General features: G+C 37.3%; 2 long non-coding RNA genes across 2 annotated transcripts; one reads left to right on the top strand and one right to left on the bottom strand.

The window, feature by feature from the left end:
* Positions 1–1,348: 1,348 nt before the first annotated feature.
* Positions 1,349–18,063, bottom strand: LOC146441150 (uncharacterized). Its single transcript, XR_014850405.1, has 4 exons — positions 17,951–18,063; positions 7,084–7,155; positions 2,404–2,522; positions 1,349–1,506 (listed from the first exon to the last, which is right to left on the bottom strand). It is a non-coding gene; the product is annotated as an uncharacterized LOC146441150 (long non-coding RNA).
* A 115-nt stretch (positions 18,064–18,178) lies between these two features.
* LOC146441149 (uncharacterized) lies at positions 18,179–30,524 on the top strand. Its single transcript, XR_014850404.1, has 4 exons — positions 18,179–18,282; positions 21,540–21,703; positions 22,443–22,574; positions 30,185–30,524. It is a non-coding gene; the product is annotated as an uncharacterized LOC146441149 (long non-coding RNA).
* Positions 30,525–60,948: the final 30,424 nt, after the last annotated feature.

The raw sequence follows: 60,948 nt of genomic DNA, 5'->3' as shown, positions 1-60,948 counted from the left end.
CTTAGTAACCCAAAAATGTTTTGGCAGCTATAAATCACACTGTGATTTTTCTTCTGCAGCTAATACTTCGCTGATTTAGAGAAAGGCTAGGATTTCCCCAATACCTTCCCATCCTGATTAACATTCATGGGTGCTACAAATAAAAAAATACAAGGAAAAGGAAAATATTGAGCCACCCCAGTTAAAGTCACTGACTCAGCAAATCTTGCCTTTTCAAAGTTGAGATTTGAAAGCATAAGCGGGGATGGAAAATGGCAATCTTATGAATAAGGAATGAGAGTCTAATTTAAGGAAAAGAGTAGACCCAAGGTCTCCGAAGACTGAAGTAACATCCACTCGTTTCAGAGACACTCATATCTTCTTGTCTTGCACTTTGAGTATTCCTTCCAAATCTCTAACTAAATAGGACAGAAGTGTTGTTTTCCTGCTATGCTCTCCTTTGCAAGTAAATAAATGAAAAATTGTCAAAGAAAATCACGTCACAACAGCAATCAGTTCAGCACATGAATTTGATTCTTTATATCTGTTTGTAAGGGAGAGAAATGGATCTGTTTTATTTCAGTATCTCTTTCTCCTGTTTCTACTTCCAAGCTTTCCTGAATGATATAACAAAGTGCAAAACTGTTTTAAATACACATGAAAATGAAACACATACATACCCCAAAGCAATAAATGAAAACAAAAGATTACCTGAAATCTCTATAGCATTTTCTGCCTTATATTCAGATATTTAACTAAAAGTTTCCTGCATTTCCCTGCACCTGGATAAGCATGTAACTGTAATTGTCGTATTATTCACACCAGACCCACCACCAGGCATCTCAGCAGTGAGTTATTACAAATTTTTACAACTCCCAAAGCTGACAGATTAGTATTAGCTCAAAGTCAGGATGCTCAACTATGGAAAAATAAACACATAGATGAAGGCTGAGGTGGTCCAAACAGGATGGAGAGAGCCCTGTGTAGTCAAAACTGCAGATTCACTCTCTCTGTGGGATAGAGGAGATTGTGATGGAAAAGACCATCCTACAGCCACCATATCACGGGTCCTAATCTAATCCACTGTAGACACACAAAAACAGCTCAGCTTTCTAGGATACTACTGCTCCTGTTGGGGATCTGAGACCTAGGTCTACTTTGCTTCAAGGCTTAGCAGCCAGTCCCTGACCGTACAGCTCACACTTGGCTGCTATAATCTTGGGACTGCAAAATTTATAGATTTATATTTTGTGATGTAAATTCAGTTTACCCTTCAACAACCTTGCATTGCACATGAGAACAAAAGACCCAAATTCCTGGTATCTAACATACAATAATTGAAGAAAACACAGTAACACACCTAATTTGAAACATATCGGACAAGTGCTGAATTTTAGAATTCATTGGGGTCATTCCAGCTTGGCCACTTGGGCAAGATCATGCCTACACAAGGCATGGCTGCATCAGATTTGCAATTCATCTTTTTCATTTTCTGTTGCTAGTGGAAACAGAGATCTTCTGTTGCTCCTGGAAGTGGACAGGGATGACAAAAATTACCATTACAGCCTCAAAGAAGCCTATTTATCTCTAGTATTACAGGTGCACAGTACAGTGAAATGGGGCAATTAGAGTTAAAAAGGAGGGAAATTAGGATTCAGTTATATGTATGATACTTCTGTGTGAAATGAGCTGTTATTCTAACTCATTTCCCTGAAGCTAGGCATCCACATCATATAAATGTGGGAACTGATACTTGGAGCTCACCTTCTGAAAAGAAGCCAAGAATTAACTTCTAATTTTGAGTTAATCAGAACAAGGATAAAGCAGTTTGGATAAGCATTGACACACCTTCTTACATGCTTTATAGACAAACAGTAGAAATTATTCCTCAAGCCTTTGAATCAGTATCTTGTGCCTGCACACAGCCCTATGATATGACTTTCAGAATCATGTCTTTTCCACTATTATTTTCCTGTTTTGTACATGAAATATGTTTTTACAAACATTACATAGATTCAGGAATGATATTATATTACAAATGGCAAAAGCATTTGAATGACTGATTTTAAAATTTTATCCAATCCTTCAATTTTGAAATTTACATTAAAATAATCACACCATTTATTTTTCCCTGCAAATTTTTTACACTTTGGAAAATTAACAAAAATATTTTAACATATGCCACAATAGAATCCCCCCCTCACAAGCAGTTCATTTTGAAAACTGTGTTGGATTTTTAGAAAAAATTTTTACAAAACATTTTAAGATGCTAGAATAAATCAGTGGATAAATAATTTCTGTTTCCAACCTAATTTTAAAAATTTCGTTATGTCTTTTGCAATTCTGAAATTAAGACTGATTTTTGTTGACATCTGCAAGAATGGCTTGTACCAAGATAAATTTGGAATGTTAGGAGTAGCATACCCTGGTTGTCTTGATGTAGGTCGAATACTGAAAATTGTATTTAGGAAAAATGTCACTTGTCATCTGTCCGCTGCCTTTTGTATATGCATTTGCTAAACTGGTTGATTGAACTATGCTTTCTGAAAGAGAAAAAACGGATTTTGAAACACATCTCTGCAAGAGTGCAATTCCAACCTGGTCTTGATTTCCAAAATAAAGCAGGAGAATGTTAATATTCAAAGCCCAAATAGATTTGCCGAGGATTAAAAGGCATTTTGTTAGGACAAGTAAATACAGAAAATAAACTCATAAATTCTCTTCTGCTTTCTGTGTGATGTCCTGTGTGGTACTTAACTGGTAAGGGAAAAAGCAACATAATATTTCAGAAACAGGCAGCATAAGAATTAAATAACGCCAATTTAAGGAAAAGAAAAGTAGATAACCTTTCTCTGAAATATGGCAGCGAAAGGGAGAAGGAAGGTGCCGTGGGAAAAAAATTCTCACATCCATGCAGATCATAGGGATTGCTTTCCATTTCCAAATTCCAAAAGGAGATCCAGGTTTTACTGTCTTGCAGGATCAAACCCTATCTCAAGATATCAAGGACTGATGTTAAGTATAACTACAAAATATATGATCCATTATAATCTCGTTTGACCAAATTATTTAAACTAACTTGCATTTTACAGAGTTGAAATCCTAAATTTTTCCATTATGCTGAGGACTGAATAAACAATACATAATATTATTATAAACTTCCTGATAAGTATCTATTATCCCAGTTTAAATACCTTACAGAAAAAGAGAAAATAAAAAGTGCATGTGCTTGCAAAGTGGTGTAAAAAAGACCTTGCATTCCCACCTGCATTTGCCACAGACTTGGGTAATAGTGAGTGTTGAATGGACAATTTCTTCTCCCTTCTATAAGCAAATATCTCATATTTGGAACATGGAAGAAGCAAAATATAATTTTTTTTTAAATGCTGACGCTCTCCAGCCACATTTTGCAAACTGTGGTAGCTTCCAACGTCCATGAGAGGGAACTATTGTTTAACAGTTGAAGGTTCATATCCCCACTTCATTCAGCGCAATTTCCCTCTGCTTATCTGAACCCTGCCAAATGGGATGTTCAGAACGTAAAAGGACAATCCCGATCCTCATTAGAATGTTATTTTTGAAAGCTAAACTGTTTTAACTTTTTAACAAGAAGGGTACTAAAGATGGTGCTACTAATAGGATTTGGTGTGCTATGCAGATGGAACCAAGTGACAGGCGCCTGATACCAGAAACCAGAGACATGATAGCAATAGACATCATAACAAGAACACATTTGCTACATTCAGTTCTTTCTAAGGAAAAAGAAAACTTTTCCTAGGGATATATTAATTTTAAAAAGTGTCACTGTAAAACAAAAAGAATAGCTCGGTATTCATCAGATTCCTGCATGACAAGTGAATATGATGATCCATAACTGGTACAACGTAAACACATGCTATGAAGTATTCATTTTTGTAATCTCCCAGACCATTGCAACTGGTAAAATCCAGACCACTGCACCAGAAGATACACAGAGTGGACTCTTGGAGATTACACAGTTTCCTCCTATTCTGCCCAGCCCCTACAGTGGCAGAGCTACAAAACAAGTTAGAAAATACATGCTTCTTTAGGGTTTGGTGGTTTCGTGTTTTGGTTTTTGTAAATTATTTTTGGAGAAAACGAGAAGACAAATATATTCATTCTTCTTGACAGCCTCCTGATTTATAAGAGCATTGACATCCATTCCCTTTGTACAATTTGGCAAATGATCAATAGAATTATTCTTTGTGCAGGCAGTCTCAGATTGACTGAGGCAGCAGGTACAAAAGGCATCATACCAGATTAGAGTTTGGGATGAATTAACAGTGTAAAGGGACTTCGGTTTCATAGACTAGGTTGAAAAGCAGTAAGTAGGTTGATAATGTGGCTGAAATTTATGGAAACAAAGCCTTTTTGTGAAATTTGTACTGTTAATTTCTTTTTTTGGTAAATAAATTATACAGAGACCTGTAAAATACATATTTTTTTTCTAACACGGATATGAGAATGGCTAAACCAAAAAGAAGAAACACTGATATAGACTCTGCCTTTTCCTGCCTCTCTAACTTTGTATAAGCGAGTAGTCTAGCTGAATTTAATGGGGGAAACTTGGATTATTTTGCCTCTAAAGTTCAGAACAGCTTTTCAAGTTTAAGTTACATTTTTTGTGCATTTTGATTATGCAGCTATTTTTCTGGTGCATAAAATGACTCTGAAATAAACAGAATACCTCCAGAATTATTTAAATATATGTTGATTTAAAGTGTTACACATTTCCTGGCCTTAATTGTGCCCTTTGTTTGAAACTAATAGTCATCAAAATTGTAGTGGCTTAACTGCTGTCTTTAAACAAGAAAACATTCCGCATTTGATTAACAGAGAAACCTCCTCATCAAGTTTTTTTCAATATTCTATTTTTTATTCCTTCATTAAAAAAATGCAACTAAATAAGATGTCTTATAAGTAAAAAAACTATCACAATTAAGCCCATTCTCAAATTAATTAAATAGCAATGTCCTCTAAACATTTTGTTCAAAAATGTAAAATCCCTCAACTTAAAATGCTCTGAATTAACATTTATTTTTTCTATTAAAAAGACTCAGCTTCTCTCTGTGCTTCAAAACTGACATATTGTGCAATAAACAGCAATCAGCCTAAAGATGCTATATTAAACAAACCAAGTTTTGTTTTGCTAAACTAAGCAAAATTAGTTGAATGCCCTAAGTAATAGTTGCTGGTATTTTTTTGTAAATTATTTCTCCACTTGTTTTTGTGTCTATGCATAAATTAAAAATCTGCTGAAATTTATTATTCATCTGAGATGTAATTAATATGCAAAAATATGCAAATTAAGATGCAATTAGGCTTCAATTCTCTAGTGGAATTTTCCATTATAATTTAATACAAAGTAATAGAGTAATTGGTGTCACGTGTAATTACGGTTACTCACGTGTACTTGCAGACGTGAAAATGGTGTGGTATATGTTAGTTATCCTATGCAAATGTACCATACAGGCTCTTAACACTTGGGAACTAGGTAAACAAAGATTGTCTTAAAAAAGAAGTGAGCAACACTGACCCTTCTTTCTCATCATGTACTGTCATTTTCAAGAACATGAATAATTGTAATTAATTTTTGCTGTGTTTATTCCTTAGAATTTATAAATAGGTGGCATGATGCAATACCAGGCTTTCTGGTTTTAATGTCTTCTGTAGGAAATCATGTTTGGCAAAACAAAAAGTGATGATCAAAACGACAAGGACCTGGAGGATTGGTAATATGCATAACACCAATCTGTCAAGTTTTTAACACAAGATATATTTTCTGTCTTGATGTGATATACAATCAGTTTCAATTGTTTTATAATTTGCTACTTCTTACTATACAGCTTTGCATTACAACCTATAATGCAAAATCAGATTAATATTTGGCTGGAGGGAGAGCCCACAAAAAATCATGGGCATGAGCACATGTACCGGGTGAACAAGTCACACTGAATTCAAGTTTTCTGAAGTGTTAACATCTGCAGGATCAGCCTCTGAGTTTATATGAACTTTCAATATAAGTGACTATCTGGGATACTGTAAAATAATCCACAAGGCTTTTTTAGTCTCCTTCCTGTCCTGAAGTATAGTTCTTGCTCTGCATGTAGAGAATTTTGGATATAGCAATAAATTTTTCAAACCACCCAAATAATCAAAATTTCATAATCTTGCCTGATAATTACTTATCCAGCTGGATCAAAAGGACAGATTGCCATGCAGTTGAACTCACAAAAATAATAAAGAGAAAAGGATGGTAAAAACCCCAACCAAAGCCAGAAAAATGCTTTCCAAATTTTATTGTAACAAAAGACGAAAACTGAATAAATATAACTTTGTTCTTAGCTCTGACTCCAGACTCATCATTCCCTCACAGCAGCATACACCTCTCATTTTTAACACCCTAACAGCAACACACATAAACCAGTAGCATGTGTGAAAAAGAATGATTCCTTTCCAGGATGGTTATTTTTGGGGGTCTTTTGGTTTGTTTTTTTTAAGAGTTCTAAGGTCTGTTGCACAGCCATGCTTTTGCTTTAACACTATCACATGCTCAAAACCTTTTTGTTTTCCCCATGCAGGCTGGAACTTGTTACAAGTTTAATGTGGATAGATCAATGGGCAGGTAGGTGGGGTGAAGAGAGGGAAATTGGAATGATTTAATGTAATGAGTATAGAGCTTCACCGTGCCAAACTAGTCTACTTCTCTTTCTTTTCATTTGCTTCTACTGCCGCTGGCTAATTATTTAAAGGAAAAGCCATCTATGTGAGAAAATAAAATCTACCATTAGTCTCTCGTGCTGCGCCCTTCCCTAGCCCCACCCATTCATCCATATGTAGCTTTTCCATTCACTCCCATAATACCACCAATTACTATGCAGTCAGGACCATTCATATTCATATTCACATCTCACTGTGGACATTTAAGCTACACTCTGAGCAACACTCATACCTTAAACTACACCTATTATACAGCTGTTGTACAATTACTGTAAATGAAGTATACAATATGGGGCTCAGCTTGTATAATAATTTGTAATCAGTGATAGGGGAAGAGGGTTTTGTGTACTTCTGCCCTGGTACCTTTTGGTCTCCTTCTTTCCATCATTCTTCTTTCCCTTTCTCCCCTTGGGCTTGGTTCAATAAAGGCTTATTCTGAGAGACACAATAAAGAGATTCTCATCTAGGGTAAAATAACTTAGCCCTCCTGCAACTACACCAGTTTATGCCAGCTGAGACAGTCAGCCTGTCTATCTCAGCACATAGCACTGATCTCTTTTGTATCATTCTTTGCTGAAATGGACTTAGTTTTGATTTATACCAGAGACCAGAACAAAATACAAAACTTATGTGTAAAAAGATGATCAGAAGAAAGGTTAAAGAGAATCAATACAGGAACCACTGCTAACTAAATTAATGGTCTTTGGTTTGGTTATTTCAGATGTTTTTAGTGTACTAGCTGTTTCAAAAGGCAAAAGATTAGAGATTTGATGGATCAATGCCATGATCCAGCGGTGAATCTCAGGTTGATAACAAAGGAAAGGATATTCAGTAGAATATGATATATGTAGGCCAGCTATCTCACTGGTGGGCTAAAGATTCCACAACCTTTCCATCTTTGTGATTTTGTCACTAGAAGTTAGGATGGATTTATCGTTAATGGTATCGAAGCCATATTGAAATATCTTGAAACAGTTTCCCACTGCTCCCCAGTTTATGGTCAACATGAACTATATTTTACAGAAAACATAAACCAATTATTCTTGTGGATGATTTAACATAATTTTACAGATTGCTTCCTGTTTATAAATATGTTTATAAATATACCATCATACAACCAAAATTTGACAGTTGTGGGGTCTTCACTCATCTAGAAATGTTCTTCAATAACATGGAAGTCCATTTCAGTATCAGTAGATATTTTAAAATCATAAAAACAATTAAAGACTTTCTATTTTTTTCTCTTACATAGAATATAGACCTCTGACTATATTAAATATTTTCACAAATAAAATATACATGTGTGTGCTCCTTCTTCTTTACATTGTCATCTCCTCCATCTATGTTTTTTTCTGATTTACAAATCCCATACATCTGGGTGACTTGTTCTTGTGACTTTCTTCACAAGACTGTATGGGGACCAGTCACATATATTCTCCTCAGTAATTGTTTGCAAGGCTATAGCCTTACAATAGGTCATTTGTCATACTAGTGTCTTAGAAGTCCTGACATCTAACATGTTGTGTTCCCAAATAGAATTGCAATGCTAACAAAATTTAACAACATTTTAATAGACAGTACTGTTCCAATTACAGCAGGCTTTTTTCCTTTCTCCCTTAAAGCAGGAGGTCGCAGTCGATATTACTGATGCTACCCCATTGGGTAACCTTTAACTGAGTTCTTGTTGTGGGTTTTCAGCTGAACAATTGATGCTTTTTATGCATCTATCATAAGTGGATTTCCTGATAGAGAGGTGCTGTACATATTTCTTCCTTCTTGTCTGTCATGTTTCAAGGAAGAGGCTGCATCACTGCTCTTCCATCAACATTTTGTTTATGCACAGCTTTGTCTACCCTCATTTCTCTCAGGACTCCTGCTGTCCTCTGTCATAGGTGGAAACAACCGTTTTCCATCACAGACTAATCAGAAGATCAGTCTTTTCATTTGTTTCTCTCACTCAAGATGTTTATTGGAGTTCCTTGGGAAGGTAGCTTCTACTAAGAAATTAAGGACCAAACAGAGATTGTTGCTGCTGGGGTACTTCTTCACTGATTCACTTTCACTTAGTGGCTGTTGTTCCTACATTCATACAGCAATGCCAAGACTTTACACATTTCTCACAAACTTGCATGTTTCTGCAGTGAGTTGGGTTAGTTCAAACAGTTGTCAGCAAGAGAGAAAACATTGTCACTCATGGGAGACAAGTACACATCATTCAAGTGGTTAACGGTTCAGAGTGGTTGCATTTGCCAGGTATATCAAAAGATAGAACATGAGAAAAAACCTCATTCTTAGATGGTCTTCAAGAAGGCAGATGTTCCAAACACAGTATGTACCCACCACATCTGCTACAGTTCAGCTGTCTCTGATAATTAGAACCTCACATGCAGGTAGACACCCGACTGCTTCCTTTATGCCTGTAGTAAGGCCTTCTAGCCCAGGTTTGAGACACAGCTTTGCAGAAGCCTTGCTCATTCTGTAGTTTAAGAAAGGGCTTCAGAAAAATAAAATCACTATTTTTTATGATAACTCCTTCTGCAAGTAACAACAGAAGGAGTGATTAATTTAAAAAAAAATTATATATTTTTTTTTCAGGAGCTTTTGATAACCTTCCAAAGACCTGCAGTTAATCAGTAAGATAAATGTTCATAACTGGTGAGGCATTTTGGACCTTGAGTTCTCGTGAAATGACTTATCTGCTCCAAATTTATCTTTCATCTCTCAGTGTATGTGCACTGAAGTAATTGTTTTTTTCTGTTTGATCATGGAAAATATGTGGACTGCATCAGTGCTCAGAAAAGTTATAGCCTGATGAGCTGTGGTCTTGATAAGTGCACCATTTTAAACATCCTAACTCTTCCTTCTCATCCTTCTGGTCCCTGGCTTAATGTTCCCACACCATTTATACTCTTCAGCTGTATACCCAGTAGCAAGGGAATGTGAAGAACTGACAAGGATTAAAAATAACCTGTTAAAACCAATTTGGTTTAACCTGTGTTAGTCATACTGCTGCTAAAAAGAATTTCTAATTTACATTCCTGTTTCCTCAGGCTCTTCCCCTTTCTACTGTGTCCTCTAAAGTAACATAGATAGTAGACTTAATTCATAGTCATTTTCATGGAATCCAGATGATGATCCAGATCAAAATTGCCTCTTTCATCCTTCCTCAACAGCACTACATCTTGCTGCTCTTCTCTTTATCTCTGACAAATATCAGGTGTCAAAATGGATTGCTTGCAATATTCCATTTTTACTTTAATGGTCTCCTACTCTTACCTCCTGCCTAGGAAGCACTGTCTGTCTTAGTCATTCTTAGTCATTCATTGCTGTAAAATCTCTCCCTTCATGTTTCCCAGCTTTGGCAGTACTTTACAGTTGAATTGTAATCTCTACTTCCAATGATTATGCAGTAATGGCCTCACTGACTTGCTTTATATGACCTTATTTTTTATAATGAATTTTCCTGGTTTGGCCTCCCATGAAATGACCATGGTTCAGAACTAGAATTAGGGAAGATCCTAGTCTGTAAGATGTTAAGTTAAAATTTCTTGGAAGTTTCTATGTGTTTTTAGTATGGGAAATACTGAGGAAAAAGAGAGACAAAGAAGGAAGAGATCTCAATTGCCAACAGAACAGCCAGTGACTCACATTTGCAATGCTGAAACAGGATGAGAGGCTGAGCTTCAAGTGCAATTTCAATCAATATGTAGTTACCGATACAGAGTGGAAAAAGGTTCAACAAGAGATGCAACAAAAATCTACTGGTTGGGTGCAGCTCCCCTGTAGATACGCCCAAGCCATGTCTGGTGTCAGTCCATGGGAGTTATTGATTGCCTGGGTGAGGAGATTTAATATTGATTGCCTGGGTGACTGTCTGCTCTGGTTTCTTATTCTCCATGGCAGAGCAATACTGTAGAGCAACACCACTTCTTAGAAGTCCATCCTTACAAAACTGAAACTTGAATTTCAAGTGCAGAAGGGAGATTTAGAAAGCAAAAAGCAAACAAACATAAAAGAAAAACCAAAAAGCACCCCAAAGCTCTATCAATTAATTGGGAAATCTCTCAAACCCTTTACATAAGACCTTTCTTCCCTTCTCCACCCATAACTAAATAGTGTGTAACTTCTATCTGAAGCCATTTTACTTATTTATTCCACTGAAAATCTGTATTTTACCACATGCTCAAGACTATTTCTTCCTCCCCAACTGCTGATCACCACTACTATTCTAACAAAGATGCCATATAACAATTAATTGCTTTGCTTTGTATTATAGCTCATCAACTTGTTGGGAGCTAGGAAAAATGAAATAATGGGGGTCACTTCTGGAAAATGAGTTTATTTTCATGCCAGCTGCAGAAAATGAGCAAGGCTGGCTTCATGCCAGTTAAAGGGATGCTGTAAGAGGTTTCTTTCTTTTTGCCTGAAGAACAAATGCCGATCAAAAGAGTTACACATGCTAATACTGACATGCATGTTACATACATGCAATCTAAAAAAACATTATTGCACAAAATAGGCTAAATTTCACGTCTTACTATATTTGGCCCTCACCTTCCCTCTATATTTTTAACTTACAATAAAAACTCCTGTTCTTGTGCATTTATCCTTTTGAAAATCGTTTACTAATTTAACAAAAATACCAGCCAACAGGAATTTTGCAGCTACATGACCTGGAAACTAAATATTATTGAATGACTTCAGAGTTTGCTTAGAGTTTTTAGCCTTTTAAAAGCAACCCTGATTACCTGCTTCATCTATTTGTGAAACATTAAATGATTAAAAGTTTTATACAAATGGAAGGAACCACATAGATATTTTTAAGCACTCAGCACCTGTGTACTGATATTTTGACTAATGTGTCTTAAATCCCCTAGAAAGCTGAGCTCTATAGACTTAGCAGATTACTTAATGGCAACATTTGTTAAGGTACTGCCATAAATCAGTTTGGAAGTAACTGATGACTAGACTCATCATTGAGGAGAGAGGATACAGCTTCTTTCTAACATCACCTTGCTGAAAATAATTTCTTCACTGAGACACAAATCTCTGTGCAGCAGTTGGACACTGCACATGGCAGTGCCCTTAACTTTGATATTTCTGTCATGTATGAGATGTCTGTTTCTTGTTATAAATTCCAGAAATTTGAATTAAGAAAAGAAATTATGAAAAGAGAAGGAAAACATTTTTAATATTGAAATGTGTGTGTCTTAATAGTAAAGAAAAAAAGGAGAGTGTAACTGATAAATAAATGAAACAAGGTGTAAAGAAGTATTAATGTTTTCATTATTTCATACCATTTCTACTCTGTTGCAACTGATTTCCATAGTAATATAGTTAGCTCAAAATCTGTCTTTGCATATAAGGTCTCCATAGAAAAAGCAAATGTGAAAATGGCAATATTTTCAACACTTCTTTTCTTTAATAAAACTAAGATTTTCAAATCTGGTTTTATTAAAACACAATAAATACCATCAATTTTTGACATGAAATCTCATTACACACTGTAAATATTTATCACTTTGCAAAAAGAAGATTATACATTAGTTCTATTCATTCTATTCAAATCTGAGTAAGAATGAATTCATGTTTTATTTTTCTTCCTCTATTTAAAAAGGCCCAGTTGCTGTAAGAAAATGAAAGAAATAGTCTTTGTTGCTGCTAACAAATCAGCAGAAAGAAATATCTCAGAGGTAAGTGCTCTGACACACTGTTCCTTGACCCTGCAATTACTCCCTACCAATGCCATTTATGATTCTCAGAAAGTCCCATTGATTTCAAAGAGAGTCAGTCCATGAAAATCGCTTTGTAAAAAGAAGACACTAACCTTTCCATTTCTGGAATTTACCTTCAAACATGGAGGTTACAAGGGAAAAGAAAAAAAAAAGGAAATCTGATTATTTGATTCTTCTTTTACCTTTATAACAGAATAACTGTTATATTAACCAGTAGAGCTCAGAACACAGAAATGCCTCTGTTCACAAAGCTCAAAATTGAAATAGCAGTCGTGTAACAGCAGGACAAGGTGAACAGATGAAATAAATTGTGGAAGGTATGTTGTGCCTGTCTGAGGCACAACTTAGGAAGACTTATGAGGACTTTATTATTCTTGTCATTAAATCTAACCCCAAGAATTTTAAATCAATGTTTTAGCTTCGAATGTCTAGCTTGCATAAGGGCATGTTTTCTGAGAAAATCATTCTTGCAGATCTGTTTCTCCTTGAGTTTATGGTTTTACCTAGATAACAATATAGACCATATCCTGTTGCACAGTCTTTGAAGTATTCTTCAAGTATCATAATTAAGTTGCATATGTTCCATAAGTCTCATTCAAATCCTTTGAAGAATGCTTTTGCTAACCTACATACATTTAAGAACAAAACAAGTGGGCTTCCTTCCCTTTTGGGGTGCATGGTCTTTGCAGAATAAAATAATTTCCTCACATGCAAAGAGAATGCTCAAACAAAATGACATTCTACAAAAGACATTCAACCACTCTGATAATAAACAAGAAAACATAAATAAAATTGGGGTGCTTTCAACCACAATTAACTCTGATGTGAGGCTCAAGTATAAATTTTCATGCACAAGCTGGGAGATGTGGCTGAAGAGCATTCCCACAGAAAGGCATCTGGGGGTCCTGGTCAGCAGGGAGCCCTGTCAGCCCAGTGGGCAAACCCCATCCTGGGGTGCATCAGACACAGCATCACTGGCCAGGCAGAGGTGAGCATCCCACTGTATTTGGCATTGGTGTGGCCTCACCATGGACACTGAGTGCAGTTCTGGTCCTCATCATTTATTTAGGATGTGGAAGTCCTTGAATGTGTTCAGAGAAGGGCAACAAAGCTGGTGATAAGCCCTGAGGAACGTCCTGTGGGGAGTGGCTGAGAACACTGGATTTGTCTAGTTTGGATGCTGAGGTGGAATTTCCTGTGGTATATTTTATTGCCGTTGCTCCTTGTCCTGCCTCTGTGCACCACTGAAAAGAGTCTGACACCGTCCTCTTGGCACCTGCCTTTGAGATATTTACATGCATTAACGACATCCCCTCTAAGTCTTCTCTAGATTAACAGGTCCATCTCCCACAGTCTCTCATAAGGGAGATGCTCCAGATTCCTAATCATTTTTGTGGCCCTCCACTCAACCCTTTCAAGTAGATCCTTTTCTTTCTTGTACTGAGAAGCCCAGAACAGTACACAGATCCAGATGTGGCCTCACCAAGGCTGAATAGAGGGGAAGGGCCACGTCCCTCGACCTGCTGGCCACACTCTTCCCACGGACCCCAGGATACCATTGGTCCTTCTGGTTGCAAGGGAGCTGCCAGCTCATGGTCAACTTGTCATTCACCAAGACTCCCAGGTCCTTCTCCACAGAGCTGCTCTCCTGTAGGTCAAGTACCAACTTGTGCTGGTGCTTGGGCTTATTTCTCCCAAGGGGCAGGACCCTGCACCTGCTCTTGTTAAACATCATCAGGTTTCTCTCCACCCAAGCCTCCAGCCTATCAGGGTCCTGCTGAATGACAGCAGAGCTTTCAGGTGTATCAGCCACTCCCCCCAGTTTTGTATCATCAGCAGACTTGTTTAGGTACATTTTATCCCTTTGTCCAGGTTGTTGATAAACAAGTTAAATAAGACTGGACCCAGTATGGATCCCTGGGGAATGTCACTGACTACAGGCCTCCAACTGGATTCTACTCCAATGACCATGATCCTGTGTGCTGTGACATTCAGCCAGTGTTTGACCCACCTCACTGTCCATTTATCTAATCCACATTTCCCAAACTTACCTATGAAGGATGTTATGGAAGACAGTGTCAAAAGCCTTGCTGAAGTGAAATTAGAAAACATCCACTACTCCCCCCTTATCAATTCAGACTGCCACACCATCATGGAAGGCTCTCAGATTGGTCAAGCATGATTTCCCCTTGGTGAATCCATGCTATCCTGATGACCTTCTTCTACATGCTTGGTGATGACCTCCAGGATGATCTGCTCCATCACTTTTCCAGGGATGGAAGTGAGGCTGACTGGCCAGTAGTTTCCTGGGTCATTCTTTTTGCCCTTTTTGAAGATGGGAGTAACATTGCCCTTCTGCCATTCATTGAGCACCTCTGCCATTCTACATCCTTTTTCAAAGATGATGGAGTGTGGCTTAGCAACAATGTTTGCCAGTTACCTCAGCACTCATGGATGCATCCCCTTTATGGTATTGGCTGTTTAGCTGATCTCTAGTCCAACCCAACCATGGGGAAGTCTTCTTTTCTTCAGCCTTCTTCTGTTACTTCCAAGGTCGGGAACTACAAGGGTCAACCTCGGCAGTAAAGATTGAGGCAATGAAGGCATTCAGTTATTCTACCTTTTCTGTGTCTTCCCATTATTAGGACACCAATCTGATTCAGCAACGGCCACACATTTTCCCTAATCTTCCTTTTGCTGGTGATGTATTGGTAGAAGTCCTCCTTGTTGTCCTTGAAATCCCTTTTCCAACTCAATTCCAAGTGGGCCTGTGGCCTTCCTCATCACAAAAAGTAACAGAAGTTCAATGAAATGAACAATGAAATGAAATGTCCTTTTACAGAGATAGAGAAGAGTAAAGGTTTTTTTTCAGTCATGAACTTCAGTCCTCTGTCTGGCTGTTTAGTCTATTTGTCAAGATCTGTCTCTGATTTGTTTAAGGTCTTCTTCTGTTGCCAAAAGTTGCTCTTTGGAAGACATACAAATTACAGAACTATTCTTGTCTTTTAAGAAGAAGTTGAAATGAGTAAAGGAAGAGCAAAGGATAATTTAATTTAAAATTTAATGCAGTGAGGATTGTGATAGTCCCAAATTTTCGGCTAATGAAAAAATGAAAAAAATTCTTCATAGTTTCACCTCCAGTGTTCTTTATCTTAGCAACCTTAGTGTCAATTATACAAAGCACGACAGTACTTTCCTAGACTCAAGAAAGCTGAAAACATTTTTTTTTTTCCAAATCAGGAAGACAATTTAAAAATTATACATGAACAATCTTATTTCAAGATTTTTCTTCACTGAGGTTTCCCTAAAGAATTTCTGTCTTGCAGTTCTGGTCTGCATAAATGTGCAGTCTTGCTATTTCTATGATTTCTGTTGTCATCAATAAAACATTGAATACTATGTGACTTTTGCAATTCACCTCTCAAACAATAAGAAGACTAAAAGAATCTTTGAAAGATTCTGATAGTAAGTAAATTCAAAATTTCTTTTTCTCTTCTGATGATGATTACAAAGTTAGAAGGTAATTCAGCTGAATTAACGAACTACAGTTATCGTTTGTGGTTTTTTTTAATCCAGTATGCTGTGTTTCACTATATTTAAAAACCATACTCACCTTATGCAAATAATGAAATTTCCTATCACTATTTGAGTGTTTCTTTAAGATGGTGATTTTTTCCATGGAATAATGACTTTTATTTCCAAGTAAGCCTTAGCAGTGCAAAAATAAATAAAAACAAATTAAAAATAGTAATTATAATTTAAAAACCAGCCAGAAATGAGAATATTAGAAGCTTAAAATATAAGTTTGAGCTTTAAAAAATCAAAGAATATTTATCTGTGGACCAGTGAGTTTGGAAAACATCTTAACAAGTCTGTCCATCCTTACTTCTTTCAGTCTTGGAGAAAATTCACCTTCATTATTCATATACCTAAACAACTGTGTTAACAAGTACTTTTAATTGCCATATGGAACCAGAGCTCTGCAAGAGATATTTATATGAAACAGAAACTGTAGAAAAGGATATTCTCTTCTTTATTAATCTGATGCCAACATTTTGCTAATTAAACCACCACATGTCTCATGTCACTTCCTACGTAGGTCACTGGAAGAGGAGATACATTTGGGCAACCTTAAGGATGAATCCCAGGGGAGCATCCCACAAACGCATGGTATTTAAGCTTGCAAGTTTATTAAACAAATCACAGAATATATTGCAGTCTAAATCACAGACGTGGCATGACACAATTAGAAGATTTATTGATTCTTTGGGCTAGAGATCTCACAGCTTGCACTGGGGGCTCTACACCCACCAGAACCAACAGATTTGCTTCATCACAAGTAATATTTCTAAACTAGTGCAAGGAAGTTTATAAAGTTGAAACTGCCTGACTTCAACTTTGCTTGTTTTCAACTTTGCTTCTATTTTAGCATAACTATAAACTGAACACATTTTTATTAGTCCCATGTCTCACCACCCCAAATTATTGGCACCCAGCCTGCAATAGCAGAATCACCGTATGAAGCAAAGGAAAAAAAATTAATAAGCAATATTTTCTTCAGCCTAGCTACCATCTGCCTGTATTGGAAGTTCTTACCTCTTTATGGAGTAGTCCTTTGCTTATTGAGTAATGGTGATCAGAATAATGGTCAGAACCTCTACTGAAATACAAGATGTTATAAACAGTTGGCTATGTCCTTTACATCATATTTCCAATAAAAGACAGCTGATTATGACTCAATTATATGTTTCCCAGAACTCAGTTCAGGTGTGAGAAACTTTTTCCAATCATGCCTTGGAGTTCACTTCTTTACAGCAGAACACATGGACATTTCTTTTGAAAGTCTATTTATTGTTCTTCTTTGTGGCATGTAAAAGTGCCAAGATCAATAGAAACTCTCTTTATTCAACATTCCATGATGTTCAATGAAAGGTCACAAGGATGGTTAAGGGACTGGAGCACCTCACATATAAGAAAGGTTGAGATAACTGGAGCCATTTAGCCTTGTGAAGAGAAGGCTCATGGGCATCTTATTAATATATGTAAATACCTGAAGAGGAGGTGCACACAGGACAAATCTACTCTTTTCAATGTCAGCACAAGAGGTTCCATAAAGAGAAGAAACCACTTTTTTGCTGTGAGGGTGACTGAACTCTGCAACAAATTTTACAGAGGTTTTTTTAAAATCTTCCTAGGAGATTTTAAAAAATGGCGTCTCAACATGTTCCTGGGTAACTGGCTGCATGTGACCCTCCTTGTGCAGGACAGTTGGACAATGCTCTCCAGAAGTGCCTGCCAACTTCAACCATTCTGTTATTCTCTGACTGAATACTAAAATCTCTCTGCAGTGGAACAAATTATATTATTTTGTCTCTTTGGATCAAGAAATCTCTGTCAGTTTTTCACAAGCAAACAAGTAACATTATAATCAAATTTTTAGATGATCCATTAATGTAAAAGACTTACACCAAATCTGCATACTGATGCAGACTTACCAGCCACAATCTCATCAATACCAGTGGTCCATGAACCACTCTTCAACTCTGAGATTAGTCCCTGTCATGGCTAAAATTTAACTGAAAGAAAACAACATTTTCGACCTTTCTTCTCTGATGCAAAGAATGAAAGTCATCATAGAATCGTAGAATCACAGAATCACAGAATCATAGAATCATAGAATCATAGAATCATGGGATCATAGAATGCCCTGGGTTGGAAAGGACCTTAAAGATCACCCAGTTCCAGCCCCACTGCATGAGCAGGACATCTTCAACTAGACAAGGTTGCTCCCAGCCCCTTTCAACATGGCCTTTTCATAACCATTTAGGTACTCAAGACTGATAATCTAGGTGAACTAAGGTCACTTAAATGATAAAAATTTATGCCTTAAAGCTGGTGCCTGTTAAATGTCTTTGTGATGGCAACCGATACCGTACATGGCTGGAGTGCTTGGGCTGAGGTCTTATTCTTTTTCTGCAGAGTAGTGCATTGTGAAAAAAAGTCACTGGCAAAGACAAATCAGAAATGCCAAGAACAATAAGAAAAGAGCTAAGTCAAAAAACTTCCTTACTTTTACATTCTACTGGTGTTTAAAATTGAGGCAGCCTGGAATATTTGGTAGCGCTACGCAATTTGGAATGCCTGACTGCCTCATTCATTTACATCAGTTTTTGACCTCAGTATCCACAGGATACTAATAAAAGGTATAGCATCTTAATTTTGGCATAAGAGACTCTTTTGATTTCATTAGGGATGAAGGGATGCTACTCTGGATGGAACAAGTACTTGTGAACACGCTTAACTTTAAGCATTTAAGTAGTTCTGTTACTTTCATTGGCTTTCAAAATTAAGAACATGCTTGAGTGCTCTACTGAAATGGATTTCAACATAGAATTTCTGATGGTTCCCTGAAGTCATAATAATGGAAATTCTGAGAAGGGGGAGAAAAATAGGTTTATCAGTATTATCATACATTAACTTGATATTTACTTTGCTTAAATTGTTTTCTGAAATAATTAAGCGAGTGTTCTCCACCTTTGTTTTGGTTTCTTTTTTTTTTTTTTTTTTAGAAATATCCCACATCTGCAGTGGATCATATTTTGTCATTACATCAGGAAAAAAATCCGCACTACTTGTGTTGACAAGGAGAGCCTTAACAGATTATTGTTTTTTTAATTAGTGGGGTTTTTCATTACATTTCTTTTTTGTCAGTCCCAATCTTCTGAAATGTGAAGTGGCGATCTTCTCAAAATTCATTCAAGCCTTTCCCTTTTAAAGAGTTCAATCTATGCAACAAATATCTTGCTTTCTCCTGGGAAGCTTTCCTTTTAAGATGTCAAATTACATGTGAAAGGCTAATTTCCATCTGGAGACATCAGTGAGGATCTTTCTTCTTCACAACCTTGGGAGGGATATATTTTCTTCCTGAATAACTTACTATTTTTTTTTTTCCCTGATCTGGGCCACTACCTAGAGCTGCAGGGAACTCTCTAATCCAGAGTGCAAAAGCATTTCTACTCATCCTAGGTTCCACTTTAAAGCAAATCTGCAAAAGTGGTTTGTTCTAGTTCTTGAAATATTGGAGAATTCCATCAGGGTGTTTCTGAGTTTCCACAACCCAGGTTTATATGGGAAAATTATCAGCCTTTTTTTTTAATGGTATATAGAATATAGATGGTTAAACTACTTTTGTCACAAAACATTAGTTAAGCCATATGTCAGAAGTCTTATATTTTCTCTACCCTCGAATACTTTAGACAACAGTGTATATCAGCCCAAGTCAGAAAAAAATATTATGGTTCATCAGAAACAGAAGATAAACTTTAGTGTAATTTTCAAATTTTAGTTCAATTCTATAATCAGAATTTGTAAAAATAATGAAATATGCTCCCTTTTAGCCTCTATGTCTATCTGATTAGACTGTGCTACAAAGGTATCTTAACAAATCACTTCTTTAATTGACAACTAAAATACATTGCCTTCTAGAAGTCACCTATTCAACATTTTAAAACCAACACATCTTTCCCCCCATTTGCAGTAAAGCCTACTCAGCCTCATCATCTTCCTTATATCTCCCTATATTGCCAGGAAAATAACCCCCAGCTTGGCTCCCTGATCAACAATAAAACTAAGCCAAATTAATTCATGGCAAACTATCTGTCTTTCTAAATTCTCGATATTCAGGAACAAACATAACACACAACATGTCTCAGTTTAAGTACTGGTCATAATGTTAACTCTAGAGTGCTTTGAAGGTGCACCTAAAAGTACAATTTGAAACACCATTTTTGACAATTAAACTATACTTGTACAAACTTTGGACTGACTGAAAGGGAGGAAAAAACCAAAGAAGTTCTATTCAGTTGGTTGTTTTCACTTCCAGTAGAATGTTCCAGTTTGAATTTTTTAGTTTTGGTCCAAATTTAAATTTCCTATTAATGTTCTACAATAAATTCTTTTCAATTTTCAGTTACTATCCTTGGTAGTTCTAATAAACATGTGGCAGAAGAAGTTACAAGGTGACTTCTCTTAGCTTCTTTCAGTACTGGACTCACATTCATATGCCAAAAATTATAAAAATAAATATATTTTTAATATATATATTGGTAGCATGTAGCCAGAAATTTTGAGGTAATTTTAAGACAGTAATGTTTTATGATATTATTTTATTTTTTTCTTACTTAAGTATTTACCAAATATCTTAGATGAGGAAATAAACAATCAAAGGATTTTCTGTAACACAGCTTCCATGTTCAAGCTTCTAAAACTAGCTAATCAAACAATGACCTTATTTTTAATAGAGGGGGCAATTGAAAATCATTGAACAGCCCTACCCCCTAATGATTTTTTTCTCAGACATAATTATAATAATTAGCATTATAAAGTGCTAATTATCTTTGGACGCGGAGGACTTGCACACCAGAGACAGAGGTCCACATTAAGTAAAGAGGATTTTGCTTTCTTCTGTCACCATTTTTTTTTCCTTTTGTTAAGAGGTAGAGGACACTCAGCCCATCAGGCTTCCTTTCTGAATGTTCACTTTTTATTATTGCTGGATGATTGACCCCAGTACAGAAACAGATATGTTCTTAAAAACCATGTGGATGGATCCAGCATTCTGCATGCCCAGTCTGGAGATCTGAGATTATCTTCTCATTTTATTGGATTTCATATTGTCCAGTAGTATTGCAAAGACCTTGGATTATTGTAAAGGATTGCTTCAGTCCTAGTCAGTCCTGAAGGGATTGGATTAATTTTGTTAGCAGGCAGTATCGTTTTCTCATAAATTCTTTCTTATTGATACAGCAGAAGGAAGGTTTTAGTCCCCTCAAGAAATACCAGAGTGACGTTTTTAAGAAGGACTGTAATGTACACTGCATATGTTTGAAAATCAGGAATAAGGACATCATAAGCATGACATAAAGAATAAAAGACTGGGAGATATTTTTCTTGACTTCCTGTAGTGTACCTTACATCTGTGCCTCTCTAAATAATCCTTCTTCTATCCCTCACACTGGATATCATTGCTTGAAGCATGAATCATTTATCTTTTGCCAAAATTTTTACTCTCGTTTGCTCCTACAGGCAATAAACATTGTTTTATATGGACTTTCTCCTGCATGTTGACAGAGTTTTTGCACCAAGCATTGCTATTTCATTCAGGTTTTATGCTTAGTCCTTCATCTTCCACAGACTTCTTTCCAGTGCCTTAAAAACAGACTTTCATCTCCCTCATTCTGCCTCAGAAGGTGAGCCTCACAAGTATCACACTAAAAGGTGCTATCCGTGTATGTATATTTCCTACAGTCACCTTGGTGTTTCACCTAATCATCACAGATGTATATACAAGGTTATTCTTCCTGTGTGTGTATTTGAGCCGTCTTCACTGATGACCTTCTGCATTAAACATATATACAATATCTTCTCATTTAACATAAGAAGATTATGTGTTCCAAAGAAATTGCCAACTGCTCATAGCACGTGTGGCACAGATAGATTGTTCTGGGTGTTCAAGCTAACAAATAACAGAAGAGCAAGAGTTTGCTCTTGAAAAATATGTTCTGTTTCTGCTAGAGAACACCCTCTATCCACCTCTTATGATATTATTAGGACAACCAGCAAAGACTCAACTTTCCTCCAGCTAGGACATTATGAAACCATCTCTAAACACCAGCTGAAACCTCCTCCAACAGTGTTCCTCAGGCAATTTCCACTAAATTCCTTCAGAAAAGACACTTGTTTTCCAGATTGCTATGTTGCTTTCCTGGGTCTGAACCAATCAGTCCAAATTTTCTTAGAATGTTAAAAGTGCTATCTGAACTCAGAAGAAGAGATCTTTATCTCAGGGGCTCTGACTTTTCTTTCATCTCATTTTTTTTAATTGCAAATCATTGGTCAACAGTGATCACTTTGAAGACAAAACTGATGATGAGTATAATTACCTGTGAAGTTGGTATAGAAAAATATTCTCATTTTCTCCTGCAATAGGACTGGCAGAAAAGTTTTGCATGCTGCCATACAGCTCTTCTGGTTGTATTGCCTTTGAAGTTTATCTTCCAATCAGCTGCGCTGGTCATTTAAAACCACAGATACTATTATAGCTTTTGATTGAATGACTATGTAAGTATTTTTGGTATGTGTATCTATATATATATATATATCTTTATATATATATATCTTTCCCTGACTCTTCTGTGTGAGAAACAGCTTTGGGGGAAATAAATGGAACAGTGAATGGAATATAGCCAAATAGAATTTGTTAAAAAGGTCTATAAAATCTCTGCTCAAAATGTATTACAGTATGCTCAGATTCTCTTTAGCATATGCATCTGCTTTTCTTACTCTGGATATCTACTTGGTTAGCAAAGGAACTTCATATCTGTTATTATAAATTTGGAGTATTGATTTTGTGTTGAATCAAGACTTAATATCATTCATTAGAACAAAAAAGGCATCTTCTAATAGCTAAGACTCCCTTCCTTTATATCTGCATCAATTTTTTAATGTTTTTTTTTTCTTGTTTGGAAGGTTTTTCCTTTTAATAAAAGTATATAAATACAAACTTAAGGATAAGAGGGAATTAAAGTAATATGATATGAATGGAATACATCACACCAAGCATCTCAAACTGTATACACTCACAGGAGTAATGAAAATCAAATATAACGTCATCATCTACTTCCCATATGAACAATCAAGGGAGTCAAAAATCTAGCTAAACCAGCAAGAGTAAATAGTTTAGTGATGAAAAATTGATATAAAAAGTTCACTGAAAATATAAATATCCTCTGGGCTGTCAAAAGCAATTGGTTCAGCTCAATCTGGTAAATCTACTTTTAATGATAATGGCAACAACTTTTCCTTTTTATTACACTTCACATAAATTTATGAGCTTTATCATTTCAAACCAAAAAGAATATATTTGTCTCTATATCATATGTCTTGGAAACCTACCTAGAAATACAAGAATATAGGGGTGCTTGTAACCCATTTCTGCTAGGATGGAAATAGAATTCTTGTATCATACAACTGCTGCTAATTAAAAGGAAGGGGATGAACACAAAAAGACTGCAGCAATTTAACTGGTATTCAGATTTCCTAAATATCTAAAAAAAACTCCAAACATTTATCACAGTTAATAATTATGTAAAAAACCTGCAGCTTAAAACCGAGATTTTTTTCTGAATTTTGTTTTTTATACTAGATTATATAATTACAAATGACCTCTGAAAAATTTAATGGGACCGTGTCTGTTCAGTCTATAAGCAGTCAGATTTTTGAGGCCTCTTCAGCAGATGTGGAAATGTTATTTGTGGTTATTTCATTCCAAATATCTGGTTTTTTCTTGGGGTAAAAATTCTAATTTTTTTCCCAAGAAAACTACTGAACTTAATGACATGTATACAAAAAGTGGGGACCTATAAATCAATAGCCACATATAATACTACTGGCAACATTACTAATGATATTTGGTTTTATTAAAAGAAAGTAAAATGTTGATAAATATTATACACCAATATCAAGTCAATATTATTTAATAACCAAGTGTACTACTAAATTAAATCCCATTCACATAATTTTTGCTATTATTTATCTTTTAACAGTGACATATTTTAAGGACTTCAATTAAAAGCTGATCTCTCCATGAGCTCATTAATTATCACACTAATATATTAGCTACATCTAAGGTTGCAGATATTTCAGCACATGTTGCATCATGTCCAGCCTTGCTTTCACTTTTGCCTTGTGTTTGACCAGTCAAGCTTTACAGACTGATGTTAAAAGGGTTACTGTTTTATTCTTCATAATGTTTCTACTCACCAAGATTACTCTGGTTTACTTATCAATTGAAAGAAAGTGAGTATGCTTTCCTATTACATTTCAGTCACTACTTCTGGAAATTACAGGTGCATCACACATGCATTATATTTCACAGAGTCTTGGTTTATGAGAAACAGCTTCTTGTGTTTTTTTGCTTCTGTCTTGTTTCTAGCCATTAAGTCAAATCTAAGTGCGCTTAATCAGAAACCTACCTTGCCTTACTGTGTAAATTCTGTGATCTCTATTAATTTCTTACAATTTCATAATTAAACAGCAAGTAGGTTTTCCATTGCTTGTTCTGTCTATATCCAGAAATATACTTTGAAATAAGAAAACCCTTCTTTTCAGCCACATATTTGCATCATGTCTCTAAACAGACTTTTGACTTTCCTTTGTATCCAGAAAATTTACAGTTAATTCCCAGTGTTGAGACAGGAACATCTTTTACTCACTTGCCAATTGTAAAAATCTTTTCTCTGTTTCTAGACCTCTGCAATGAATTATTATTGCCCAAAACATATTATATTTCTTGCTTTTAATTTCTATGACTTATGAACATTTTCATCTTCAAAATTATTTTTAAAAAATTCCTATTCAGTGAACAACAAACCTCACAAAGCTGCAGTTCTGACACAGACTGTAAGGACAAATATATGGGCAGAGAGGACAAAAAATATGGCTGTAGTCACAGTGAACACAGTGAAGTTGGCAAACTTATGTTCCAGGAAGACATATGAGGAAGAATCTTCCTTGAGGATGGAATGGGTAGAGGTTTTCTCCCTGTGTTCACTCTCTGAAGCTTATCTAAAGCTTGTGCCTGAGTGCAGGCTTGCAACAACACAGTTTGACTCACAGACAGTATGTTTAGTTTCATGTTCAGATTCAGTTACCTCAACCACCAGTAGTTCAGGAAAACATGAGCATTTATGATACAACAAAAGGCTTGCTGTTGTAAGGAACTTAAGAGTTTGATGCCTTGAATTATTTACCAGTGATAATTATAACTCTCTAGAAGGCAAAAAAATAAAATACCATGTGGAAGGATTTTCTAAAACCACAGTCAGGGTGCAGTGACTGCCTCTGAGAAACAATCATGTAAGAACCTTGGCATTAGAATAAGTTAAATTGTCTATTCAAATTTATTATCTTTAGGTAATAATTCAGCTTCCACATCCTGTAAGGCTGAGATTACACTGAGGTTTTTTAGAGTTTATCTATAGCAAATTTTAAATATTATACTCCAGATTAATTACAAATTAAGACAAAATAAAAAATAAATTTGCAGAGTGACTACAGTCTTCTCAAGTAGTAGTCTGATAATATATAAACACACATATGTTTGTGCAGAGTCCTTATATTTAGAAGATACAAAACACCCTACATAAAATTTGCCAGTTTCAGTTCTGTATCCAACACAAAACACAAATTCAGAATCTGTAGGACTTTCACTGCTACAAATCAATACTATGCCTTTACCCATTTTCTTGAACTTCTTTATAGTTGCATTACAAAAATTACTCTAAAAATACCAAGGACAAGCCATTTTGATAATTCCTTTTTCAGTATTTGTGGAAGAGTGGAGGAGTTGGTGACTAGAAATTAATGTTTCTATTTTTTCTGGAATTGGTATTAGTTGACCTCAGCTGTTTTTCTCATGAACTGAAAATAAAATTTCTTATTATAGATCTCATATGTACAAAGACAGCCTGAATAGTTATTTCAACACAGCATGGCAAAATGCCTCAAACGCCTATAGAACTTAAGGATTATATTTGCCAATAAAGGATTTAGGAAGCAAAACCTTAGTAGGAAGTACCACACAGAATTATTTTACATAGCACAGAAACCATTATGCAACATGGCCAGCCTAGCATTGCTCATGGGTTTTTTTGTGAGAGGAGAAGGTTGTTTTCTAAATATAGATAAAAATGTGCTGCACTTAACCAATAACTCATGACAGAGAGGTAACATATGCTATCATAATGCAGTGGGAGCTGCATGACACAAAGAAAATATGAGCAATACCACCTTCTAGAGTTACAGCCCCTTATTGCCATTATAAAACATCTTTATTGGAAGAGAAAATGCAATATTTTGGTCGAAAGAGGAGATGAAGTACTAGGACAAGTGAAATTTTTCATAGAGAACATTCAAATTTACAGCTCTATATGCCTCCTGCTGTGTTCATGGTCCATCAGAAGACAAATGTCTAAGGGTCTCCTGCTTGATATACAAGGCAGTGATGAAGTGACTTTTTTGACCTCTAAACAAGAAAAGGTTTTAAATAAAAAAATACTTCAGTGCACAACAAGCACAGACATTCCTGTTCTCATCTCATCTCATCTCTCCCTTAAAAGAATTTTGGTTTATGAGTGTTTAGTCAGGAAGGATAATTTTGCTGTCTCTCACATTTCATTTCAAATAATATAAAATGCTAAAAAAGACTCTAGGGCCAAAACTCCCATTGATTTTAAAGGGAGGGGATTAGGTCCAAGCTGGTATTCTTTTGTTTGTTGGGCAGGAAACTGAAAATTCATGCCTGGCAATATTCTTTTGAAATACCATATGCATTCACTTTTAAGAACTTTGGTTATTATCTGACTCAAGACAACTGTCCTCTTGCTCCCAACTCCTCTAATGCCCATGAAAAAAATCAGTGTTATAATGTGAACCTGAGTACACCACAACAATTGGTTGGTATTCAAGATCAGCCTCAGGGAACAAAACTGAAATATGCTGGATTTTTACTTTTAATCAGCACACCTGAAAGAATACTAGCTGAAGTATTTTCATGTCTGTCAATGGGTGGGGGGTTACTTTGGTCATTCCTACCTTTATTTCCTATGCATAAGGCTCTGCACAGCTTTAAATGAAGGTTATGTTGAACAATTACATTTTATTCTTTGCCATTTAGACTCTGAGACAAGTTCAAATGACAGAACACACAGATTGCCTGAGAGTGAGTGTGGTGAGACAGGTTTAAAAAAACTTGTTTGCTTTTAGGAAGGTGTTTTCTGCATTCTTTATGCCCTTTCATAACCTATTGCCTAGTGTGCCCACTCAGGCTATGCAAGTTAAAGGCAGACCTAGTGCAAACATTTTCACAGGTTCTAAAGAGCACTTCCGAAAACAGAGGGGTTTATGAAAGAGTAAAACAACTATTACAGCGCTTATCATTTCAACAGCTAACTATATAAAGTAAATTCTTTAGAAAAATGAGATTCAAAAACCACTTTGAGCTGTGATCTAGAATTACTTTCACAGAAACTCCAGTACTGAGCTTCTCATCCCTGTATTTTAAATTGTTAAGAGAGGTAGTGATGACTTAATAATTTCTAGTTTTTTACTCTTTATGTATCTGTAACTTGGTGTAGTTCTGTGCTTCTTATAAAGTGCTAAAACCTCTGTTCCCAACACCTTTATCCAAAACAATCCCTCTAAATAGAAGATCCAAGGACACATGCATTGCCCTAGGGCCTGAAAATATATAAACAGTGGAATGGGGAGAGCAAGCCTCGGGTGGTTAATATCATTGCCTAAGGGTGTGATTAGAGAATTGGAAACCAATATGCTAATAGCACAGAACTTATAAAAGGTGAAGGGCTCGTAACCCAGTGTCCATTTTGGGTGTCGTCCCACGAGAGGGACATTGCTTGCCCGAATGAACCTTGAAGGCCTTGAATAAATTCGTCTGCTTTTTATACTCCTAATTTGTCTTGGCTTCTGTTTCAGGTAGTCTGCTTTTAGACATCAATAGTACTAAAAAATTTTTTCCAGCAATTATCAGCCCTCATTTTTGTTTCAAAACAATTAAGGCATGTCACTGTATCATCAGCAACTGGTATATTCTCACCTTCCATAAAAAACAATGGACTGTAAAACCTTAATTTCTGCAAAATCATAGAGACACTTTTCATCAAGTTTTCTGAGCTGAAAGAATCAGGAAAATCAAAATCTTTGTTGAAAAAAACCCAACCTATATTAACTAGTGCAGAAACACCTGCAGCTTGACACATGTATCTTGAAGCAACTTATGTGAGGATTTATGTAGGTCATTGCTAGTTATGTAGGTGTGTGTGGGAGATACTGGTCCTGATGCGAATGATAAGCACATGTCACAGTTCTATGCACATGTTGGTCAGCCAACCCATAGAACAGCAGAAAAAGGTCTACAGAAGCAGAGTTAAAAGGGCCCGAGAAAACGTGCAAAACCCCAGGTGCTCCATATTTAGGTTACCGTGCCATCTACTCAGATTTCTGTGATCTCTCTAAGTATGGGTAAATTGTAGGTGTGCGTAGGCTGCAGTCTCCGTAAATCATGGGTAGGACTCCAAACCTCCTCACAGACTTGGTGTGAACCAGGATTCAGCACTCTGAGATGCATGATCTCAGAAAGTAAGTACTGAATTCTCTGCAGAGCTCTTGTTACCACATATGAAGGGCAGGATAAATGCATGTTCTACCGCAGATGTGAGATAGTGCCCATAGCGTGCAGTCGACAGAGACAACATGTATAGAATGCAATGTGGGATGAGCGGTAGGGCAGAGATGTGTTAACTCTGCCGTTCCTGATAAGGTGGTGTGCTATCTTCCCCTTCACTGCTAAACAAACCCAAGTTACATTTTTTATTATCCTATCTGCAACACAAAACTGAATTCTTGGTTAAGTCTCCTTTTTTAAAAAACATCTCAAACTACAGGTTAAACATAGGCATCTTCTTCTTGCAGAGACATGCTCTATCTTGCATTAATCAGGGTTTGTATGTTTGTACCCTTTCACCAGCTGACCTTGCACTAGATTTCTTTTTGCCCTGTTGTGGTATTCACACACTCAGGACTTACATTCTGCCTGCAGAATTGTGCTCTTAAGTTCCCACATAGTTCAGATGGGACTCCAGATGCTGAGCAGAGGGCAAAGAGCTGAAAGATTAATTCCTGGATAAATTGGAGAATTTACAGTTTGCTTCTTTAATAAATATTGTTACAACTGTTACATGCTATGAGCCAAATACTGTAGACGTTATTCACTTTAGACTTCTTATTCCTGGAAGATGATAGAAGAAAAGGGTTAATGATTCTATTGCAAATGAGAATAAATATATTTTTACTAAATACAAGTTTCCAGGCATTATGTTGTTTTATGCAGGTGTGCATTAAAAATTATTTTATTTGTATTTTTATGTGTGATTTATAAAAGGACATATTTAATATACTGGATTCAATTTTGCTTCATTTAAAACATCTCCATGTAACCTGTATGAAAGTGTTGACTATACTAAGTCCAAAAATCCTTACATCCTATTCCTTATTTAGAAACTTTCTGTATGCCAGTCAACAGATTCAAAACAAATATAGTATCTTATAACAAGCTACAGATGAGGGGACACTTTTTTTTTTCTGAAGGGAAAGAGAAGCACTAGGAAAAAAGTACATTCATGGTCTGTAAAAAATAATATTTCTTTTCTCTGTAACGCTTACAATTATAAAATAATGAACCTGAAGGATATTTTTGTTTTTAACAAATTGGAAGGAAAAAAAAAAATAGAGTGGTTACAGAAGTTTCTCATAGGACTCATCATAATGGCATAATGGTTATCAACAGAAAATGTCAGATGGGATCTTTAAATGGCGATTGGTTCGTGAACACAGATGTCAGCAAAGAACTAACAGATCAGTTCTTAAATGCTGCTAGACTAACCTTATTAATGGCCTTAAACTGCAGTGATTTCATAGTCAGCGCTCCAAGGCAGTGATACCTAATACATAAGTGCTCTGCAGAAATGAGATTGCAGTAGCTCAGACTAATGTGAAAAAGTACTGAGCAAGAGAAAAAGTGCCATGATACTTCATGCATGAAGCATTCCAGTAAGTAAACTCAGGAATCATTATGGGATTTATTGCTCTTCCAGATTCAGCCAGGATAACCAAGGATGTATCTCCAGGTTACTGCATCATGAAACAGGAGGCTATCCATGCAGAAAGCACCGCCAAGAATGGAATTAAAATGGGCATCACTACAGAGATGGTCAAACTTTAACTGGATAAACCAGACCATGTCTCTCTGCAGTATGTTGTCAACAGTGCTAGGACTAAACCACTTGCAGTGTTAACGCTCACAGACTGTGCACAATGCCAGTTCCAAAGTTAGTTAGTTCATGTGGATCCACTTAAAATGTGGCACCACACAGAGTAGGCACATCCTAGACCAAGAAATATTTTGCAAATTTTCTGCTGGGGATAGGAACAATAAGAGCCAAGACAACTTCTCCAAACTTCAGCTGTTTTTAAAACATGTCTTTCAACATTCTTTTCAGAAAATTTTCTTAATATTTACAATAGTTCATATTAATTTGTATTTACAATTTCCAAGTTTTTATTAGAAGGCGGGAGGAAAGTTGACTAGATCTCCAAGACATTACTTTTTCCCAAGATGTCTGAATATTAGTTTATTCTGGCTAATATTAGTAGCTAAATCAGAGAACAGATATGAACAGACTGTGTTGCTTAAAGGGAAGTAATTATAAGAGATTCTTCTGTCATCCTGTCAAGTATATGTTGCTCATATATTTCTTCATAACAAACCAAATTAGCAACATCCCCAACAGAAACACAAAACAGTAATATTTGTCAGTACTCTAAATCCTCACATCAGAGAAAGAATTATTCTAGTATTTCAGTTTATTCCATGTGTTTCTGTTTTGAAAACCAGATTAAAAATAAAATAAAAAAGCAACATTTGAAATGCTCCCACTAGTTCCTGGTTTGGTCACTCAATGTAAAACAGATTCCAAAGTCTTCCAAGCACATTGCAAGACAGGTTTAATCACCATTGTTTCTGCTTCCAATATCCCAAAATATTGTGTACAATTGAGATTATATGTGTGTGCCCCAAACCTCCTCTCCTTTAGCTAACTATATCAAATAGCCTAATAAAAGGTTAGGTCTCACCCAATCAGCCTTGCCGTTTTCATAGTTTCTGTAATTTTTGGCTTCTCAGAAATTAGGTAAACCATAAACCAAGATTAGTATTAGATAAAGAAAAAAAAATACTGTTTTTAACAAAACCAATACTGTGAAGAAAATAATATCTCTCCCATTTTACAAATGATAGCCCTTATCAGAAAAAAAACCTGACTCTAAATATCCTGTCACATATTGATAAGGCAGTGCTAGGACATAAAAGAAATATTTCTACTGCTATTATGGAAAGAATAGACAATGTGGGTGTCCAATAGAAAACTGAAAGGGAGATATTTTCCATGCCCAGGCAACTCATGGAGTCTGTCCTCCAAAAGTAACATTTTCACATAAAAGTATACTTTACCCCACTAGAAATCCTGGGCCACGTTCTTTACTTGCGCATAAGTTACTTGGTCAATGCGAAGCCAATGAGACAGGTGTTCATGGAAGGGAACACAGTCTTTTGTTCTCAAGTAAGTCTCTCAGTTCATATATAAAGTATTTAAGATACGACCTCTTTACTAACAATTCAGGAAAATTGCTGTCATTTTCTTTTACTGTCTAAGCAAGTAACAATTTATATGTACATTAAGAGGGAAAGGATTGTCTTATATCAAAGGTGCAAGCAGTTTTGCTTAAAAGTTTATGGTGTCTCAAGGCTTTAACATATTTCTGTGTTTTCTGCACAGTGATAAGATAAAGAGAAAAGAGACTTTAAGCACTGTTTTGAAAATTCTCATGAGCCTGTTTATTTTCCTATCACTGTAAGGAAAAAAGAAAGAGTGAAGCGTGACATTCAATAAACCTAATCTTCTTCAGTTTTTGTTCTTGACATATGTTGTTAGAGTGTAACCAGGGTTTCAATAGCAGACTCATATACTTTTCAGCATATATAATATTGACCAAAATTAAGGGTTAATGCAAAGATCACAGAGCCCATCTATTTTTAAATCAAAATTTATTGACAGTTCTACTGAAGTAGATAAGATGATCCTTTTTAACTAGGGCTAATTCAGTAGGAAAAAAATTATAATGAAACAGTTAAACACCAAATGAAAGGGTCAGCTCTTTGCAAGATTAAGCACAAACTGATTTTTATTTTACTTCTGGGCCTCCACAATGGAAATGTACAGCAATGATTTAGAATTAGGTGCCATTAAAACTGTGGGCCAAATTCACTTCACATGTACTCCATTGACTTAATGAGACTGTATCAAGAACAAATTTGGCCCAAAGGCTTTTTTAATATGATCTGAACAACCAACTAACAATAATACAGTGCCACTTAGTGGCAAGGAAAAAGTTTTCAGTATATGAGATATGAAGACATTCAGGCATACAATATCTGGTGCTATTTGTATTTGAAATTTTGATACAATCTTATCTGATAGCTTCCAGTTACATTAAGCTCATTATTGCCACAATATTACATGCATCTTTTCATATAAAAATACAAAAATGTCTGCAAAGAGGGAATGAAAGCAAGCCCTTGTAATTAATGTAGCATTAAGAACACTCCCTTCACATTATATCTTCAAATTATAGCCATTTTCTAAAAAGGTTAGAATGCCTGTAAAAAGCATAAATATCTTAAAGCTATTTGTATTTCTCATGCTTCAGTAATGTATGTGTCACCTTCCTGAAAAATTATCCCTCAAAAAGGTCTACAGGATTTCTTTTGTTTAAGTACCTATAGAATTACAGTTTGGGGGAGCGACAACTATACTTAATAGCATTTTAAATGGCAGTATGTAACTCATTATTCAGTACAATATTCAGTGCAAACTATTACATTTCTAAGAAAGAATGAGATAAAGAGAAGTGATATTTCACTAGAAATGACAAAAAATAAGTCGAAATGTACCCACAATAGATCATGGGCTCCATCAACCAGTTCCAAAAAGAATGATCCTTATATTTCTACAGGAAGAACAAATGGAACAAAATGTACATTTTGATTGTTTCATGGAATCACATAATGGTTTGGGTTGGAAGGGGCCTTAAAGATCATCCAGTTCCAACCCTCCTGCCATGGACCCAGGGACATCTTCCACTAGATGAGGTTGCTATTTTAGCAACACACTTCCAACCTGGCCTTCCCACAGTGCAGCATTTACAACTTGTCTAGACAAACTGTTCCAGTGCAGTGCCTCAGCATCCTCCCAGTTAATGATTTCTTCCTAATATCTAATCTAACCTTACCCTCTTTGAGTTAAAATCCATCACCCCTATCACTTCATGCCCTTGTAAAAAGTCCCTCTACATTTCTTTTGTAGGTCCTCTTTAGCTACTGCTTTAAGATCTCTGTGGATCCTTTCCTTCTCTGTGACTGGGATAACCCTGATTCATGTGCAGGACGTTGCACTTGACATTACTGAACTTGATGAGGTTCACACGAGCCCACCTCTCAAGACTGTCAAGGTCCCTCTGGAAGCCATCCCTTCCCTCCAGTGAACCTATGGCACCACACAGCTTGGTGAGGGTCTCTTTGGTGTATTTAAAGCCAAATGGAGTAATGGAATGCATTGACACTTCCAATGAGAATAAGCCCCCTATATGTACAGTGGGAGTAAAATTGTTCTCTGTCTTCAGAATAAAACAAAGAGATGGGTATGAATTTTTGTGACTAATACTTAGTTGTTGATGAGCTTTTTTTTCTATTAATACTTTTAAATACACTATTACTCATTATCTCCAATTGGGTTGAACAACCCTTCGGCAATCATTTAGTTGCCATTCATGCTTCAATCCTTTGTTTCATACCACCAACAAAACTTGCTGGAAGTGGAATTTAGTAATAATTCTGCAATCACATTTCTAATGAGACTTGTACTTTGAATGGACACTCAGTTTCTATATACATCTTTGAACCTTCAAAGTGAAAAGACAAGTGACCATTGCCAACAGCTGTGGGTGACATATAGATACCATCCTGTAAAAGGAGCTTTGTAGAACTAAGTCAGATTACCTCTAGAAACTTTCATATTCATATACATTCAGCATTGCCAAATGTAATGCCCATTAGAAAACACATAGTACTGAATCATTTGACCTGCAGTAACACCAACCAAGCAATAACTAACCTGAATTTAGGGAATGCACTATAGTATCATAACAGCATAATAGAATAAATTAAGGGTAACTCACTAGAAAAGTATTACATGAGTCAGGAGGCACTTACAGTAACATTTCACTTCAAAACAGCAGCAGGCTTTTGAAGCAGGTGTTCTGACTGTTCCCCACTTATCAAAAATCACAGAACTATAAAATAATTAAGATTTTAAAGGGTTTCTTGGAGAACCAATACTCTACTTGGATCAGGGCCATTTAGATCAGGATGGTAATGCTTTTTCTCCCATTCAAGTTTTTAACATCTCAAAAAATGGACATCCCAAATCTTTCAGGGAAACCCGACCCAGTGACTGGCCACTTTGAGTCAGAAAAAGTTTTATTTCTGATTTGGAATTTCCAGCTTTCCAACTCCTTTGTGTTATCTTTTGTCCCAAAATTGTGTGAAAGGGACTGGTTCTGTGTTCTCCACAACCTCACAGCATCTAGTCAGACAGCAATAAGATTCCTCCTGAGTATTCCCTTCTCAACCCCAAACAAACCCAGGGTTTTTCATACTTTCCTCATGCATCATGTACTACAGCCACCTCAACCTCACCCACTTTAGCAAATCAACACCTTTCTTATGCTGAAGAGACCAAAACAGACACAGTATTTTAGAAGTAATGTCAGAAGCTCTGAACAGAGAAGGATCACTTGCCCAAGCACACACTTGCTAACAGAGCTCTCCCCTTCTCCCCCCATGTCCCCATGTCATTCCCCCTGTACCACTCTGATCCCCTCCCTGGTGGGGAGGAAAATCTGGAAAAACTAAATCTTGTGGGTTAAGATAAATAGAGTTTGATAATTGAAACATAATATAATATCAATAATAATTATACAAATAATATCAGTAATAATAGTAATAATGAACTGGAGAGAGAAGAAGAAAACCTAAAACAGACAACTGATGTCCAATGCAATTACTCACCACCTGCTGACAGATGCCCAGACTGTCCCTGAGCAGTGATCTGTGCCGTTCAGCCAACATCTCCCAATTTATGTACTGGGCATGACATTCTGTGACATAGAATATCTTTTTGGCCAGTTTAAGTTTGTTGTCCTGGCTTCTTTTTCACCTACACACTGGCAGAATGTGGAAAAAATTGAAGGTCCTTGACTTAGACTAAGCACTACTTAGCAACAACTTAAACATCAATGTGCTATTAATATTATTCTTACATTAAATGTAAAACACAGCACTGTACTAGCTGCCAGGAAGAAAATTAACTCTACCCCAGCCAAAAACAAAGCAGTATGTTTGTCTTTTTCCAGTCGGTATTTTTTTTGATCCATGAAATAGCCTGAGAATTTATGATATGAATTGTCTCTGGATGAAACCAGCAGTTGGGCTCTGGGAGATCATGATGTATCCCAGGTGCTAAGGTGTCTTTAGTTCATAGGACAACAGTAGAGCTACTTCAGATTAAAATCTCCAAATGCACATAATGTTGCTTCTCCAGGCCCCAGCATCAGCTTGTAACTTTTGACTTATTCTTTGCTGATAATTATCTGACAGACACAAATTTGATTTATCTTCCTTTTAAAAAATCTTTTTTCGGATATCCTGAATGAAATAAATTGAATCAATTTTGTGATGAAAGAAACAAGCATAACGTACAAAATGAGACATTTATTCCACACATTTAACATATTATATGTGGGTGAGTGCATTTATTAATAAAGTTTCAGTTGTGTGAGTTAGAAACATGTGACCTCAGGAAGACGTTCCATTTTGAGTACTATCACTCCTGTGAGGATGACAGAGTTGCGTCATACAAGGTCCTCCTAATTTCACCGTAATGGAAATATTTTTTCATTTAAATAGCTATTGGCAATCCCATTAATTCTTCCTAACTTACTTGCTTTTTTCAATGTAATCTATTTACTGAAAAGAACATTTTTGATGTATATTTTTTCTCCATTTTATATTAATTGGTAAAAAAGTGAAAAAACAAGTAAAATTTCCAAATGTTGAAGCACCTGGGAATGCTTTTGTTACATTGTGTGCTTTGATCTGTAGGGGGTACCCTCTAGAAAAGTATTTGGAACAGCCATCTTGGGGTAAAAAAACATGAAAAGGCACGCGAGTGATAGTGGGATGACAGAAAAGACTTAGAACTGGTTTAACTCAGCTGCAAGTAAAGCCATTGATCATGGTGTAAAAAAATCAGAGCCAACACTAACTATTCTAAAAGTCCTACCCTAGTGCCTAAATGTATCATTAATCTTTCAGTTCTTGAGACAGGTATATAATACTGATAATCAGAGATGTTCTACCACACCTCAGTCAGAAGACCAGACTTACACATACTCTTTAATTTGAAGGGCCTCTCTGTCTAGAGAAAGTGTCTGGTAAATTAGATAGAAAAAAATGTAAGACTTTTAGCTCTCCTTTCAATAAACAGAACGTGCAATTTCGGCAGCATAATTATAGAGAAGCTAAACAGGTGTCAAGGTACCAGGACAGGTCATCTGAAATATCTTTAAATACTAACCAAACCAAAGCAGAGAGAAGATCAAGGCTTGGCTTCCAAGTTGCAATTATAAACACAAAATGAGTTCTTCTTAATTTGGGAGATACCAGGTCTGCATACAGCATTAGCCATTTTCCAGTACATTTCCATTAGTAATGTCTTTGCTGATTAGTTTTTTTCTAAATTAGCATGTTTATCCATTAGCATATCAATATTGCTGCCAACCATCCTCTTAATTTTTAGTTTTCTTGTTGCAACAAAAAAATTGCCAATAAAAGCAAGCTTTACTTGAAGCCTTAATTAAGTCTAGTACAATTCTTTTTTCTTTCTCTTTTAAGCTTGTTTAATAATACTGTGTAATATTTACTCAGATTATAGATTTGCTTTGCTCAATAACACCACATGCTTGATTAATCAAAAACTTTGTATTTTGGTTCAGCAGCAACACAAACTATAGTAGTCTGCATAGTTTGGAGATATTCTAATGAAAGTCATCAACATAACAGTCAAAATAGCTTTTTACATAATTCCTGAAGCTCTTCCTAAGAGAAGGTAGAGACTGATCCCTTTCAGACGCTCATACAATACTGATCCCACATTAACCTGCTGTCCCGGGTTAATGATAAAACTCTCTCTCCTCCGAGAGCGAAGGGCCCCGACACCCCCTCCCCCACCCACAACAGAACCTCTTAGATGGAAGTGAAGAAAAAACTATTTATTTAACAAAACCACGCAGAGTGCCCTGCAAGGCACACGGGAAGGGGAAAAAACAAGGTGAAAGGCAGTTATTCAACCTGATTAAAAAGTCCTTTTCTCAGACGCAGCCCCTCTCCTCCTCGCCCCCCACCCGGGGCCGGGTGGAGCTCCCCGGAGAGCTCTGCTGTCCTCTGGCCCTCCTGGGTCTCCGGGTGGCAAAGCAGATCGAAGAGAAGGGGTCCGAACGAGGAAAAAGAAGAAGAATGGAAAAAACGGGAACAGAGCTCACTCCGACCCCCGTCCAGCACGCAGTCTCTGCCGGGCGACGAATCCTCCCCCGGAGCGAGGCTTGGAGAAAATGTTTTCAAAACAACCCGCGTTTCTCTCTGCGGCTGGGTGCAGTTAAAGAGACAGGACCACACATTTTTACACATTTTTTTTCTTTCTTGGGCATATAAGCCAACGATAGGGGATAAAGGATTATCATATCATCAATCCAAGACATTCCACCCCTTATTCCATAGCGTTGGCTTAAGGCCCACCTTAACATCTTCCAACTTCAAACACACACATATATATATACACTTATATACATACATACACACATACATATATACATATATACATATATACATATATACACATAACTATGTACAAATAATGTCACGAACGGTGAACGGTGGTATGTTGCCATCCCAACCTTACATGTGGCCTTCACCCAAAATTAAATTTCCCTGAGGGACACATTGTGTTTTTCCATCTTCCTGCATTATCCACCAAGTACACCCTGGTCCCTGGGCAAAGACAACCCCACGGATGGGTTTGTCTTTATGTGAGGCAGAATCAATCCAGACAGTTTTCCCTAACAAGCCTCTGGCATGTACTGCTGGGACCTTATCTCCATCCACTGTATGTAGAAGCTCGGATTGGGCAGGACCTGCTCGGTTGATGGAGCCTCGGGTATTGACTAACCAGGTGGCCTCTGCTAAATGTCGCTCCCAATTCTTATAAGTTCCCCCACCCAATGCCTTTAGGGTGGTTTTTAACAATCCATTATACCGTTCCACTTTGCCAGCGGCTGGTGCATGATATGGAATGTGGTACACCCACTCAATGCCATGGTCTCTAGCCCAGTTGTTTATGAGGCTATTTTTAAAATGAGTTCCGTTATCTGACTCAATTCTCTCAGGGGTACCATGCCTCCACAGGACTTGGTTCTCAAGGCCCAGGATGGTGTTACGAGCAGTGGCATGAGGCACAGGGTAGGTTTCCAGCCACCCAGTGGTGGCTTCTACCATTGTGAGCACATAGCGCTTGCCATGGCGGGTTTGAGGCAGCGTGATGTAATCAATCTGCCAGGCCTCTCCATACTTATATTTTGACCACCTTCCACCATACCACAGGGGTTTCACCCGCTTGGCTTGCTTGATGGCAGCACATGTTTCACAGTCATGGATAACTTGAGAGATGCAGTCCATGGTTAGATCCACCCCTCGGTCTCGTGCCCACTTATAGGTGGCATCTCTGCCCTGATGGCCTGAGGCATCATGGGCCCATTGAGCTAGGAATAAATCTCCTTTATGCTGCCAATCCAAGTCTACCTGGGACACCTTTATCTTTGCAGCCTGATCTACCTGTTCGTTGTTTCGGTGTTCCTCATTAGCTCGACTCTTGGGGACATGGGCGTCTACATGGCGGACCTTCACAGGTAGTCTCTCTGCCCGACTAGCGATGTCTTTCCACTCTTCAGCTGCCCAAATTGGTTTTCCCCTACGCTGCCAACCAGCCTTCTTCCACTTTTCCAGCCAACCCCACAGAGCATTGGCTACCATCCATGAATCAGTATAAAGGTAGAGCTTTGGCCATTTCTCTCTTTCAGCAATGTCCAGGGCTAACTGAACGGCTTTGAGCTCAGCGACTTGGCTCGATCCCCCCTCTTCTTCCCTAGCTTCTGCAACCCGTCGTGTGGGGCTCCACACAGCTGCTTTCCATTTTCGTTTTGTCCCTACAAGACGACAGGAACCATCAGTGAAAAGAGCGTAGCGTGTTTCATCTGCTGGCAGTTGGTTGTATGGTGGGGCTTCCTCTGCACGGGTCACCTGTTCCAGCTCCTCTTCCTCAGTCAGACTAAAATTTTCACCTTCAGGCCAATTTGTAATTATTTCCAAAATCCCAGGGCGATTCAGATTTCCCATACGGGCGCGCTGTGTGATAAGGGCAATCCATTTGCTCCATGTGCCATTGGTGGCATGATGAGTAGAGGGAACCTCTGCTTTAAACATCCACCCCAGCACCGGTAGTCGAGGTGCCAGGAGGAGTTGTGCTTCTGTGCCAATTATCTCTGAGGCAGCTTGGACTCCTTCATATGCTGCTAGGATTTCTTTCTCTGTTGGGGTGTAGTTGGCTTCAGACCCTCTGTAACTTCGGCTCCAAAATCCCAGTGGTCGACCTCGGGTCTCACCAGGCACCTTCTGCCAAAGGCTCCAGGACAGGCCATGGCTCCCAGCTGCAGAGTAAAGCACATTCATTACTTCTGGCCCTGTCCTGACTGGGCCAAGGGCTACTGCATGAGCAATCTCCTGCTTGATCTGGGTGAAGGCTTGCTGCTGTTCAGGGCCCCAATGGAAATCGTTCTTCTTGCGGGTTATGAGGTAGAGAGGACTCACGATCTGGCTGTACTCAGGGATGTGCATTCTCCAAAAGCCTATGGCACCTAGGAAAGCTTGCGTCTCCTTCTTGTTGGTTGGGGGGACATTGTGATGATTTTATTGATAACCTCAGTAGGAATCTGACGCCGTCCATCTTGCCACTTCACTCCTAGGAACTGGATCTCTTTGGCAGGCCCCTTGACTTTGCTCTTTTTTATAGCGAAACCGGCTTCCAGGAGAATCTGGATTACTTCCTTTCCTTTCTCAAATACTTCTTCTGCTGTGTCTCCCCACACAATGATGTCATCAATGTATTGCAAATGTTCTGGAGCCCCACCCTTTTCCAGTGCAGCCTGGATCAGTCCATGACAAATGGTGGGACTGTGTTTCCACCCCTGGGGCAATCGGTTCCAGGTGTACTGCATGCCCCTCCAGGTGAAAGCAAACTGAGGTCTGCACTCTGCTGCCAGAGGAATGGAGAAAAATGCATTTGCAATGTCAATAGTAGCATACCACTTTGCTGCCTTGGACTCTAGCTCATACTGGAGCTCCAGCATGTCTGGCACAGCAGCACTCAGAGGTGGAGTCACCTCATTCAAGGCACGATAGTCCACAGTCAATCTCCATTCTCCTTCAGATTTTCGCACAGGCCAGATGGGGCTGTTAAAGGATGAGTGGGCCTTGCTGACCCCCCCTTGGCTCTCCAGCTCACGGATCATCTTGTGGATGGGAATCACGGCATCACGAGTTGTCCGGTACTGTCGGCGGTGCACAATCGAGGTTGCAATTGGTACTTGTTGCTCTTCTCCTTTCAGGAGTCCTACTGCAGATGGGTTCTCTGACAGTCCAGGCAAGGTGTTCAATTGTTTTATGCCCTCTGTCTCCACAGCAGCTATCCCAAATGCCCACTTGAGTCCCTTTGGGTCTTTGAAATATCCATTTCGGAGGAAGTCTATACCCAAAATACATGGAGCCTCTGGGCCAGTCACAATGGAATGTTCTTTCCACTCTCTTCCAGTCAGGCTCACCTCAGCTTTCACGAGGGTCAAGTCTTGGGATCCTCCTGTAACGCCGGAAATAGAAATAGGTTCTGTCCCCACATGTCTCGATGGGATTATCGTGCATTGTGCACCAGTGTCAACTAAAGCCTCGTATGCTTGTGGCTCTGATGTGCCAGGCCACCGAATCCACACTGTCCAAAAAATTCGGTTTTCCCTGGCCTCTACCTGGCTAGAGGCAGGGCCCCTCTAACCATGGTGGGTATTTGTGTTAGAGGTTCCTTCAACGGAATCAGACATATTGAGAAGAGCTACTTCCCTTCTGGTGGAGTTCCTTCTCTGAGTCTTGCCCTCCTTCAATTCACGCACTCGTCGTGCCAGGACAGCAGTGGGTTGTCCATCCCACCTGTTCATGTTTTCTCCACTGTCACACAGGAAATACCACAACACATGTCGAGGGATATATCCAGTTCTCATAGCTGAGGAGCGTCTGCGTGGGGTAGCAGAACCTCTGGTCTGTACTGCTGAGATTTGGAGAAGGCTGTCTTTAATCTCTTTACTGAGTTTCTCATGATTCTTCTCTATCTTATTTTCTAGTTTCTGCAGATTTGTTTCCACAGCTGAGATACTTGCATTCATTGGGCTATGCACGACATCTGCATACGCTCGGAGTTTCCTTGTCATATCACGCACAGTCTCATGCCCATCATCTTGCTTCATAATGGCTAAAGCAGAAGCATACCCTGATGGCCCAAGCTTTAGGAGTTTCCGCCACATCACAGGTGTACATTCTATCCTATCTGGGTCTATAATCTGATCTGGGTTTGCTATGTCCTCTGGGAAGACAATTTCTACCACTGCCATTTCTCTCAAGCGTTGAATCCCTTGTTCTATGGTTCTCCACTGGGTTTGTTGCGACTAGAGATCGTCGGGATGTAGGTATCTGTCCCTCGCAGCTCTGATAGCTCGTCTCCAGAGGCTGCTGCAGTCAGGCCCATCTCGTATAGTTTGGTTGATATCTGTGTCACGTGACACAGTCCCTAAATGCCTTGCCTCAGTAGCATCTAGAAGTGTAACATCGCCTGCAGCATCCCAAAGACGGACTAACCAACTAATCACAGATTCATCATCTCGTTGGACATAATCTTTTCTTAGGCTGTGAAGGTCTCTCACATTCATGGATTCAACAATGACCTCTGACTCAGTTGCTGGCCTTGAGGGTCCCTCCCCACTGTCATCTGGGCGATCAGTCTTAAATTGGGCTTTCCTGCTCCTTGTAATAGGAGCAACTGCCATTGGCTTAGGCTCCCTTACTTCCTGTTCTATAATATCCGACAGTGTACGATAAGCATATGCCAGGGCCCAACATATTGCACTGCAGTTGTCTCTGCACTTCTCTTTCAGATACTTCCCCACCTCAGCTGGTCTCGGGTTTTGTCCAGGGGGAAATTCCCAGTCTATTGGATCAGAGAATTTCTTTAAAGTTTTACCTATGTCCTCCCATACTCCACACCATTCAAATTTCCTCACATCTGGATTAGGTGCCTGCTCCTGCTCAGCCCCTCTGGACTTCTCAGCCCTCATTCTGGTAACACTGAACATCATATACACGGAAACTCCTAGGTAAAGCACCAGTACTACCAGGAAAATGGTCTCTTTAACATCCAGGGGAAACTGAATATTCTCAAAAGCTGATATACCAGATTTAAAGGGAAAGAGATGGGTGAGGAGGCAGGAAGCTTCACCCTCTACTTCTCTAACAGGTTGGGTAATATTACTAACAAAACTCCAAAACAGGTTACTAAAACTAGAGGAGGAAACTAACAGAGCATGTACATCTTTAACTGTTTCCCATACCTTCTTACAGATCGTCAGTATCACACACATTACTATAACAAGCCGGAGTCGTGTCCCTGATTGGTGGAAATTATACATTAGGGACAGGATTGCCCCTACCTGTTGGTAGGGAAACAAACCTATGTGCCAAACAGACAGTATTACATCAAACAACCTCCCATCAAACAGCATAGTGACTACTGATGGCTGTAATTCAATACCAAGCGTTTAAAACCAGAATGCAATTATTAGGGTTTTTTCTTCACTTTCTCTAACCCCACAAAAGGTGTAGAACAAGTAATCAAGGCCCCACGTTGGGCGCCAAATATGTCCCGGGTTAATGATAAAACTCTCTCTCCTCCGAGAGCGAAGGGCCCCGACACCCCCTCCCCCACCCACAACAGAACCTCTTAGATGGAAGTGAAGAAAAAACTATTTATTTGACAAAACCACACAGAGTGCCCTGCAAGGCACAGGGGAAGGGGAAAACCAAGGTGAAAAGGAGTTATTCAACCTGATTAAAAAGTCCTTCTCTCAGACGCAGCCCCTCTCCTCCTCGCCCCCCCCGGGGCCGGGTGGAGCTCCCTGGAGAGCTCTGCTGTCCTCTGGCCCTCCTGGGTCTCCGGGTGGCAAAGCAGATCGAAGAGAAGGGGTCCAAACGAGGAAAAAAGAAGAAGAATGGAAAAAAACGGGAACAGAGCTCACTCCGACCCCCGTCCAGCACGCAGTCTCTGCCGGGCGACGAATCCTCCCCCGGAGCAAGGCTTGGAGAAAATGTTTTCAAAACAACCCGCGTTTCTCTCTGCGGCTGGGTGCAGTTAAAGAGACAGGACCACACATTTTTACACATTTTTTTCTTTCTTGGGCATATAAGCCAACGATAGGGGATAAAGGATTATCATATCATCAATCCAAGACACCTGCTGAGATATTTCTGATCAATGTCTTGCATGTATGAGAAGGGCCAACACCAATTCTTCCAAAAGTTTCTTTTTCTTCATGGTCCTCTCCTTTTGTATCATCCATATTTTTTTCATTGCTTTGATATGTTTAATTATATTAATTTGAAGTCAGTCGCAGCAGAATAGCTCAGACTTTGTTTAACAGAAGTATACAGAGAGCTGGCTTGAGCATACAGCAATGCCAGCTTCTACTGTCGACACTGTTATTCAGGACTGATACTCTTGTCTGACATAATTAAATCTTGACGGTAATTATTTCTGCTGATTCCTGGTAGACTGCTGTTAAAGATATGCTTATCCACTTTCAAACACACTATCTTATTAAACTAAATACATGCCAGTAATTACAAAGCTGCACTTTTTAAATTTGGGGTTTTCTAAAAGTCTTTTTAAAATACGAAGATAAAGCTTTCCCTAACAGGATCCCCTGTGTTTTAAAACTCAGACAGCGCCTGATATTCCAACACGTGATATGAGAGATAGAGAGAGAGAGAGAGAGAGGAAGAGAAGGCATGTTTGCATGTATGCAGTACAGGTTATTGAGAAATTTTTGTTTTATAACTCAGTAGGTCAATTTGTATTAAAATTATATGGAAATGTTAATTTTCACTGCTTGGTGTCACCTTCTTCAAATAAGAAGTTCCCCTGAGCCATCATGTTAATATATTTCATATAAAATGGGTATTTCCTATTTATTTCACTGTTTGACGGTGGGAGACAGGGAGATTTTGGATATTGGTCATGTTAAATAATTAATATTTCTTTTTACTTCATAAAGTTTTCAAAATATGACAAAGGATAAGTAAGGAATGAAGTTGAGAATAAAATTGGATGAGAAAAGTAAGATCAAATCTGCCTCAAATGTCTGAATAATAATTTAATATTATTATTAAATATTACCTTTAAACCTCTCCACTATTCATATCTAAGAACATAAAATATTTTCACAATACAAGTACATTTAGCATAAGCAAATGTTTAAACAAAAGAACGAGGAATTTTAATGAAGCACCCTCAGGAAAATGTTTAAACTTTGCCCTTAAGTTTACTTTGTTCACTAATAGGCTTCTATTTCTAGTACTGAGTAGGAAGGATAGGTTCAATGTGTTAATAAGAAAAAAGTAATACTATTTAATTAATTCTGGCTGAACACACATGGTTTAATATACTTGGCAATATCATTCTATCACATGATATGATAATTTAATGGAACTTTTTTATTTAAATTGCTGGCAAGTTTATGAAATTATAAAGCAAATAGGCCATGCACTTGGGTGTAATTGACTGTATAAATGTGTTTTATACTATACTGTTGGCAAATTAGCCAATCCCTGTCACAGAATCAATTATTATCTAGCTGTATTCTGCAAACACAATAGCAGAAATACAGCATTTTTAGGAAAAAAACCCCACTACAATTGTTAATCTTACATTGTGCATCTTAAAGTCAGGCAATAAACATTCATACACTGTATAATCATCTTACAATAATGCTGCTGCCAAATGAGTGCACATTTAAAAATTCTTTGTTGTTGAAGAAATTCCTTAACTGGAGGTGCTAGTTTTGTTTTTATTTGTCTTTTCTTCTTCAGATCAGTGAAGTGAGTAATACATATGTCAGTGATTCAAAAGATATAAGGCTTGACTGAAATTTCCAAAGCTACTTAAAGGGACATGGACTCTCAGTTTCTCTTGTCACTGTATCAACTCTAACCCCCACCTAATGACAGTTTTGATAATCTGAGGGCTGTAGCAAAAATTGCAAGATGTATTTCTCATGTTTTAAATGTATGCTGTTGTTAGAGATCAGGGAGGGATTCCCAAAGAACTGGACATTTAAAATATTTCCTTCTGGTTCCAATAATAATGGGAAATTGCTTGTCTGTTTTATATGTCGCCCTCCAAGTACTCGTATCTGAATTATAAGCAACAATTAACATAACAACTTCTTGATGGTGTAAACATAGGAACAAAATATACCTGTTCTGCTACACAACCCAAAAACTGCTCTTGTAGACTATATGAAAAGCATAGTGGTTCTGAGCAAGTACGAATCAAGAAGTCTGGACTACTGTATCACCAGCATGCCTCCCTGTTTCTGCATCTCTATTGTACAAGGACTTGGATCAGCAGTTTATGGGTTATAGGAACTGAGCAGCTACTGAGCAGCTACAAGCAGTTTCACAAGGCAGATGTAATAGTACTTCTGTTCACTGGAAAGAAACAATGCAAACTTGCAGGCAGATGGTATTGTTCCATGAATGTTATCCTGTGTCCATATGTGGGGTTTTATACTATGATCTGTACTGCAGCTACAAAGTGAAGGATGCTCTCTGCCATCCAGGTGCACAGAACTGCATCTTATATGAGCATCCTTCAACTAGCTCACGTACTGAAACAGTTTGGGTATTATAGCAGACAGCACAGGCCCACCAGAAGACTGACAGGTTCTTGGAAGCTGAAGCTCACACTGCTATGACTTCAAGGCTGCAGAGTCACAGGCTGTAGCAAATAAAGCTTTCTCAGGGAAGCCTGTGCATACCTGTGAACAGATGCATGGTAGATATCCCCAGCACCCTTAATGACATGCAGAAAGCAAGTTGTTTAGAGCTTTGAAAGGCTCTGCAATTCTTTTACGTATCTTTACAGCACTTATGTGGGAAAATACCACCATCCAGCAGAGAGTCATCAGAAATATTCTGTTGTTCTAGGGCTCCAAACTCAGCACTCTCAGTCTCAGCTCCATTATTTACCTAGACATTATTCTTTCCATGGAACCAAATTACTGATACTGATTTGAAAACAAATCTGCCAAAAGGGAAGGTATCAACCATGTGCTTCTGTCTTAGAATCAGCCCCGCTGAGGACACTCATGAATATACTGCGCATATTTCTTATGAAATTGAACCATGATCCAGCTAGTAGTCCTCTTAGAATAGTACTGCTTCCTGTAGTTTGTAAGTAAAGTACTCAATTACTGTCCAGTCTTGTATTCCTTATATTAAAGGTTTAGACCAAGAACTTTTCTGACTTCAAAGTCTGTTGTCTGTGCTGGCTTCTGAATTTCAGGCTCTGATCTGAACTCAGATCTTAAGTTAGGATGAGTGTTTTTTTCTGGATCCTACTCTCCCATAAATGTTAAAGTCACTAGTCTGAGGTGAAATTCTGTCCTGAGCTTCTCAAGCAACACCTGTGAAAAGTGTCCTGTTTGTTTAACTGACAAACAAAGCTCAGGCAAAAAAGATGAGATAAATGAAGTAGAAAGGTGAAAAAAACAGAAGATCATTATCAGACTTTGTCAAATTTCTTCTCCACTTCCTTAATCTGTTTAATTTCCTCTGATTCCTCCTGTTACAATTTTGCTATGTCCATTTTATCCAACTTTAGTGATCTCACTTGCTGGTGAAGTAATTTTGAACTCTTGTGCCTGAAAATTTAATTTAATTGCATGTAAAGGAAGAAATGCATGTAAAGGAAGAAATATATCAAGTCTGGGGACCAGAAACTATTAGTCATATTATATGTACAGCTGAAATTTTAGAAAGAGTCGTGCCAGTCATGATTACTAAAATGCAAATCTTTGGCTGTGTGATTCATTCTATACTCAGGATCTTAGGGATAATGGCATCACCCTGAATTATAATTTTTAAATTACAATATGGCTGGGACATCTTAGAGAATAACTTCAAACAGGGTTATAAAGATACACAGAGTATATTGTCAGGAAATAAAAACAAGTAAGATTACAGCCCAATAAATGCCTGCAAATGAAAGATCTGTATTTCAGATTTTATTCTGGGGCACAGAAATTAGGTTTGTTTTAACAAATAAATGAATTTTAAAAATATTATTGTTATCCAACCTCACACCACACGTTGAACCAGTTTTAAAGAAAAAACAAATCTCTCCCCCTGCAAAAATCAAAAAACAAACAATCCACGTAATTATCACTGTTTCATTGGATAGAAAACAGTGAGGAAATTAACCTAAGGACTCAGTGATGGTTACTGAGCTAGGACAAGAAATTTTTCAAAGAAAAGAAATAAAATGGGAATAATAAAATAACAGGGAAGACAAACAACCTCTTCAGAACATGTTGTGGGAATAACGTAATAATGCTGCCTTGTTAGCCAAGTGCTAGCCAGTACCTGGGGCTCTGTCCTCTGGGAGAGAACTGACATCATGTGTATCCATCAGAGCAGTCTGGCTTATTCGAAACAGGAATTTGGACTCAATGATACTTGTGAGCTCTTTCACAATCTCAGGCTATTCCATGACTATGATTTATAAAAAACTGTTTTAAAATCCTGTTTCTCTGACTATAGCAGGAGAAAAAAAATTAAAAACCCAACACAATAGAGCATATCCTTTTTAACCACACATAAGTGTTCCTCCCCAGCAGCTTCTTGTTCAAGTAGCTCTCTGTGCTCGACCCCAAGGCCATTCAGATAATTCAGAGACAGAAAGACCCAGAGACATACAGCCACTTTCCATAATACTTTATTGAATAGACTGTACACCCTAAATGGAAAGCTGAGATGCTGTAATTGATTCATTATTCCTATTATTTATTAACTGCATTAACCCAGACATAGTCCTAAGCAAGGACTCTGGTCATGATGATTTACACAAATTGTCCTGCTTATCTATAGAAAAACATTGTTTTCTTGAAAAAGACAAAACATTATGATAATCCAGAAGGAAGATTGCAATATTTGTTCAAGAAGAGAATTGGAATCTTACAATTCATAAAATACTTTTATAACTCTTGGTTTCACGTACACAGTGGTACTCTCCTTCTGTGACATGGTGAGGGATCTGGGCTTGATCAGACTGAAGAAAAGGAGGCTCACAGGAGACCTTATTGGTCTCCACAACTGCCTGAAAGAAGGGTGTAGTGAAGAGGAAATTGGTCTCTTTTTCCAAGTAAGAAAGGCCTCAAGTAGCTCTCGGGGAACTTTAGATTTGATATGAGGGAAAATTTCTTCACTGAAATGATTGTCCATCATTTAAACAGGCTTTCCAGGGAAATGGTGGAATCACCATCCCTAGTGGTGTTTAAAAGACATGTAAAGGTAGCACTCAGGGACATGGTTTAGTGATGGACTCAGCATTGTTAGCTTTACAGTTAGACTTGATGATCTTAAAGGTCTTTCCCAACCTAAAGGCTTTATGATTCTGTAACTTTCAGCAAGACTGTAAAAATTTAAAAAGATAAGGGAATGTAGGTAATTTTGGATTGCATTTTCTGAATATGGTGCATATTTGAAAGATTTCTACCAGGAGTGAGAGTGTTGCTCTTACATACTGAGACATAAAAAGTTGTCTTTCTTTGAAAGTTGGAAAACAAAAAGAACATAACACAATATGGACATGCTATATATGTGAAGGTTCAAGTTCAAATAGTTCAAGATGTGTTTATGTATCGATGATAAAGCAACCATCTATGAAATTCCACTTTTTTTTTCTTGTCTTTGAATGAGTAGGAGAGTTGTGAATAAAATGTTGTTCAAGGAGGTGTATAAATAAATTGATATAATTAGGTGTCATAATTAAGGTGCCCATTGCTGTTCCAGACACATTTACATAATTGTCAGTGCTAAAATGAAAATAATTGTTTGCCAGAATTGCTTCTGTTAAGACTGATAGTTCCTTAGTTTGTATAGTTTTCATTAAGTATTTGTTTAGAAAATATTCTAAACTCTGAGCATAAAATGCCTATATGCAAGCCAAAATCTTCATAAGTGAACAAGTGAACAAAATTTATCACCTTGGAATTCAGACAAAATATCTTGCCTGGTATTTTGTTACACATCTTTTGCATAGAGGGCAAACTCTCTATGCTTTCAAATTTCTGTCTGAGATTTGCTCACACTCTGCAAGTAACTGCTTTGCAAAATGGAGAGAGGAAAAAAATCTTGCTTAGTGAGAAATTACTAGCAAAGAAAAAGCCCTTTTGACTGGTTCTTTAGTGGGGTTTCTTCTCACAATTTGCTTTTCTGAGTTGTATTACCTGTTGGAGTACACTTACACAAGTATCAGGAAGCAGAGAATTGAGTCTTGTGCCACCTCATGTAATGCAGATTTTAGATTACTGCCTTAGAAAAACAGTTCAGATTTAGGCTTAACCAGTCTACAACATCTAATATTGTGAATACTTAGTTTTGTTGTATTGAATATCAGGTTAACCAGATGTGTTAAGTTTTTATCCAAAGAAGAAATATCTTAGCAAAATTATATTTCTTAGAGCTAAACAATTTTGTATTAGTATAAAGCTGTATTTGAGCATAGCTGCAGTAATTTAAGACACTGTTACGTGTTGAAATAAAAGATTTTATAAATCCCCTAAGAACCTTTCAAAACAATAAAAAATATTATTCTTACACTTCCGATGACTTTTATTGTCCTAAATGTTTTTCCTTTTTCCCTACTCTTACCCTTCAAAATTTCTCTTTTTCTCAACTTTGAAGTTAAAATTCTCTGGGACAGTTTTGATCTATTAAGCAGGGCTCCAAAGCCACAAAAACTCCAAAATTAAATAATATCCCAATAGCAGATATAATTGTATCAGAGGAGATGCGATTGGTGAGGTATAGAGTGTTCTGTTCCCTTCGCTATTAATATAATCTTTTTTTGGTAGAAGACCATCTCTGTCAAGAGTTAGATTCACACTCTGTACACAACTAAAGATTTATTCTTAAGTAGTTAACCGGCAAACAATGTAATGAATGAATGAGATTGGAAGATTTTCACTTACTTTATATACACATTATTTATATCTGTGTATATATTCATACACGTTTATTATTTCCATATGCATATATTTGACGAGATGGAGGTATATTTTTTTTCTGAACAGTTTGCTCCTAAAAATACTGTTCTGCCTTTCTTCTGTAAGAACAGGTTTAAAATGGGCAGTATCAAAAGAGAAATTCAGCATATTTCTATTTTTTGCATGACAATGAGAAAGAATGTCTTACTGAAGAAATATGCATCCATTCTTTTGTTTCTGTGAGAATATCAGTGCATTTTCATCACTGAGAGTAGTGAATAAATAATCAAAACTTTTATATTAGATTTGACAAACTTCTCTTCTCACATAACAGTAATGTAAATTATCCATCTGACCAAGAAAAAATCTAAATATGCACATCTAAGTAAATATGTCATTATATGACCTAATTGTTTTGTGGTTTGCTTTTTCAATTAAACAATATAATTTCAAAATTTGCTCACAATATTAATATTCTTTACAAATTATTTTTTTAGCTCATCTACTTATAAAATATCATCAGTTGTATGAAAAATCATTAAAGCTAATCTTGATTGACTAAGAATAGGGCTGACATCAATGTCTTGGGTATCCAGCTTCAACCTATGGCCCCTCTAGCTTTAATAACATTAAGCTTTCTGTGCACTAGAAGATTATTGTAATTTTAAACATACAAACTAAACCAGCTTGAAATCTCCCAAGTAGTAAGAGTCTTTAAAAAAAAAAAAAAAAAGAGGTGGCATAGAAAAAAATAAGCTCCAGATACTGACAAGAACTGTGCTTGCTAGGCCTTTCAGCCTGATTTTACACAAACTGTTCTGCCAGCCCTTCCAAATTAGTCCTGCTATAGATTTAGGCCTAGCTGGACCACGGTTTTTGCAGTGGAGTTACACCATGTCTACAATTTTACAGGCACAGCACTAAAAAAAAACTTGTCAGCAAAAAGCATATTCCAATATCCTTTTAGTGAGCTTTCTACCCTGAGAACCCTCTAGAGAGAAGATTTTGCGTCTACCTCTTTCATGCTCAATGTAGGCTTTCCCCAGCAATTGGAAAGAATCTTTTTCCATGAGGAAAAGGAAAAATGAAAAAGAACATTTGTAAGTTAAATAGAGTTTAACGTATGTGGTAGGCCCTGAAGCTAAGGAACATGCATGTGGATTTAATTCAATCTTGGACAAGAGGAAACCTAGACAGAGTACTGTCTTTGTCACAGTAAACAATTTTAAAATGAGAAAAAATGAATCTTTAAGGAAAAATCATGACAAAAATCCATGTGAAAATGGTAGGATTATATTTCATTGATCACCAAGATGCTGTCTGAAAGCACCTGGATGTCATTTAGTACAACATCCAACTCAGAGCGGGATTGTTGCCAGCACATGATCAGGTCAGCCATGCCTTTACCCCCATCTTGAAAACCTCCAAGGATGTAGATCCCATGGTCTTTGGGAAAACATTACACATCCATACCACTCACTGAGACATTTTCTTAATGTTCAGAGGGATCTTTCCAAACTGCAACATATGAGTCTTTCTCCTTGCTATATAATTTTTCAGTACCAAGAACAGCTCCACATTTATTTTATTCAAGTAGCTGTATGCTTCAGCTGGATCTCCCTTTTGCAACAACTCCACCAGAATTAATGAAACCAAATCCCTCAGCCTTTCCCAGAAGGTCATGTACATGAGAACCTGAGCCATATTAAGAAGTTTCTGCTGACTCCTCTCCAATTTCTCAACATTATTCCTGAATCATGGAGTTATGACTGGAGAGAACCTTTAGATATAGCAGGTTTAACTGTTTGTTTGAAAAATAAAACCATTTGGGGTACCTTGGCAATGTGAAAGGCATTTCCAGTGAGTAATAAAAAATAAGTCAACCTTGCAGCCTTATCCTTCGTTTCTCCGTGACTTTCAACTTTATCTGTTTTGTTTATCTGTTCTATAGATAAAAGGCTGCTTTGAACAGTCACTGGGACAAGAGGACAATGTTTTCTGAGGTAGCCATGTAAGGAGCTAGCATCATCAGAGGCTTTTGGTGCACAGCAGCAGAAGACATGATGGGGTTTTTCTCCATTGCTCTTGTGGCTACCAACGTGGCCAGAAAAATGGAAGAGCTTCCACCAGAGAGTGGGTAAAAAATCACACTGACAATGCAGCCACTTGCAAGAGCCATTACCATCACCATAAAAGAGACTTGTTAATACCTTACATAATTTTAAGACTGGCAATAGAAGTGAACTTGAAACATGCATTTGGTTACCATCTTGTCTGATAATCTGGGCTGATGAGTGATATCATTTGCCATAATGCCAAGCTCTGACCCACTGTAGCCAGTGACAAACCTGCCATCATGTCCTTGTGGCAGAAGAGGGCTTTCCACCCCATGGGCAACAACAGCCTATGCAGCATCCTCACTCACAGGAAAGCCTCAGAATTTTTGCACAGGATTAAAAACACCTCTGAAAACCCTTCCAGACGAGATAGCAGTACTAGCAAGGATCTGCACTCTCTTCCCCATAGCAAGGTTGTAAGTGTTTTGCTGTGGAAAGTGAAAAGCCATGTCAGCATGAGGATGGTATCAGTTTTGCTCCAAAGTCTCTTCCTTACTTCTGTTGTGATATATGAAATCACTGTTTCTTAAACTGGGAAACAATGAAAAATGAAAGACACGGTACAGACCTCCACAAAAATGTAGTTCTGAATCCCTTGTCCTTGTTTACCAGGGAAAACATCACTCTTTCAATTCTTTCTAAATATGTAATGGTAAAACTGTAAGTTCCCTGGGGCAGAAACACTCTTTCATGGTGCTTTTGTATCATACCTTGCAAAATGGGACCACGCTCCCATGTGGTCTGCAGGGAGTTCTGTAACAAAATGAATAAGTAATGCGTCCAGGAAACACTCAAACACAGGCTACACTGCATCACCTACTTCACAGAACATCAAAACTGCTAAAAACATCAATAGAATAAACTTGCATGATGCCTTACATGGAAGCTAGCAGTACATTTTCCTGAAAAGTGTAGTAAATGTGTACTCTAAAGCACTGAAAATGGCATGTGTGGTTTAAGTGCAATAAAAAGTAAGGCACAGCTTTTGAGTAGCCCATTTTTAAATAGGTGACTATTTTAAAAGGAGTAATTTCTGTGCATATGTAATTATTACAGGTATCAATTGAAATCTAAAGCTTTTAAATATACTTCTATGAAAATTAAATTTGAATAAGTTATCTGTTTGTAGGCACTTAAGAATATTCTCTAAATTATATCAATATTTCTTTAATTATGTTTAAGAAAGAGGTTACTACAAAAAAGTAGTCTGCAATAACAAATAGTCCATCTTGGTCAATTTTTCCCATGTGAGTAATAAATCCTCCCTGTTTGCCAACTCAGCCAACAGACATGCTTGACTGAGTCAGGAGAATTGATAACCTCTTTGTAAAAAATCTATTATGCACCAGATCAGCATGTCCATAATCTCAGGGTTCTGCATCAACCCCTTTTCCTTCTCTGAAATGACCTCACCATTGAAGGAATCAAGAATTTTATGAGATTGGTAAACAGATTTTACAGCAATATGTTTGGCTTTTTTTTCCTGCAAATTACTGACTAATATCTAACTTCAGGAAACTGCAGGAGAGGTCTCCCTCCAAGAAAAGACCAGTGTGATGATTTTTAAATTGCCTTCAATCTCTTTTATGGAAGCAATAAACACCAGTCATTCCAACCTAGACTGTCTAGAGCAGAAAGTCACCATCAGCACAACCCATGTAATAAGCAACATGTTGTTGGAAGTGCTCAGTAGTATCATAAATTATGAGTAACTCATCCACAGCCACCCCAAAGCCCTCCCTGAGTGAAGCTTTTACTTCAGTTCTCTCTTTTGCCAACCCCAGCTATTTTATATTGAGATGAGGTTGCTCCCCAGACCAGTGTTGAGAGTTATGAGAAAGGGTAACTATTTTTCAAAAATAAGCAAGCCAAGATACAAAAAAAGAATAGCAAAATAGATACGATTATTAGAGTGTGCTATTAGCAATACCCTTTAACTAGGAAAGCGTAAAGTCCTATACTATCTTTAAAGGGCAACCTCTGATGACAGGAACTTATTGGCATTTTCAGCTGCGTAGGCTTTATCACATCTACTCTACTTAGTAAGTGTGACGGACACTTCATGTCAGGGACTTCGATGTCATTCAGGCTGATGGGGTTTAGAGATGATATATCTTTCTTGCTCCGGTCAGGAACAAAATGTGCAAAGAAATTGTGTGGTCACACTGTTCAAAGTTAAATGCAGACCAGAGGAAAAAAAGTTAATGTGCTTGACTGCAGTATTTGCTCTTAGCATGCAGTTGCAAGCTTTGAAAGTCCCGTTTAAGTATCTCTTTTTTAAGATAAATACCTATTAAGTAATGTATATGCACAAGCTGAAGTGTTAAATGGTTTGTTGAAACCTATTAGAGTACACAAGATGATAAACATAAATTATAGCTAATATACTGCACCAGTGATTTTTAAACATAAAAATTACTGACACTGTAAAAACACACTTGAGTCATCGTAGCAGCATAATAGCACTAATCCATGTTTATCCAACCGTGCACTTTTCAAAAACAACACAAACCTCTAATAAATGCTTTGGCTTCACCTTGACAACTTATATGGGTTATTGCCTCGTTCATGCCTGGATAACCATGTGTTATGACTTAAATGTTCTTTAATATCAATTTATGCCTTGAAGAAAAAGGATTGAATAACATAGTGTACATATGGTTCAATTTATTACAGCAAAACAATCATTTTAGTTTGAAGATATTTTCTCATGGTGCATATCATAGAAATCTTATTCAATAGAGCTCTCAATAAACCAGATTTTTTATGTCACAATAAATGAAACTAAGGCAGCTAATTGTTGCTAAGATTCTAAATAGATGAGTCTATTTGGCTTTCTTGTCAATCAAGAAATAAATTCCTTAACACTTGTATTTCTGGATTCTAATGTCTCTAATTGGATTTTACACTATCTGATTAACGACGTAGTTTATAGACTACTGTAAAAAAATGTGATACTTAAAAAGTGGAAGAGGAAATTGTGGGCTGTCAGCATTTATGGAAAAGGCCAAGACAACATTGAGTAATTTAGCATTTCTGCAAAATGGTACCAAAAAACATAAAACCTGGTCAATGATGCCTCATTTGTGGTACTCTTGTTGTGTGTCTGTGATACAAAAGAAGACCCTGGAGTATGATTCTGAGGAATATTAAAATATGTAATAGTCTGTACCAAAAATGGATTGCAGTTTCAGGAAATTACAAAATAAAAGAGAAATCCAAATTTTAATTTAGAACCAAAAGCAAAGTGTAAGCTTAAAATTCAGCCACAGACTGGTGATGAATAAAACTCTTACACAAACAAGTACAAACACAAGGTAGAAAAGAATGACACAGAATAGCTTTCTTCTGCAGTATCCATTTTTACTGACAGCTCATTTTCAAGAACTTTCCACATTTTCCATAGATGTTTCTGGCAATACTTCAGACAGAAAGATCTCATACATGAGGAGAAAGCAATCCTAAAAGAGTTATGGCTGCAGATATGCAAGTCTGTCTTTTGTCATGTAATCACTATTGGAAGGTGAAGAAGACTGGCTGGAAGATAATTTAAAACCATGACAACAGTAGAATCAGCAATGGCTGTGGGCACTACAGCTCTTCTTCTGATGAAGATTTTCATAATATTCAGGTCTTAGAATTGTAGAACCATCAAATTGTTTGGTTTGGAAAAAACGTTGAAAATTATCAAGCCCAACCTCTGTCCTAGACAAGCCAATCCACTGTGAAATATTCACCTTTAGGTCAAAAGCTCTTACATGCTATCTATGCAGATGTGGATTTAGAACTTTTGGAAGAAAAAGTTCATTCAGCTATTTGAAGGAGTCTAAACTCTTCATCTTTCTCACTGCAGAAAGGATCTCAGTATGCAAGTTTAAACTGGTCACTTATCAACATGGGTAAGATAATAAAACTGCATTTTAAAGATGGAGCTTATTCTGTGAAGCAGCATGTTTGATTTCCAAAATTATGAACATTGGGAAATCATATACAAAAATAAAATATTGTACTATGCAGCTCTTGGTAATTAAGAGATTCACCTACTGCAGTATAGTTATTTTGCTTACTAGAATTATTATTACTATTAATATGTTTTATCATTCCTCTGTGGCATCAAGTGTGACCACTTGCCAGGCCTCCTCTGGTCCATTTTGGCTAAGTTTCTCCCTGCTGCCCATATCCTTCAAAGACAGCCTCTCTTTGGGGTGGGGAAGGCTTTTTCCCCCAGGGTGAGTCAGCAAAAAAATCTAATGAATGTAAAATAAAGCTAAATTAAAAAGTAAAGTAACAAAATAAATCAAAATTAAAATTTAAAATAAAATAAGAAGTAAAAGAAAATAATAAGTTAATTTTAAAGTAAATTTAAAAGAAAGGCAAACAAAGTAAATTAAAAAATAAATGTGGGACAAATAAACCAAAAAAAACACCACAAAGCCAACATACAATACATAGGAAACCAAAGTGAAACCAAAGTAAAACCAAAGAAAAACAGAACATAAAACCAAAGTAAAACCAAAATAAACCAAAGAAAACCAAAGTAAAACAAATCCAACAACAAAAACCCCAAAACTCAAACCTGAAAGCCTAATACAAGACTGTAACAGAAAGTGAAATAATGCAAAAGCCAAAGCACAACAAAAAAAGAAAAAGCCAAAGTAAACAAAAGTTTAAAACCCCCACCACAAAGAAAGTACAACCCCAATGTAAAACAGTGTATCAAAACTAAAAAAAAAAAGAAAACAAATAAAAGAAGAATTAAAAAGAAACCAGTGAAAACCAAAGGAAATGAAAATTTTAAAAACTGAAAGGCCACATATCTCTCTGAGGTATCAGCCACTCCTCCCTGTTTTGTATCACCAATGAACTTTCTGAGGAGACTTCATCTGAGTTATTGATGAACAAGTTAAACAATAGTGGGCCCAGTATAGAACTCTGGGGGACACCTTTAGTGACAGGCCTCCAATTAGACTCTGTGCCACTGATTACGGCCCTCTGGGATCTGCCATTCAGCCAGTTCTCAATCCACCTCCCTGTCCACTCAGCCAGTCCACACTTCCTGAGTTTGCCTGAGAGGATATTGGGAGAGACAGTGTTGGAAGCCTTGTCAAGGTCAAGATAGACAATTCCCACTGCTCTCCCCTCATCGACACAGGTAGTTGTTTTACTGCAGAAGGCAGTCAGGTTGGTCAAGCATGATTTTCACCTTCAGTGAATCCCTACTGACTACTCCTGATCAGCTTCTTGTCATCCATGTGGATAGAGATGGCCTCCAGAATGAGGTGTTCCATCACCTTTCCAGGGATTGAGGTGAGGCTGACTGGCCAGTAGTTCCCTGGGTCCTCTCTGTTGACATTTTTGAAGATCAGGATGACATTTGCTTTCTTTTGGTCCTCAGACACCTCTCCTGATGATCATGACCTTTCAAAGATGACTATGAGTGACCTGACTTTGATGTCCACCAACCCTCTCAACACTGGTGGATGCATACCATCAGGGCCCATGGAGTTGTGAATGTCAAGTTTGTTCTGGTGTTCTTTCACAAAATCCCCTTTTACCATGGGAAGGTCTTTCTCTCAACATTCATATACCCTGGTCTTCTGGGTAAGAGACCCTGAGGGCTGGTCTTATCAGGAAAGTCTGATAAGTTCCACATTCCATAGTCTTTAGCTCAGTAGATGTGTGTGCCTAAGATGAGATCTACAGCAACCAACACAGTGAATGAGGAAAGAGCTAAGGTAGGCTGCAAAAATCTTCACAGCTGAAGTCCTACAGCTCTATTCCTTCTGCACTTGAGATAAAACCACAAAAGAGCAACCTCTAAAAGTAACCTAATTTATGAGTCAATTCAATTTTTTTTCTTTTTCAGAAATTAATTCAACTTGTCTTATAGGAGATAGTATCAGGATATCTCACAATTTGCAGTACATATATCTTCACAGCATCCTTGAGCTATACAAGAAGCATAATTACTGACATTGTAGAGAGAAATTAGGGGAATTGCCAGGGTCATTGAAGAAGACTATGAAAATGCAATAAACTGGTTGGTTCTAAGAGCCTTCACAAGAATCTGAAGTAAATGATTGCACCTTTTTCTGCCTCCTTTTTCACATTCCATGCTTCAATCTATTTGTCTACTCCCTTTGGTGAAAGAGAGGCAATCAGGAGTTCAGTCAGAGAGATCAATATGAATGCATAGAAGAAAAGAACACAAAGAAACAAGTAACGTGAAAGGAGCTTAAGTGAAAGGAAAAATTTTATTTACTTATTTTAAAGAAAAAATCAGATCTAGCACCAGGTACAAAAGGCTACAAAACAAGACAGAGTGCTAATGGCTGTAGATTTATTTACAGAGAAACTACTTGTGGTCAGTCCTGGCTTGCCATAAGACTGAGGAAAAGGAAATGACAACAAAAACATTGTAAACTGAGTGGTAAGGCAAATATATCAGCTACCATGGGGTAGTGCACTCGTTGTCAAGCAACATTTTTCTTCTCCCTCTTAATGCTGAGTTTCTAAGAACCAGGATAATTTCAATGACAACTTCTGCTTTATATCTTTGGCTTTGCATATGAAGTTTGCTTAAAGATTTTATTTAACAACAGCTTGCCAGCCGTAGTTGCACATTTCCTGAAGTTTCTGACATATTTTCTGTTAGTCCTACATTTTGCTGAGATCATAGATTTCTCTCTTTGCAAAAAACCCCCCCATTTTTAGCCATTCATTTTGTACACTACAGTACACAGAAATATGGCTGACTTTACAATTTAAAGAGAAATGTTAAAACCATACATAGAAACTCAAAATAGAACTTAAAAAAAGGTATTTTATATGCATAGTGAAAGGTGGTTTTGGCACTGTCCCCTTTGAACTGGGACATTTGTATAATCATCTTTTTTTTCTTTATAAATACAGATTTTTATACCAATTTTAATTTTTTGCAAAAGCTAAAATATGAATGAGAATATTAACAAAGCCTATATTAAGATCTGTATCACATGTTTAATAAAATTGCTTCATAAGCTTACATTACTGTAACAATATTATCTTTTATTTGTGTGTACAAGTATAAGAATTTATTTGCTAGTATCTCTTGGTATTTTGTTTTTAAAAAAAATCATTTTTTCCTTCCTATGAGTAACTTTGGCAAGAATTTTCAGCACAAGAGCTGTTTATTATTTATCTTAAATTATGAAATCTCTCTCTTCAGGGATAGTTCCTGAAGCTGGATTTCACTCTAGCATTCTTCAAACCAACTATTTCAACCTAACAGCTAATACTCATATATGCCATAACAGAAAATTATTAATATTAAATGCTAACTAACCCATGAGAACTATGACCAAGCAGATGATGAAAAAAGCATCTTCTGGGATTCTTATTTAAAATGAGCTTTTCTTGACCACAAATAGTCCAGTAATAGAAATACTGAACTCCACATATAAACTCATTTTAGCCAAATACTGTGCTGTAAACAAAATCTTCACATTTTTGATCTCTGGTTTTACTCTTGTAGCTTCACTGCAAATGCATTTCTCAGGCAAAAATTTACCAAGTGTCTGGCATGACAAACAAATGAAAAGCACACTTAGTTTACAGAGGCTGAAACAGGTGTGTTAATCTAACTATCTACAGCTGTTGTAGATGACAGGAGACATAAATAAATAAAAAAAACCCAAAACGTAAAAAAACCCAAACAACCTGTTTGAATTCTTCTGCAGCTGCAGAGGATGTGGGACCAGATTCTGACCAAAAAAAAAAGAAAAAAAACAAAAAGTTCAAATTCAAGATACCAATTCAGAGGAAATTTTTTTGTGATTTAGAGAGTATATATTACCTTGTTACCTTTATACCAACATTACTTTCAGGTCTCTCTTGCAAGAGCCTTAGCTACACAAAAGGCATTCTGAATCTTCTGTTGGAGTAAGTTCAAGACAATTATTAAGACCCACATTTTAAGTCCCTGATGTTGACATTATTCAGAAATGGTCATTTCTTACACCAGGTAAACTCATCCAGACCCAAATAACCTATTCTTTGGAGTGGTCTGCCAGCAGGAACTTTTCTCACAGGGCAACTGGGAAAATCAACACTACTCAAAA

This window comes from Lichenostomus cassidix, chromosome 2 (assembly GCF_008360975.1).
Source record: "Lichenostomus cassidix isolate B80296 chromosome 2, HeHo_3.0, whole genome shotgun sequence".
NCBI lineage: Eukaryota > Metazoa > Chordata > Aves > Passeriformes > Meliphagidae > Lichenostomus > Lichenostomus cassidix.
This window is presented reverse-complemented; position numbering and strand designations above follow the sequence as displayed.